At 39.5% G+C, this 72,089-nt stretch overlaps 1 protein-coding gene across 1 annotated transcript; it reads left to right on the forward strand.

Annotated features, from left to right (window-relative positions):
- Positions 1 to 14,298: 14,298 nt before the first annotated feature.
- On the forward strand, positions 14,299 to 58,359 carry RAB11FIP2 (RAB11 family interacting protein 2). The gene is made up of 6 exons (XM_005902784.2): positions 14,299 to 15,479; positions 21,038 to 21,480; positions 22,190 to 22,655; positions 47,700 to 47,745; positions 53,994 to 54,231; positions 57,670 to 58,359. The coding sequence occupies exons 1-5, from the start codon at positions 15,127 to 15,129 to the stop codon at positions 54,219 to 54,221; spliced, it is 1,536 nt and encodes a 511-aa protein (XP_005902846.1). The 5' UTR covers positions 14,299 to 15,126; the 3' UTR covers positions 54,222 to 54,231; positions 57,670 to 58,359.
- Positions 58,360 to 72,089: the final 13,730 nt, after the last annotated feature.

The following is a 72,089-nucleotide window of genomic DNA, read 5'->3' on the forward strand; positions in this document are numbered from 1 at the left end:
CAGCATCAGAGTCTTTACCAATGAGTCAACTCTTCCCATGAGGTGGCCAAAGTACTGGAGTTAGAGCCTTAGCATCATTCCTTCCAAACAAATCCCAGGGCTGATCTCCTTTAGAATGGACTGGTTGGATCTCCTTGGAGTCCTAGGGACTCTCAAGAGTCTTCTCCAACACCACAGTTCAAAAGCATCAATTCTTCAGCACTCAGCCTTCTTCACAGTCCAACACTCACATCCATACATGACCACTGGAAAAACCATAGCCTTGACTAGACGGACCTTTATTGGAAAAGTAACGTCTCTGCTTTTCAATATGCTATCTAGGTTGGTCATAACTTTGCTTCCAAGGAGTAAGCGTCTTTTAATTTCATGGCTGCAATCACCATCTGCAGTAAATTTTGGAGCCCCCCAAAATAAAATCTTCTACTGTTTCCACTGTTTCCCCATCTATTTCCCATGAAATGATGAGACCAGATGCCATGATCTTAGTTTTCTGAATGTTGAGCTTTAAGCCAACTTTTTCACGCTCCTCTTTCACTTTCATCAAGAGGCTTTTTAGTTCCTCTTCACTTTCTGCCATAAGGGTGGTGTCATCTGCATATCTGAGGTTATTGATATTTCTCCCAGCAATCTTGATCCCAGCTTGTGCTTCTTCCAGCCCAGCGTTTCTCATGATGTACTCTGCATAGAAGTTAAATAAGCAGGGTGAATATACAGCCTTGATGCACTCCTTTTCCTATTTGGAACCAGTCTGTTGTTCCATGTCCGGTTCTAACTGTTGCTTCCTGACCTGCATATAGGTTTCTCTAGAGGCAGGCTATTAGAGCTACCAAATAAGAGTTCTCTTACTAATCATGCTTTTCAGAGACACACCTAGTATAAGGCTATTTAACAACTTTTGTGGTCGGAGCTGTGGGTGGATATAAAATATATTTTAAATATAAATGAAAAATATACTAAATGAGTCCTGGAAATTAGACTTGGTTTATATTTTCATTACTAATCATTGTATGGCACAATGACATTAACCTGTAATACACCCAATATTACAACAGAGTAAGCCATTGTTCTGAACCTTGGTCTTCCTTTAAGATGTCTTTGTTTCCTAAATTTGAACATTGAATTTTATCTAATGAAGGAAAGCTATAAGTGATTAACTGTATCAAATGTTACTAATTAGCCTAAGATGAGCACTGAAAACTGACCCTGGCAACATGTACTTGTGGAGTGGGAAAGACAAAAATCTGATTGGAACACAGTTTAAAAGAAGATAGGAGAAAGAGAGAGCAAGCTGTGACAAGGCTTTCAGGAAGTTTTTCTCCAAAAAGAAACAGATAAGTGGGGTAGTAGCTGGAGGGGACACAAGGTCAAATGAGCCATTGTTGTGGTTTCATTTTTTTTGTTGTTGTTTTTTCGAATGTTTTTTATTGTGGTAAAAGTCACATAATATAAAACATACTCTTTTAACCATAGTAACTGTATAGTTCAGTGGCACTAAGTACATTCACATTGTTTTGCCACTGTCATCATCCATCTCCTGAATTTTTCACTTTCCTAAACTGAAACTCTGTCCTGTCCCCAGGCCCCCTCCCACCCCAGCCCCTGGTGTATACCAATATACTTTCTGAGCCGTTGTGGTTTTAATATGAGCGGTATTAGAGAATATGCATATTGCCAAGACTTTGATCCAGGGAGAAGAAAACAGCTGAGGATGCAGGAGGGAGAAAGAATAACGGAAGATGCAAAACCTTGAGAAGACAAGGGGCGAGATGCAACCCCTTCCATCTCTGGGTTGGGACGATCCCTTGGAGGAGGAAATGGCAACCCGCTCCAGTATTCTTGCCTGGAGAATCCCATGGACAGAGGAACCCAACAGGCTACGGTCCATAAGGTCCCAAAGAGTTGGACACAACTGAGCAACCGAGCACACCATCATTGTCGGTTCCTGGTCTCTGGTCCATGTGCTCCAAACCTTTCCAATCATAACTTGGATGATCATTTAGGTCTACCAGTGGTTTCTCAGTCATTTTCTCACCTCTCTAGAGAAGATGAAAATCTCAAGAGATTTTTCTGGTGCCTCTCTGATAACAAGAGGCTAAGGGGATTACCTCGGATCTTCTCTGTCCAGAGTCCCCCTGACCTGATGTTCTCCTGCTGTGCTGCTGCTCCAAGGCAGCATGGTGCAAGGGATTGGGGAGCCTCTAGTACCTGGCTCATTTTCAAGGAACTTCCTGGAAAACAGGATACAAGTAATAACTACTTTTGGTCTGGAAGTTTTATGAACGATATGCCCAATACTCATGCTCAACAAGGGAGAGAAGAGAAATGTCACAGAGACATTAAAAAATATCCAACAAGCTTGACCCTCTGTGAAAGTATTCTTATTTTTTCCCCTTCTCCCTGACCAGTAAAATCTTTGTCCAGTCTAATTCTTTCACCAATTGCGTTCTTCCAACATTTTTTATTTACTGCATAAACCATGGCTTTTGTTACCTCTTCCCTTACTGGTTACTTTGACATGGCTAAGTTGATGCTGGACCTTGGCATTGTACGCCTGGCTCTTCTAGCTACTGCCTCAGACTAGGAGGAAAGTCTCAAGGGGACTCTGTATAACTAAGAATGAGAAGCATGGAAGATGTTATCAATGTATTATCAACCCTACAGCCACAAGGGTCTATTAAGGTGTATTTTTCCAAGAGCGTATGGGGGTTTTCATTCCACAATACATTTATATTTAGTCTGTCCAAACACAGTATATTCTGTCAATATATTTGACCCATCACATACATTTATCTACATAGCTAAGTTATTATTTATTCATTACTTTATAAATTAAATTGAGTTGAACTTAATTTGAATGATGGTAAGGTAGAATTTCTTGCTTTTCAATCTGTCCAAGTCATCTAACTATTGATGCTAAAATGCTAGTAGGTACCCAATATAAAATTTCATATTTATAAAATTCTTTACAGTTTCAGTTCAGTTCAGTCGCTCAGTCGTTTCCGACTCTTTGCAACCCCATGAATCGCAGCACGCCAGGCCTCCCTGTCCATCACCAACTCCTGGAGTTCACTCAAACTCACGTCCATTGAGTCAGTGATGCCATCCAGCCATCTCATCCTCTGTCATCCCCTTTTCCTCCTGCCCCCAATCCCTCCCAGCATCAGTCTTTTCCAATGAGTCAACTCTTCCCATGAGGTGGCCAAAGTACTGGAGTTTCAGCTTTAGCATCATTGCTTCCAAAGAAAACCCAGGACTGATCTCTTTTAGAATGGACTGGTTGGATCTCCTTGGAGTCCTAGGGACTCTCAAGAGTCTTCTCCAACACCACAGTTCAAAAGCATCAATTCTTCGGTGCTCAGCTTTCTTCATAGTCCAACTCTCACATCCATACGTGACCACTGGAAAAACTATAGCCTTGACTAGACGGACCTTTGTTGGCAAGGTAATGTCTCTGCTTTTCAATATGCTGTCTAGGTTGGTCATAACTTTCCTTCCAAGGAGTAAGCCTCTTTTAATTTCATGGCTGCAGTCACCATCTGCAATGATTTACAGCATGCTTTTTCCATACACGATTGCAGTTTACTTTCTGGCAAATGTCTAATAAACAGAATTAGTAGATTAAAGTGGTATGTGAACCTTGGTTTTCTGAATGAAAACCCAACAATTTCCCATCATTGGGTTATGAAAGCATAAATGATGTCAAAAGTGACTTTTTTCCCTGATGGATGGGTTCACTGATACATGTCAATCCCTCTGCAGTTTATGCATAGCATTTTTTTTTTTAATTTGGCTATGCCGAAAGGGCTGTGGAGATCTTAGTCCCTAGATCAGAGATCAAACCCACATCCCCTGCAGTAGAAGGGCAGAGTCTTAACCACTGGACTGCCAGGGCAATCTCATCTCCTGCAGTTTATGGATGCCAAACACCACAGTAAAGGCTGTTGCTTCAGAGAGTATGCCAGGTGTTGCAAAATAGATTGATTCTCTTTTGCTTGCCTCTGAGGTTTCACTAACGCAGTGTTAGGCTCTGGGATTGTGTCAAGGATGCTATGATAATGCTTAAAGCCAACTGAAGTACAAGAGTTGTTCTAAGGATATGAAGAATTTGGTTTCCAAGTGTTCTTTGTCATCCTGATGTGAGCAGTGCCTGAGAGGACAATCTCCCTTCCAACCTTCCTTCTTTTTTATGATGGGATATGAAAAAACAATGGTGATTGATGTTTATGTTGGTTGTAGCTTTATCTCTTTCAAATTAAATGAGTATGTGACGTTAAAGAACTTAGCATAAGGTAAGCAGGGAGGCCTGGCGTGCTACAATTCATGGGGTCGCAAAGAGTCAGACACGACTGAGCAACTGAACGGAACTGAACTGAAGCAATCAGAAATAGTGGCTATTATTATTATTAATATAGAGATGCAAGAGTGCTCAGTCACACAGTCATGTCCAACTCTTTGCAACGCTATGGACTTCAGCCCACCAGGTTTCTCTGCCCATGGGATTCTCTAGGCAAGAATATTAGAAATTGAAAGTGTTAGTCACTTAGTCATGTCTGACTCTTTTGTGACTCCATAGACTGTAGCCCTCCAGGCTCCTCTGTCCGTGGGATTCTCCAGGCAAGAATACTGGAGTGGGTTGCCATTTCTTCTTCCAGGGGATCTTCCTGACCTAGGGGTTGAACCTGCATCTCCTACATTACAGGCAGAATCTTTACTGATGGGCCACTGAGGAGGCCCTAATATAGAGATTACATGCTTAAAATTAGAGTGCTGTGTGGAAGTTTGAAAACACTGATCAGTCACTGAATGTTTATCTTACTAGGTGTACCAAAGGACGTGATGCTTCTGTTTTTAAATTTATCACAACTCTAAGTAAAAATCTAATATTTTAAAATACTATCTGGTATATAATTTATTAAGTTTCTAATTCAGCTGCTTGTAGAGAAAGAAGTTATATAATTTAGAGTCTTGATTATTTTTCTGGAACTCAAAATCTAATTAAGTTGTTAAAATGATACTTTTAAAAGTTAATGTTCAATATTAAATGAAGGTCTGAATATTAAGGAGTTATTTTACTTTTATTTGGAAAAAGTGTCTGATAACATCGGTTTTGGCTCGAAACTAAAGTAACTCAGAGTCTCCACTGGTTGACTCTCATCCACTGAGCTAGTGAGGCACCCGCTGCAGCTGTGTGTGTGTGTGCTAAGTCGCTTCAGTGGTGTCCGACTCTTTGAGACCCTATGGACTATAGCCCGCCAGGCTCCTCTGTCCATGGGATTCTCCAGGCAAGAATACTGGAGTGGGTTGCCATGCTCTCCTCCAGGGGATCTTCCAACCCAGGGATCGAACCCACATCTCCTGAGACTCCTGAATTGCAGGAGGATTTCTGTCCATGGGATTCTCCAGGCAAGAATGCTGGAGTGGGTTGCCATGCCCTCCTCCAGGGGATCTTCCAACCCAGGGATCGAACCCACATCTCCTGAGACTCCTGAATTGCAGGAGGATTCTTTACCGCTGAGCCAGCTGGTGGGCTGCCACCAGCTGCCGCTCCAGATACTTAACTCCTTGGTGAAGAATAGTCCAGAACAACTGTGCTGCTGACTGTTGCCTTCAGATATGAGGAAAATTGTTTCAAAGAGAAGTGGAATTATACCACCAACCCAACAGCAATGAACATCTTTTGAGCACTTCCTGTGTGCCAGTTCCTCCCTGAACTTTACTTGACCCCTTATTTCATCCTCCCAACAATTTCTTTTGCAGATGAGGAAGCCTAAATTTAGAGAGTTTACATAATTTTCCAAAGGTCACACTGGTAGTTAGCTTCCAGGGGACAAAACCTTTCCTGGGATGGGCACTCAATGAAAGCTGAGTGAATGTTTCTATCTGAGTGAGTGCCAGGAACTTTGGAGTAAATCTTGCTTTAGAAAATGTTGCAGCCCTTGATTTCTGAGATGTCTCATGCTCCAGACTTCATGTTTACAAAGCTGGTTTGTCCCATTCCTTTCCTGTGTTCAAATGTATATAAGCAAAGAGAAATAAAAACCCTTGAAATTACACGATGATTTAGTCAAAACTTGAGCTTAGAAATTCAAACAATGTACTTCACAGTTTGGACAGGAGTTGTTTCTTTTTTTAAACTTCCTTAATTTATTTTTAAAATTTATTTTTAATTGGAGGATAACTGCTTTACAATATTGTGTTGGTTTCTGCCATACATCAACATGAATCAGCCATGGGTATATATATACGGCCCCTCCCTCTAGAACCTCCTTCCCATCTCTCACCCCATTCCACTCCTCTGGGTTGTCACAGAGATCTGGATTGAGCTCCTTGCCTCATACAGCAAATTCCTATTGGCTATCTGTTTTACATATGGTAATGCATATGTTTCGATGCTACTCTCTCAATGCTGCTGCTGCTGCTGTCACTTCAGTCGTGTCCGACTCTGTGCGACCCCATAGACGGCAGCCCATGAGGCTCCCCCGTCCCTGGGATTCTCCAGGCAAGAACACTGGAGTGGGTTGCCATTTCCTTCTCCAATGCATGAAAGTGAAAGCGAAGTCGCTCAGTCGTGTCTGACTCTTAGCGACCCCATGGACTGTGGCCCACCAGGCTCCTCCATCCATGGGATTTTTCAGGCAAGAGTACTGGAGTGGGGTGCCATTGCCTTCTCCGATAAATGTCCTTAATTTTTATTAAGACCTCAGGTTACAAGAGCATAGTTATCGGTACAAATTCCACAATCTAAATACCTTATCCTTCTCGATAAGCCTGATCAACAACCACAGCAAAAGGTTGATGTGAGTCTATCAGAAGCAGTTCTAGATAATCTGAGATCCAAGTTTGGAAGTAGAAGAAACTTACAGGCTGCCGTTTTACTAAAGAAGAATTTATGTTGCTTAAGGTCATACGCACCATTGGTTGGCTGAGTCAGGTGGCCCCTCTTCATTCAGTGCCCGTTCCATTATCGTCTCACTTTCTGGAAGCGAATACTGCTTTCAAGTCTACTTTGCCAAACTAACCTTGTCCTGTGTTTAGTCGTGTCTGACTCTTTGCGAACCCGTGGACTCCCTCTGTCTATGGGGATTCCCCAGGCAAGAACACTGGAGTGGATTGCTATGACCCTCCTCCAGGGGATCTTGGGGATCCAACCCAGGGATCAAACCCAATTCTCCTGGCTTGCAGGCAGATTCTTTACTGTCCTGGAGAAGGAAATGGCAACCCACTCCAGTATTCTTGCCTGGAGAATCCCATGGACGGAGGAGCCTGATAGGCTATAATCCAAGGGGGTCGAAAAGAGTCGGACACGGCTGAGCGACTTCACTCACTCACTCGCTCACTCTTTACCGCCTGAGCCACCAGGGAAGCCCTGTCAAACTAAGTCTGATGCTTAATTTTGGCTACATAGATCACCAGTGATCATTTCAATGATGAGAAAATGAAATAATACAGGGTCAAAATCGTGTGTCCCTGAATCATAGACTGTAAGTGCTTGGAAGGTGACCTAATCCAGACCATGTAAAAGATAAGCACCCGGTTCTAAGCCCAAACTACCTTTATTATCAGACATTCAGATGGACTAAAATATTGTTCAGGCTGATTGAAAACTGCTTAGCAGAAATAGTTTGAAATCTGACCTTGGGTCAAGAAGCACTGGGTCTGTGCTTCAAAATGCAATACTTTTCAACTGGTTTTATATCAAACACACAAAATATAACACTACTTTTAAAGTCCTCTATTTTGTTTTGTGTGGATTAAATTAGTAGAAAGGGAGAAAGGGTGCTCGCTGGGTCTTATGCAGGGGGAGAAAATTATCCCACCAAATGCTTTTGCCAGCTGCTCACCTGTTTAATGCTCTCCAAAGGAACATATATGTTAGTTTCAGAAATATTGTCATTCTAATCCTTTATTTCCTTTTTAAAGTCCTCCATCTTCGATTTTAACTGGTCATAAAAAAATATCATCAGCTGTTTACAAAATACAAGGATGATGAGTTTATGTTAGTCTGATAAACATTTCTTTCAGCAATAATCAATATGATCCAGTCCTTGTTAACCTCCACATAAATCCAGAAGAGTAACCATGTTCTGGAAGATTTCAGCAAGGCTCATGACAATGAGATAATCACAACTTGAAGACAAATACCTGTGTATTTGCAAACTCTTCCCAACTCATGCATCCGACCTGGGTCTCCTATGTTGCAGGCTGATTCTTAACCATTTGAGCCGCCAGGGAAACCGGAAGGTGTCACTCAGTTGACTCTGTTGAGGGAACAAAAATTGCATAACATAATAGTATGATACTACGAAGGGGAAATTTTTTAAAAATATCCATATAAAACATTTTTACATACAAATATGTATCCTGGTCCACAAATTCTTACCCTTCCCAACACATTATGAATAGAAGTTCTATTTATTATTATAAATGAAAAGTTTAAGGCTTTTCAAAATCCCTTACACCTTTATGTAATTTCTTTCAAGTTTTGAGTTGTTAGTGTCAATTTCCTCATGCAGGGTCTATAAACACAAGTTATATTTACTTCCTTTCTGTAATGATCATTTTCATTTGGGAGAGAGAGAGATCTTTTTCTGCTGCATTAGAAGATCCTTTATTAATAAATTACATAAAAAAGGGAATCTGCATTAGTATACCAAGCAAATTCAATTAGACAATGATAATGCAATTTGCTTCCTTGTGTTCTGGATGGACTACTTAGAATTATTAAATGATAGAGAATGCTTTAAGTGGTTCCTGTTAAAGACTCTTACTTTACAAATGAATAAACAGAGGTCCAAAGAAGGAAAATGACTTCCCTAAAGATATGAAACTTGTAATAGGCAGCCCTGGGATTAAGACCCAGGCTGTTGACTAGAGCACTTTCAACTACACACCACACTGCTTCTCCTGCATCACAAACTGTGTCCTACACTGCCCAATCTCAGAGACAAATTAATCAGCGATGAAAACAAGACAATCACCAAAAACTCCAATACTAGTTTATAACAATTATAATTTCAAATCAGTTTTGCAAGTTATTTTTCAACTGATTATGTGGAGATTATCTACGTACGAATCTCTAACATAATTCTGAGTTTTGCCATAGTATGTGTGTGTACAAGGGCTTCCCAAGTGGCACTCAGTTCAGTTCAGTTCAGTCGCTCAGCCGTGTCCCACTCTTTGCGACCCCATGAACTGCAGCACGCCAGGGGCCCCTGTCCATCGCCAACTCCCAGAGTTCACCAAAACTCATGTCCATCAAGTCTGTGATGCCATCCAGCCATCTCATCCTCTGTTGTCCCCTTCTCCTCCTGACCCCCAATCCCTCCCAGCATCAAAGTCTTTTCCAATGAGTCAACTCTTCCCATGAGGTGGCCAAAGTATTGGAGTTTCAGCTTCAGCATCTGTCCTTCCAATGAACACCCAGGACTGATCTCCTTTAGAATGGACTGGTTGGATCTCCTTGCAGTCCAAGGGACTCTTAAGAGTCTTCTCCAACACCACAGTTCAAAAGCATCAATTCTTCGGCACTCAGCTTTCTTCATAGTCCAACTCTCACATCCATACATGACCACTGGAAAAACCATAGCCTTGACTAGACGGACCTTTGTAGGCAAAGTAATGTCTGACACTAGTGGTAAAGAACCCACTCGCCAGTACAGGAGACATGAGAGAAGTGGGTTCAAACCCTGGGTCAGGAAGATCCCTTGGAGAAGGGCATGGCAACCCACTCTAGTGTTCTTGCCTGGAGAATCCCATGGACAGAGGAACCTGGCAGGCTACAGTCCATAGGGTCACAAAGAGTGGGATACAACCGAAGTGACTTAGCATGCACTCGTATGTGTATAAATTTTATATATATTTGCAGCATGTGTGTATGTGCATATATCTGAAGACTATAATGATACATCAGGAAAGCTTCTTGTGGCCCTGTGTCTCTGAACCTCCATATGAAAAACAGTATCTGTTACATAATGTATATGTTATGCAATGTATATTTGCTATTTAATATAATGGCTATTTATAGCCATTATTAATACAATGGGCTATTTAAAAACTAAGAGCACTATTATTGTCCTACAATAGATATTTAAGTCTCAATTTTAAAGATATTGATGCCCAAAGAAGGGGTAGGGATCTTTCACGATGAAGTTTAGCGTAAGTCTCCTTGTGGGATTTTATTAAAGCTGCAGCATTAGTAAATATTTTCATCTGTGAAATCCTCCACTACTGGAGAGTATTATTTGTACCTCCTGAACAAATAGTTCTTATTCATTGCAGCAGTATTGTTAAGTTAGAAATTTCAGCGTTTTCCTCTTTTATGATATGTTATTTTCCCAAACCCTTAATTTTGGAATTTCACCAAACATTTCAAGACATATCATCAGTCATAGGATAACTTTAAAAAGTGACTCTCGTCCATTCGTAAGGTATGTTGTCCTTACAACATATGCAATCCTTTTTCCCTGTCTAAACTTTGGTTCATGTATATTTTTCAATTAGTAAAAAGAACCTTTAAACTGTAAGACAATAAACATTTTTGTAGAACCACTTTTATCTCAGATCTTGCATAATTACCATTATATTTCACAATGAGCCGACCATATATTCGACCCGACTGACATGTTTTTACTCTTAGTACAAATAATCAAAAAAGAAAAAAAATCTTTCTTATGGGAAACCACTTTTACAAATGCAATTAAAGACTCTTTCTAGTTCATTTTGATTTGCTTGTTTATTTGCTTCCTCTGGGGCAAAAATAAACTATTTTCTTATTATGGCTCAGAACATTAAGTCATAATTTGTGAACTTGCCAGACAGTAAAACTGAACAATTTTGGCTCTGGCCAAGTTTTGGGAAAACTCAAAAGAAACTTAGGTGCAACAGGAAGAGATGTTAGTAATTCCAGTTGTTCAGCTGTTGCCTTTAGAGTATTCCCTGAATTGTGTTAGAGTGTGTTACTGCATTGCTGTGAACCATAACTGCCAACTTCCACCCTGCTGCTGCTGCTAAGTTGCTTCAGTCGTGTCCGACTCTGTGCGACCCCAGAGACAGCAGCCCACCAGGCTCCTCCGTCCATGGGATTTTCCAGGCAAGAGTACTGGAGTGGGGTGCCATTGCCTTCTCCAACTTCCACCCTAGAGATGGCTATATTTCAGATGAATGAAATATTTGTAAACAAGTTTGTAATCATTCATAAAGCTTACCAAACAATTTAAGCTCTTCAGAAACACACATTCACTATTATAATCAGTTGCCTATTGCTTACCTAATTACAGCTTTTAATAGAGAGGAAGACTTTTAAAAATGCAATTCATAACAATTCTAAATTTAAATTTATTTTTATGATGTTTGTTTTGCTTTTGTAAGTTTCAGGTGTCAATTGATTTCTCCCTGGACAACCTGGTTGAAATTCCACCCTTGATTATTCCAATGCACTCTTTAAAAATTCCTCAGAATATTTTTCTTTAAGGCTAACAACTGCCCACTCCGAATCCAGATGCAATATTTACAGTATGATGATTTTGTTCTGCTTTCCACACATGGCTTTTTCATAGACTGTCTCTCAGAGATGAAAAATTCTGCCTCTTTTTTAGATTTTAACTTTCAGCAGAATGACCTGATACCAGGTCTTTTCATCCTAGATGACTCAAGATGATTCAAGATTTATCTGTAGTTTGGGACCCTGAATATCTTGGTGGTAAATTAATCTAGGGCTGCTCTGGTGGCTCAGTGGTAAAGAATTCGCCTGCCAGTGCAGGAGACAGGGGTTTGATCCTTAGGTCAGGAAGATCCCCTCGAGAAGGAAATGGCAACCCAATCAAGTATTCTTGCCTGGAAAATCACACAGGCAGAGGCTGGCAGCCCACAGGTCATAAGTTTGCAAAGAGTCAGACAAAACTTAGCGAGTAAACACCAACAAATTAATCTCTCTTTTTAGATTGCCTACTTCATGGAGAACTCACACCAGTCACTGCACATAAGCAGTACCAAAAAAAACCATGGTTTCCGATAAATGAAATCTATAGATGTCAGCAAGTGTCAGTGGGTCCCTGAAAGAATGTGCTAGAACATGAATAGGCTTTGAGATTTGTGGTGCTGTTCTTTAGGCTCAGGGCTTCCCTGGTGGCTCAGTTGGTAAAGAATCCACCTGCAATGCCAGAGACCTGGGTTCGATCCCTGGGTTGGGAGGATCCCCTGGAGAAGGGAAAGGTTACCCTCTCTAGTATTCTGACCTGGAGAATTCCATGGACTGTAAAGTCCATGGGGTCACAAAGAGTGGGACATGACTGAGTGACTTTCACTTCACTTTCACTTTCTTTAGGCTCAAGCAAATACCTTCTTTCTGCAAGATTTAAATAATATATAATGTTACCCCCTCTCCCCCGAAGGTTTTTCAACTGTATGGTTGTTCTTCTGACACAAATATACCGGACTCTCCCAAATCTCCACTCAAAAAATATTTAATGAAAAGACCTTGTTTCTTAAAGAGTTTTAAGTTCTGCAGCTATTATCCATGGGGTCACTGAGGGGAAAAAAAAAAAAACATGGAGAACACAATGTTCTCAAGTGGGAATGTTTTAAACCTCACCTGAAAATGATAAACATAATACTTTACACTTTTGTAGTCATTTAGTTGGAAATATGTATGCACCTCTAGCATACTGTTTTACTCTCCAAATTAGTCTTGTAAATGGAGAAAGGCACTGGGTTATTCAACAAAGGTCTATTGCCTGCTAAGCACTCTGAAGGGATGATCCGCAATACACAGGGAAATCCAAAGAAATTCGACTTTCCTTGGGAAGATAAGACATAAATAGAAGTGAATACAATAAATTGTAGCCTGCCAGGCTCCTCTGTCCACAGAATTCTCTAGGCAAGAATACTGGAGTGGGTTAGCCATGCCTTTCTCCAGAGGCTCTTCTTGACTCAGGGACCAAACCCGGGTCTCCTGCATTGCAGGCAGATTCTTTACTGTTTGAGCCACCAGGGAAGAATACAATAAGTGTAGTATATAAATATCTCCTGCAATAGAGAAATAGAGGGACAAAGGCAAGCTGAGAATTATGTTCCATACTATGCCAGGAAATGTCCATGAATTATCTCTTAATACCCTCCTAACTCTGTAGTAGCAATCTTCTGGACAATTTATGGACCAGGAAATCCAGGCTCCCAGAATCTAAGTTCTTTGTCTCAAGAAGCTAAGTGCTCATCGTGAGCTCTGGACAGGAATTTCTGGCAATCAGGACATCAAACAAGGCTCCTGACTCATCAGTCATTACCTGCCCTTCTCCCGAGAAGTCAGAATGGTTTTGGAAAAAATGCAGTATTAGCACATCTCCATTTTTTTTTTTTTTTCTTAACACTGTACTGGTGTCCATCAGGCCTTGCCCTCAGGGCAGGTAAGGAAATTGTCATCCCCCCTTGGTGAAGGAGGTTGTTTGCTTTTCTTAGCTGACTTCGTTGAATGCGACCAGAATCACCTCTGGGTTTGGCTTCGGAAGTTAGACAGACTACCAGATTGAGTGCCCAGGAAGTTCTTGGACGTTGAGTCCTTAGAGTCTCAGGGACGATGGAGACGTGTTTTGCTTGTGCAGAAACCAAGGTTCAGGCAGGGGAAATGACCTGACCAGGGTCATACAGTCTGATGGTGGCAGACATGGGACTAGAACCAGGTCTCCGGACTCCAGCCCAGTGCCTCCCAGGGTATAATTAACCCCCGAATTAATTTGGAATCTTTTATCTGCTTGCCTCTACCGTCATTTGAGTTGGGGATGTCATTCCAATCAACAGCCTTCTCTCTTCAAAAAGAGAAAAGTGGATAAGGGGGGGCGGGTGGGAAAAAGTATGTTTTCGGCCTATGAAGGTGACTGATTCATTTCACCATCATTCATCCGATGCCCACTCGGTGCCAGATACTGGGCATCCAGGGTACAGCAAAGACGGCTTCCAAAGATCGAAAATGGGTCTCTCCCAAGGCAGGCTCCGGGCCTTGGCTGCCTCCTCTCAGATTGGTCTCCCGGAGGCCCGCCACCCCTCCCCCGCCCCACAACTGCCAGCTCCTGCAGGTTCCCACGTCCCCAGCACCCAGCGCAATGCCAAGCCCCAAGCTGGCGTGAACCAGCAGGACGAACGCTCGTATCTGCGCTGAGCTCTCCCGGGCTCCCGCGAGGCACGCCCCCAGTCACCAAGGCAACCGGGGAGTTGCTGACCCTTGACCCCGGGGCCCCGCCCGGCCCCGCCCGGCCCCGCCCCGTCGCATTCTCGAGACCAACATGGAGAAGGCGAACCCGGAAGTGCTGTCGCCGCCCGCTCGGTGCTAGGAGCCGCCAGCCCGGCGAGGTCGAGCCGCGCGCCCGCAGCCCGCCGCCCCGCGGTCCTCTCGCGCCGAGGCAGCCGGGGCCCCCCTCCCCAGGTCTCACTCCACTCCCGCCCCCGCCCCCACGCCCCGCCCCGGGCGATCGGCCCCCGCCCCCACGCCCGCCCGAGAGGAGGAGCCGAGGCGCGGGGGAGGAGGAGGGAGAGGTTTGCTAGAGGGAGCGAGGCCGCGCGGGCCGGCGGCGGTTCGTATTACCGGGGTCGGGAGGAGGAGCCCGGCTGGGCCCGCGCGGATTAGCGCAGGGCGAGCGGGAGGCGCGGAGGAGGCGGGAGGGGGGCGGCCCGGTTGCGAGGAGGCCGGCGGGAGGCCAGGGGCTGAGAATTAGGGCGTGGGGGCGCACTCCTTTCCTCCGCCGCCCTCCGCCGGGGCCTTGGCGGCCGGGCCTGCGGTGCCCGGCAGGCCCGGGAGCCTCTCGCCGGTGCCGAGGGCCCGTCCCGGGGCGAGGCGGGGGGGCGGCGGAGCGTGTAGGTGCGGACGCGAGGCCTGGACGGCGCGGCCAGGTGATGCTGGGCCCCTGTGCTTCTCCAGAGGAAAGGGGACCCCTTCCCACCACCGGCACCACAGAACAGCCGTGCCCCCGGGCTGCCCCAGCCAGGCGTTTGGACCTCAGCCCTAGAGGGAGTCGGGCAGCTGTGAGTTTGCCTGCCTCCGTTAAGTGCCCTTAGGATGCAGTGATCAAGGCATCAGGCTCTCCCTGCGGGAGGGGCTCTTCCTGCGCTGGTGAACTCGGTGCAGAGAAAAAGGACAGAATGATGCTCTCCGAGCAAGCCCAAAAGTGGTTTCCGACCCACGTGCAGGTCACCGTGCTCCAAGCCAAAGATCTTAAGCCAAAAGGCAAAAGTGGCACCAATGACACATACACTATAATTCAGCTGGGAAAGGAAAAGTACTCCACCTCTGTAGCTGAGAAAACCCTTGAGCCAGTCTGGAAGGAAGAGGCCTCTTTTGAGCTACCTGGGCTGCTAATGCAGGGGAATCCAGAGAAATACATCCTTTTCCTCATAGTTATGCACAGGTCCCTGGTGGGTCTGGATAAGTTTTTAGGGCAGGTGGCCATCAATCTCAATGACATCTTTGAGGACAAACAAAGAAGGAAAACAGAGTAAGTTATGTAATTTATTTTGAATTGGGGGGGAGCTTAGCTATTATCTGAATGGATTTCTGTTCTTGGAAATTATTTGTCTACTTGGGGCATTGGTTTTTGGACTGAAATATGACCCAGTTTTAAGCACCATATTTGCATAAATCTGAAGTAAAAATAGCCCTTGTGAAGACACATTTTTTTTTAAAGTGGAGTCTTTAATGATCCATTACTCTCGTTTGAGGTAAACCTCGTAAATAATTGAATATTTTGCTCAGGATTTTAAGTAAATTAACATTGTTTCACTACTTATAAGAGGACTGGGCCGTAGTGTTGATCAATTTAAATTATTACAATCTTTAAACATTACAATTTTCAGAAAATGGAACATTAGAAAAGTAAATCTGCCAATATGCCCTCTTCTATATATATATATATATATATTTTTTTAATTTATTTTGTAGTTGAACTCTGAAGCTGTCAAGTGGTGAATTACCAAATTTAGAACTCAATATTTTATTTCAGCATTGTAAACACAGTTGGCTTTTATTTTAGCTCTGATTTCAGGGTCAGTAGTACATCGTGGTGGAGTCTAAAGCTATTAAAAGAAAAAAGTTTTAAAAGTATGTACAGACATCCTCATTCTTGAACATGGTTACTTCAAAGTTAGTTCTGCAAAGCCAGTGTGTTTAGACCGATTAAATGCTATCAGATTGGAAACAATGATTAAATTCTTGTGATCAAATGACATATACAGTAAAAACATGAGCTTTTTAATAAGACTTCCAAACTTAGGTTAGATATATTCTAATTTAAAAAACCATAATATAAGTTAAAACTAGGATATTATGTCTTAAATTGAAAAATAGTATGTTTTCTGAGATAGTGATACCCCTTTCTTAAACTTATTATTACTCTAGTCTGAAAGAATGTTTAAACTGGATGGAATTAATGGGAGAAAAATATAGGTTGAATTTATAAGGGGGTGTCACATTGCAAAAATAGCTTTGCTGTTATAACTGATATTTATTTATGCTTTTAAAAACTTTCTTGATGATCTTATTTTCTTATATTTTAAAACAACCATGTCATGTTTTTTGTATACCTACCTTCCTGCAGATTTCTCTTGATTGAAATTTTTACTTTCATTGAAAAAGTGTTTTTTAATCAGGTCTTTACCTAAGGACCTAAAGGTTTAATATATGTAAGGTAAAAGGGTAGAGAGATAAGTAATACTAGGAATGCCACAGGAAACTGAAGAGATGAAAATATTTTAGAAGGAGAGAAAATGGTTTAAATAAAGTGTAAAGTTGAATATATATGAGTGATTTTAATAATACTGGTTGATACCTATGAAGTAGCATTCAGTTATCTCTGAGGAGTTCTTCATCAAATTTAAACTGAAAAATAGATAATCACTGACTAATTTATTGCAAATTGCCAATTTTGGATGACCTTACTAAATAATATTAGAAGTGTTTTGAATGTAAACTTTTTAAGTTTATTGCATCTTCAAATTTGATACTGCACTTACAGTACTTTTAATGTTAATGAATGATATACTACAGGCCTTCTCTGAAATATAAATGTTCCAAATGAAAGTAGGCCCGACTGTGAACCCAGGGATTCTGAAGATGGAATACACTTTTAAAGTTTCTTCTTGTTTTACTCCTTATCTTTGGCAGCATCACAGTTACAATAAATTTGGCTGTAAGCAATACTCTAATATCGTCGTCTCCCTACAGAAATTCTCTGTTGGCTACTAAAAAAAACGGATTAGGACTTTTGGGGAGGAAAATGCGTTTAAATGTTATCAACAGTGCTTGTGATGTTATTGCATTCAAAGTGATTTTCAGGTTATTAAATCCCTAAGATTTTCTTTGTGGATAAATGGAGACCACATATTTGATGAGCTCTCTTTATTCGTAATATTTCTAGTTTTTTAATATAGTTAATAGCTTCCTTTTGCAGCGCAACTATACATATGGCCCAGTAAGAGACAGACCTGAGCCACTGGCGTATTGCAAGAAAGATATTTAATATTCTGCACATTGCTGAGCCTTGTCAGCATATTCCCAAGTGCTTTTTAGAAAATGGGTATGGGTGATGAAGGTGACCAGCTGATTTGGAAGTCCCATGCAACTGCTGGGTGTGACACTTTGTACTCTTGACACTCAAGACAAGGATTTACAGCTTGTCTTCCATGATAAGCAAAGAAGTGTGGTAGCTAAAAGTATCATTTGATTTATTTTTATACCTTGAAATTAAAAGCTTTTTTCCTTCTTTCAAGGAGAGGGATAAAGGGCCTGAGCCAGAACACTTTCATGAGTGGGACCTGGAAAGAGAAGTTTTCTGTATCTCCCGTTTTAATGGGTGTCTGGGTTGGTTCGGGCACAAGATTTAAGAAAACAATACAGTACTTAAAAATAGAATGGTAAAATTGTAATTTATGCTATTATGTTATATCGATTGATTTTTCTTTTTTTAACAGCAGAAGTGAGCGATGTTGATTTTTTTGTTTGTTTTTAATGCTCATGAACAGTAATAGCCATCCGAGTGCCTAGGTTAGGTATGACTCAAGCACATGCAGGTTTTAGGACTTGTGTGTGCCGCTCTGCGGTGCACCTGCGTCCTGGCCTCTGGCACCCTTCCTGCCAATCTTGTCCCATTTCTGACCACACAGCACCAATTGCTTGGGAATAGTTCCCACATGTGTGATGGTTTTTGAACATGGACCTGTGCCCACTCAAAAATTGAACAGAGGCCATATACAGTTTAAATCTAGCACTCCAGAGGTGAAAAAATAAAATCAACATTACTCCACTAAGCCTCAAATGCTATGTCTTCCTTTTATCTTTTTAGAAGCCAGGGAAAACAAGTGCTATCTCTGGAATGATTCTTGAAGGTCTCATTAAGACTTCCCTGTTACATCACTTTCTAAACAAAGCAGCTAGAGTTATTTGTCATGCCTATATTTTAAGTTGGTATATTTGTTAAAGTTCTTTGCAGTTGGGTCTTTGGGTTTTTTTGTGTGTGTGTTTTACTTTTTTTGGTCAAGAAGGATGAAAAAGACTGTATTTAGAGTTTATATTCAAACACTGACTTGCTTTTATCCATTAAAGCTTACCTAAGCTTCAGTTCTCTTCACCAGAGAACAAAATGGTGCAACATACACGCAGACATACAGAGAGTTGTAGTGTCGTTGTTTTAAGAATATAGCTCTAGAAATGAAAATTCAGTAAACATTTATTTAGTGCAAGGAAAATTGCCTTCAAGAAGCTTACACTCCAGCAAGACAAAACCTGTGTTGCCCTTGTGATTGAGTTTCCTGATTAAATACAGCGTCCTGTGATATACAAGCTGGTATGCGTTTAACCTAATTAACGTATATGTGGGTCATTAAATACAAAAGAACTACTATTTTCATGCAGCTGTTACTGGTCAGCTTTGTCTGTTTTCCTTGTTGACTCCAGTCTGACATTAAGAAGCTACTTATTCTCTGTTCCTGAGTTTCCTTTACTGTGAAATAAGGATTTTGGACTAAATGATTTATTTGGTCTCATTTCTAAAATTCTGTTTTTGATTTTTTTTCCCCTCAGATTTGCTATGCTGTGTTACATACACAGATCTGACATACTTGGTGTTTTTGTTTGCTTCTATTTTGTTTGGGGATTTGACGGGTGGGGGGGCACATTTTCTTGCAAAGTGTACTCACCTATTTTCTGAATAACCTGCAATATTAACAGAGCATTTCTTATGGGTCATCCATCAGAAGGATTCCATGCCCTGCCCCACCCCCGAAAATGCTCTGTTTTCCAAAACTGTGAGTTAATAATTGGGTATATAACCTTGCTTTGTTTTCAGGCTTTGTGAGTGTTCAACTTTGTGTTGTTGAAGGTTCTCTATTCCACAGAGTTTATTGCTGTCATTTTTTATTTCTAGTCTCTGAGTTTTCACATTTCACCATTTGCCTCAAATAAAGGGTTTTCTCTATTTAGGCTCTCAGGTTAATGCTTTCTGTTTTAAGACTTTCTGTTTTTTTTTAAAAATTGCTTGTTTTGATGCAGCTAGATCTTAACTGATTAAATTGAAAATATTTCACTTGCATGTTACTTTCTAAGATGTAGCTGGTGTGTATATATATATATACACACACACACACACACACACATACATACATATTATGTGCCAGTTTTCTTTTGCCTGGAAAGATCTTTGAAACTAGTGTTCCACTTGATAGTAAATGCTAGCTTCTTCTGGTGTATTCTGTAAAATTAGATCTGAGTTATTTAAGAAAATTTAACACTTGCAGAGCTGTATTTAAATAATGACCTGTCTGCAGAAATGGATATTATTCTTCATTGTTTAAGTAATGTGAAAACATTGTAGGAACTCTCATCTCTGCTGGAGTTTGTAGTTTTTTTGGCTGTTTGCCCTGTAGACTGACCATTTATGACACCAACAACTGGAAAAGTTTTCATGGATAAAAATACTGTAAATAAACCAAAATAAAATTTGCATTTTACACATCATTTGAAAATGGGCAGTGTAATTCACTCAAGTGACTAAAAGCATAAGATTTGGGTCCAGTTAAAATAAATTTTATTTGGCATTGTCACAGTAGCAAGTTATTGAAACAGATTCTAAGAGGGAGCACTTAAGCTTTCTTTTTTTCTTTAAAAATGCTTTACAAGATTTATTACCATTTGTCACTTCTTGCACTTTACTTATTTTGCATATTTTATTCAGGAAGAGGCTTTGACCCATTTCATATAAATCTGAATTACATTGTGGGCTTCCCCATTGGTTCAGCGGTAAAGAATCCACCTGCCATGTAGAAGCTGCAGGAGACACAGGTTCGATCCCTGAGTGGGGAAGATCCTCTGGAGGAGGGCATGGCAAGCCACTCCAGTATTCTTGCCTGGAGAATTCCATGGACAGATGAGCCTGTCGGGCAACAGTCCATAGCGTGGCAAAGAGTCGGACATGACTGAAGTGACTTAGCACACGCACACACACAATTTACATCGTAAGCAATTTTCATGATGAACAAACTGTATGGGGTAGTCTCCCATGTTAACAAAATTATTTTAATAGCTTTTACAGAAGAACTATTTTGGCTCAGAGGCTGAATATTTTATTAAAAGTTTGGTTATTATTTTATGGTGCCCAAAAATAGTATGTATTGATGAATTATTTCAGGGTCTGTACCTCAGTGTCTTTTAATGCTAAAAAATATTCTTCAGCCATGAGCCACACTTGGACTAGATGGAAACATAATAGCTATTATTGGTAAGAAATTTTGATGCGTGATTTTCAAATTATGAAAGAAAAAGTTGTCTAAATAGCTTTTCAAAAAAGACTGATTCCTTCTGCATGTGATACATGGCAGAGACCTCCCTGTTTTTTTAAATGAAGCCATGAATAAAACCAGAAGCACTCGGGCTGACAGTTTCTCCTTCAGTGCTTAGATTGCCTTGATGTAGAGTAACTTTACCTAAAAAGCAATTTGTATACAACAGAGCTCGGTAATCCTCTCTTCATTACATATTACAACCCAGTTTTTCCTTCTCTTTAAGGTGGTTTAGATTAGAATCCAAACAAGGAAAAAGAGCCAAAAACAGGGGTGAGATAAAGGTCAATATTCAATTTATGAGGAACAATATGACAGCAAGTATGTTTGACTTATCAATGAAGGACAAAACAAGATCTCCTTTTGCAAAATTAAAAGATAAGATGAAAGGTAGAAAAACTGATGGGACGTTTTCTGATACATCTTCTGCAATCATTCCAAGTTCTCACATGCCTGATGCCCATACTGAATTTTCAAGTAGTGAAATACAGATGAAATCTAAACCAAAAAAGCCTTTCCTTTTGGGTCCTCAGCGACTCTCTTCAGCGCATTCAATGTCTGATTTAACTGGGGCCCACGTATGCTCGGAGAAGCTGAAGTCTGGCGCCGTTGCTCAAACGCATCTTCTTGGCCGCCAGATAGATTCCTTTGGAGCAGTTCCGGAAAGTGGTAAGTGATGTATGCATTCTTTATAGTTGATCCCGTGTGATCTGAACTACCTTCCTAATTTTTAAACTTTGACTTCTAAAGTTAGAGAATAAAAATTGAGGTTTCTTGCTAGCATTTTCTAAATTAGTCCTCAGATATTTATTGAGTACCTACTATATTCAAAATTGGTAAGTTTAAAGACAGAGCTGGTTTGAATTCAATCCTGTATTTATAGAATTAGATAATAGAAATGAGTCTTGGTCTCTCTTCATGGCCTGGTTTCTTTTTCTTTTTTTTAACTCTTATTTCTCCTGTCTCAGAAGCCTGAAACATAAATGAATATTCCATTTCATCAGAATTTTCCTAGAAAAGAGTCTTACTGTTCAGAAGTAAGAAAGTGAATTTGATACTACTGATGAAAGAACAGTGGGAATTTATACAGCACTGTAGTGCTGAGCAGAACCTTTAGTTTTGACATTATAATTTGTGTGATTGTTTCATTCTGAGCTGAGTAAATTACTAATTGTCTAGCAAGATACTAATTGTTATTAGCCTGCATACTGCTGTACCTTAGCATTTTAAGATTGTTTTCCTTGATTATTTTAAAAGGTTAATATCTTTCAATAGCTAATTGCTCTCATTCTAAAAGCAGCAGTATGCACACAGGATGTGTCAAATAGTGTGATATAATGTGTCACTGATTATGTACTAACTACAAAATTGTTTGCAGGAAGTCTCAAGTCTCCACACAGAAGAACACTGAGCTTTGATACGTCTAAAATGAACCAACCTGACAGCAGTGTGGATGCAGGTGAATCGGCTTTCGGAAGACAAAATGACCCATTTACAAATGTGACTGCTTCATTACCCCAAAAATTTGCAACACTGCCAAGGAAGAAAAATCCATTTGAAGAAAGCAGTGAATCATGGGACAGCAGCGTGAATTTATTTTCAAAATCAATTGAAGTAAGAAAAGAAAACAAGAGAGAAAAAAGGGAGAAAGTCAGCCTCTTTGAAAGAGTGACTGGAAAAAAAGATAGACGATCGGATAAACTTAACAACGGGGGAGCCGATAGCCCTTGTGACTTGAAATCACCTAATGCGTTTAGTGAACATCGGCAGGACTATTTTGATTATGAGTCAACTAATCCGTTTACAACAAAATTCAGGGCTTCAAATATAATGCCATCTTCAAGGTAAGCTTAAACGTGGGGATGTTGTGCTATTTTGGAAAATATTATACTTGAAAGTATCAAATATCCTTTTTAAATTCCTTTCACTTGATTTGAGAAAAATGCTAATCTTGTTTTTATAATTAATTTTGGAGCCAGGCAGTGTGTACATCTTTGGAACTGAACTTTTTATCTTAGAAGGATAAAAGATTCTTAATCCCCACCGCATTATATTTCTTTCTACTTAATGCTGGCCAGAAACTCTCAGAAACTTAGGGAGAAAACTATGTAGCTTTTGATGAGGTGTGGTGAGAGGGAATCACCAGTGGGTGCTAATTCAAGCCAGAAATCTAAGTGATGAGTTGGGTTTCTAGATGTTACTATTTTTCATTGATTGGTTGTGAACCAGTAGCAGCGTATGGACTCTTCTTTAAGAAATACTGGCTTAAGTTAAGTATTAATGTTTTTTGTGAAAGTGTTAGTTGCTCAGTCATGTCTAACTTTTCGTGACTCCATGGACTTGAAGTCTGTCATGTTTCTGTATCCTTGGAAGCCATGGTTTTCTTTACAGGTGTTGACTATCCTTACTAAGGGCTTCCCGGTGGCACTAGTGGTAAGGAATGCACCTGCCAGTGCAGGAGACTGAAGAGATGTGGGTTCAGTCCCTGGGTCTGGAAGATACCCTGGAGGAGGGTGGGGCAGCCCACTCACGCTTTCTTGCCTGGAAAATTCCATGAACAGAGGAGCCTGGCTGGCTACCGCCAATAGGGTCACAAAGAGTTGAACATGACTGAAGCGACTTAGCATGCACATACATACATCCTTATTAAATGGCTGTTTGGAGTAATGTTTATTGGAATCCAGTGAACCTTGGGAGTGCTATAAATACATCACAGAGCATCTGTAATGATCACTTACAGAAATAATCTATCATGATAAGGTTTAGATTGTCAAAATCCTGGAGTTTTCAGTTATGTTAATAGTACTTTTCTAGTTCCTTAGTACAGGTTGGAATTGTATGGCTTAAGTAAGATGATGCATTTTGCAGAAGTGAATGGTGGAATAGCTGATTAAGGAAACCTCAAGCTAAAAATAAGATGAAGCTATTGGAATCTTGTGCAGCTATCATGGAGGAGCATGGTAGACTGTTTGCCGTGAAACATAAACGTTCTTTGCCGGGGCAAGAACGTATGGTGATCAGACCCCAGTGAGAAACCTCCTCAGTGGCTCTGTGACCTCTCTCAACTTCCGCATCTCTGTCTTTGAAATAAGGAAAATGAGACGTTCTCAGTAGGATTGGGGGACGATAAATGATAAAGTGCGTGGCGTAAACCCAGGCCCCAGATAGGGCACCCATAACAGCGGTTGCTGTTAGTTTTATGTAGTGCCGTGTCATATTTTTACGTTTTACATATTTTTACGTTTTATGTAGTGCCGTGTCATATTTTGGTCAAGAACGTTGCTTTGTTTTGTCCCGCTATAAACAGAAAATAGTGCTAATAATCGCCCTTTTAGGCTTGTGATCTCCTGCCTGTCTTCTGATCTCTTAAAACATGAATTTAGAGTTTTCCGGGGAAAGCTAGTATTTCTTTTGTCTTCTTTTATCAAAATAAATGGGTATTCACTGTAGCTTTGGAAAGTATTGTTCAGTTTTATTTATAGACTATACTTCAAAGAAATATGTTTTTATCATATGGTATTAATATTTTATTGAGAAGGCCATGGTTTTGATATGCTATTCCCAAATACTTCACTTTGTTATTTTACATACTGCACTTCACATATTGCCTTAAGAAGCTACACAGGTAAATAGACATGTAGTTGCTTTTTTCCCTTAACTGAGCTTTTTTTGGACCGAGTTATTGCCAAGAACTATCTGAGATAACTTAGAGACTGGGAGAAGGCAGTGGCACCCCACTCCAGTACCCTTGCCTGGAAAATCCCATGGACGGAGGAGCCTGGTGGGCTGCAGTCCATGGGGTCACGAAGAGTCAGACACGACTGAGCGACTTCACTTTCACTTTTCACTTTCATGCATTGGAGAAGGAAATGGCAACCCACTCCAGTGTTCTTGCCTGGAGAATCCCAGGGACGGGGAAGCCTGGTGGGCTGCCATCTATGGGGTCGCATAGAGTTGGACACGACTGAAGTGACTTAGCAGCAGTAGAGTCAAAGAAAAGTGAAAACAGTGGGATATGGTAGGAAAATGATTTTTAAATTATGGCAGTATGTGGAAAAATAGGTGTCCTCGAATTTTTAATTGCCTTACATGTGGCTATTTACATGAACTTAAAAATCAATGTTTTAAAAGTGAGTGTGGCGTTTTGCCAAATTGAGGCTTTGTTTTGGGTTACTTCAGTATTAATGCTGTGTCTATCAAAATTAGAGTTGTAATCCTAAAGGAAATCAACCCTGAATATTCACTGGAAGGACTGATGCGGAACCTCCAATACGTTGGCCACCTGATGTGAAGAGCTGTCTCATTGGAAAAGACTCAGATGCTGGGAAAGATTGAGGGCAGGAGAAGAAGGGGCAATAGAGGATGAGATGGTTCAATGGCATCATGGACTCAATGGACAAACTCTGAGAGATAGTTAAGGACGGGGAAGCCTGTTATGCTGCAGTCCGTGGGATTGCAAGAGTCGGACACAACTGGTAACTGAACGACAGCAAGATGATATATGCATCAAATGATTGCAAGTAGTGAAAAAACAATAGGTTTTTTCATTTTAAAATTTTCTCTTCTTCATACTCAACGAGATGCCAACTATGAAGACAAAAACATCTGTAGATTCCTTCGAAGTTACTCTTCCTTTTTATGTCACAAACCATCTTTGTGGTAAATGGAAAACATTTGCGGTGAAGGGGTTTGTTGTTGTTTCGTCACTAAGTCGTGTCCAGTTCTTTGTGACCCCATGGACTGTAGCCCACCACGCTCCTCTGTCCTCTGCTAACTCCTGGAGTTTACTCAAATTCATGTCCTTTGGGTCGGTGATGCTATCTAATCATCTCACCCTCTGCCGCCCCCTTCTTTTGCTTCAATAAACTTTCCCAGCATCAGGGTCTTTTCCAATGAGTTGGCTCTTTGCATCAGGTGGCCAAAGTGTTGGAGCTTTAGCATCAGTCCTTCCAAAGAATATTCAGGACTGATTTCCTTTAGGGTGGACTGGTTGGATCTCCTTGCAGTTCAAGGGACTCTAAAGAGTCTTCTCCAGCACCACAATTCAAAAGCATCAATTCTTCAGCACTCAGCCATCTTTATGGACGAACTGTCACATTGTACATGACTGTACAAAACTGGAAAAATCAGTTTTGACTGTATGGACCTTTGTCAGCAAAGTGATGTCTCTTTGTAAATACACTGTGTAGGTTTGTCATAGCTTGTCATCCAAGGAGCAAGCATCTTTTAGAGATAAATTAATAGAAGGATTGACTATAAATAGATCTAGGAAGATAGTGCAGTTTGAATTTTTGAAAAGAACTTTGTCTCAAGTGGAGTTAGAAAGGATATAGTTAAGATAGTTTGGTCTGTTCATATTTTTCCTTCCAGTAGCATTCCTCAGTTATATGGGACACTTTCGATTTCTTACCTTAACATCTAAACCAAATGCACTTTTGAAACTATAGACTTGCATCACTAGGACACATGCTGTGAATTATTTTTTTTTCCAGTAACGCTAAATAGATCTCTTTACAGAGTCCTCGGGACTCCTGTGACCGATGTCTGTGAGAAAGATGAACAAAGTGAAGGCTGAAATATGTAGGTGTGGAACTGAATTTTGTTCTTTGAGTAAACTGGTTCCCTGTGATCTCAGATACGTGGGAACCATATTGTTACTCTCTGGCTGAATAATGTGTGTGTGATCACAACTGGAGAATTTTCCTTATGCCAAAAAAAGGAACACTTTCTTGAAAGTTAGAGATTTTATTTGTTTGTAAGTAAAGTCGAGCTGAAGAAATCACCTATAATCACAAAAGTTACTGCATTTTGCTTCTGTTCTTGGAATAGATCCCATAGTCGTACGTAAAACTGAGAGAGGAAATGAGCTAGCTTTTTTGTTGGGTTACTTCAACATAGAGTAGGGCTCTTTGAAATCCCTTTCCCCGAAATTGCTAATTCTCAGTCTCTTTCCTCTTACCTACCCCCACTTCTCTGAACAGAAGTAACTGTTCCTTGTGCTGCAGCCTGGTCTCCCTAGGCCTGCCTTTCTGTGGGCATCCTGCGGTTCAGTAACCTGACTACTTTACCCCTGTCACCTCCATGAACAACGTGAGGACAGAGCCTCCTTTTCATTCATCTTTTAACCCTTAATCTCCAGCGTAATGGTAGGTAGCAGGTATTGGAAAGCAGGTTTTGAATAAATGAATATGGTGTAGCAGATGGATTTCCTAAAATACTAGTATTATCCCCTCATTCCCTTAGCCCCCTGCTTCCAGCTCAGTGTGGGCTGTGAAGGTCTTTCTGATAGACCAGAAACAGATCCATAAAGGCAGATGTGTGTATTTTTATTTACAACTAAACATGATTCCACTCCAGTATTCTTGCTTGGGACATCTCATGGACATAGGAGCCTGGTGGGCTACAGTCCATGGGGTTGCAAAAGAATCAGACACGACTTAGTGACTAAACGACAACAACAAAAGATGGTTAGAAATCTAAATGAGTCTTAAAGGACTACTAAGATGTAATACTCATTCTGACTGGCACATTTCTGAAGTTTGTTAAGAATTCTGTATTATAATAGTTAGGATAGATTACCAGCTGCAGTAAACAACCTTAGATCTTATTGGCTTGTTCCAGTAAAAGTTTATCCCTCCTTATCATGACACGTGAGTGCTTTGTTCCATGCTGTTTCTTGGCTCCACACGGTTGCTCAGGAACCAGGCTCCTTGTAATACTGTTGTTTAATGTGCATCCCCCAAGGCTGCGCAGCAGAGAAAAAGAGTGGAGGATCATGCGGATGTCTTCATGTGCCAGGCCTGGCAGTGGTACCCATTCCTTGTTCTGCCGGTGTTCCGTTGGGCAGTGTTCAGTCGTGTCCTAGCCTGAGTGCAGCCAGTTAGGAAGCATGGTTTAGCTGCAGACCCAGAGAAGAGCACTGGCTTTGAGTGCACAGTGGTGTGTGTCCTGGATGCCAGCTCTAAGAAGTCTGGATAACATTCTAACACTTGGTATGCTGTAGAAGTCCTGCTGCACGTGTATGTGAAAGTGTAGCTGGAATTCTTAGAGTTTTCAGAAGAATGTTTTATCAGTTAACTATTGGTGTTGAGTTGTTTGTGTTTTAAAATTGCTGCTGCTCCTGTTTTTAATTACAAATCACAGGTAATTTAGCAGCATCATTATCAGCTAATGTTACGTGATTAACCCTGCAGTTAAATAATTTTAAAAAAAATAGTGATTTTTTTACATCAGCAATATTTAACTTTCCCAAAACCAATATTCCTGAATGTTTGTTATACCATTTTCAATAATTTGTTCATGATTAATTCTTCAACACTGGGCTATTTTCCCTCTGGAAAGTGGAAATAGGTAGGTATGTTCACCAAAGCAGATTTGCTTTTTTTTTTTTTTAAGAAGAGAGTCACAGCTAGACTGTTCTCTTAGGTGGGGACAGGTGACCAAGTTCTGGCTTACTGAAGGCTTAGTGGAAGAGAAGAATGGTCTGTCCTCCATATCCCTGGGTTCTTTGCATCCATGGAATCGAGCAATCGTGGGTCAAAAATATTTGGGGGAAAAAATTCTAGAAAGTTCCAGAAAGTAAAACTTGAACTTGCTGCTTGCTGGCAGCCATTTACACAGTATTTACCACTATTTATATAGCACTTACATTGTGTTGAGTGTTATAAGTAATCTAGAGATGATTTAAAGTATACAGGAAGGATGTGTGTAGGTTACATGCAAATACTAGGTTTTTTTATACAAGGGGCTTAAACATCTAGAGAGTTGAGTAATCTGGGGTCTTAGAACCAATACCCTACAGATACCAGCGGGTGATGTATACCAGTTTTAGGGCTAGTCCATGAAAACCTCCTATACAGCCCTCCATATTCCTTGCTTCCACCATACCCTGGACAGAAGGTTGGCAAACTAGGCTTGTAGGCCAAACCTGGCTTGCTGCCTGGTTTTTGGAAATAAGGTCTTACTGGAATGCAACTTGCCCATTTGTTTATGGATGCTTTTGTGCTGTAATAGTAGAGTTGAGTAGTTATGAAAGAGACTGTATGACCCACAAAGTCAAAAATATTTATTACTTGACCTTTTACACAGATAATCTGCTGAACCTGTACTAACTAATCTGTTGAACCTGTACTAACTAGATGGAGGTCTTTGGAGAGCCATAGATAGAATCCCTGAATGCATGTGAAAGGCCACCTCATAACAACAACTGCTGAACCTTGTTGTGAATAATAAATTTTCAGAATGTAAAATTACTGTGATGTTTGCATTTATGTATTATAGCACATAGCATCGTCATTTAGAGTTTAGGTCATAATGCCTCTTGTTCTGTTTAAGGAAGCCTAATTCAAAACACTTTCAGCGTTACTGGTTTGCAACACCAGATCCAAACTTCTGTTTCTGATTGTCAAGGATTATTGTGTTTTAGGCTTTTCTTAACTATTGAGTTTTTCTTTTACTGAACTTCACCTTTCTGTTCCAGGTGGGTTCATTTCCTTATTGCACCTCTCTACCCTGAGGTCTCTAAGCCTGGCCAGTTCCGTTCCTTGGCTCAGCTGTGGAATGCACTCTTTACTCGTCTGAGTGTCCTCAGACTGTCCTTGATGTTGAAAACTCTTTAATCCTGTCTTGATTGATAACATAGTGTTCCCTCCTGTGGAATTCTGCTGATATAGAACGTAATTGCCGAACAATGTTTATTCTGTCTCGGTTTTAGTTTTCCCAACTAACCTGTGTAAACTGTTGAACAGTTGTGCTGTATCTTCTTTGGTGGGTGCCTGCAGCACCCAGGGGCTTCCCAGATGGCTCAGTGGTACAGAATCCGCCTGCCAGTGCAGGAGAGGCAGGTTTGATCCCTGGATCGGGAAGATGCCCTGGAGAAGGAAATGGTAACCCACTCCAGTATTCTTGCCTGGAAAACCCCAGGGACGGAGGAGCCCGTGGGCAACAGCCCATGGGGTCACAAAGAGTCAGATACGACTGAGCACGTGCGCGCAGCACCCAGATCACTGCTCATCCTCAGTGCTGACCGTCAGGGGCACCTGGGTTTTTTGTTTCGTTTTGCTTAAATCTTAGTTGAGTCCTACTGCAAGGTTAAATTAGAATCTTCAGTGGGTAAGCCCGGAAATAAAAGTCAGTGTTAAAAAAAAAGACTTCCTGCTGATTCTCAGGCTTAATAGTTACTGATCTGAATTACATCATCTATTTCATAAAAGTTCAGTAAGTACTTATATATGAACAAGAATCAGGAGTTGTGCTGGTAAACTCATAGTTGAAGAGACAGTTTAGTCATATTAGCTTTGTCTGCAGGGCCCTAAGTAAGTAGAGGGATCAGTGAGGAGATCGGCTTGACTAAAACAGGGATGTGGAGAGGAGTATTTATTTGGTCGAATGGCTAAGAAACAACTAAATTATAGTAGGCATTGAAGATCAATCAGAAATGTCTGACTGTTGAGTATTTATGGCATCTGTGGATGGATTGTTTTTTAGGATTCAGGTGACACCTAGGCATCAGTCGTGATGAACAGCATTTAAAAAACATGCTTGTGTTTGTACGCTACCTGTAAGAAATTGAAGAGAACCTCGAATTTGTGATGTGTATTCTTCTGAGGTTCCAGTTTAGGACTGAAGAACTTCTCCTGCTTAAGGGAAGTCATTCATACAAGGAAAAAATTTGTAGTGTGTCTTATTCTGAAATTTAAAAAAATATATATAGTCGAGAACATAAGCCTACTCTGTAGGATGAGCTAATGCTGTTTGAGGTTAGAGGCAGCTCATTGAAGAGCAAGACCTTATGGGGAGGTATTTTTACCAGAGAATTTTGTTTTGGGAACATCCTCTTTAAGACCTGCACAAAGAACCTGCTTTGCTTTCATTATTTTCTGCCTTGTTGTAGTTGTGAAAACCATGTAAACAAACTCTTAGTTGGGCTATGAAAACTTAATGGTATATTGTATAATTCCATTCCTAGTACCCTTGACTTTATTAGAGTGTATATGCCTGTGTTTCCCTTTGCAGTATTTGCTGTGGAAGAATCTGTCCACATCTTAGCTCTGAACTTAAGCCAGTTATTTTTTAGGTCAGTGCATAGTGTCTGAGATCAAAATCTCATATTTATCATATGTACTTTACAATTTTGCATAATAGTATCAGTTCAGTTCAGTCACTCAGTCGTGTCCAACTCTTTGCAACCCCATGGACTGCAGCATGCCAGGCCTCCTTGTCCATCACCGACTCCTGGAGTTTACTCAGATTCATGTCCATTGAGTCGGTGATGCCATCCAACCATCTCATCCTCTGTTGTCCCCTTCTCCTCCTGCCTTCAGTCTTTCCCAGCATCAGGGTCTTTTCCAGTATCTTTGATGATTGTCACATGCCTTTCTTAGACTGCAAAAAAAAAAAAAAAGTTACCTAGAGTATATATTTAAATATGTTTCTAATTTTCACAGCGAAAATCACCACAGGCTTTTGAGCATGTGACGATGACTATGAAGTTGTATAGTACGTCCATTAAAAAATAGACATGTGTTTATTTTTCAGGGTTATAGTAAACAAATCATCCTAAAGAAAAGACCTTATTCATAGTTTTAAAGCCATCATTTTTATAATGTTCCTTACATTTTTTTTTCCTATTTAAATTTAAAACACAGTCTTTGGTTTAATAAACCTCACCCCACATAAGGTTTATTTTAATAGCAGTGTTTACTTTTTGTCCATATTTGTCTAATGTTAAAGATAATCTGCCTGTTATTCATGGCAGCCTATAAATCTTTTTTACACAGCTGACAATTTGTAGCTTCATTTATGAGACAGAAAACAAAAACTTTTGAGATGATTTTTAGAGCCATTAATCCATTAGTGCCCAGGGATTTACAGAATGTATCTAATGAAAGGATGACTGGGAGCCTGAAATATGTGATGTGATTAGTTCCCTTAACACTAACTAGAACTTTTATGCTTAACTCCCCAGATACGACTTGAAACTTTTTTACCCTTTGTCATCCTAATACTCATTATAATAGCTCTCATTAATTGGTACAACTCCCAGTGGGTTAATTTGAAGATACCAGCCATGCTATCCTTTTGCTAACTTACTAATGCAAATTGATATTTATAGACTTCAAAATTGAAAACAAAAAAAGCCCTAACAGAAAAGGACAAACTTTGCTAAGTTATTATTATTTTGAGCTGAGAGATTGAGATACACAGAGAATCTGTTGAGAAAAGAAAACAAGCCAAAAAAAAAAATCCATAAAAACTACTGTAGGCTAATAAACTGATGTGAAAATTTCTCAATTTACAGCACTTGACAGGTGCTAAAAGAAAAGCATCTTTAATTTTAATGTGTTGTTAGGACCTCTTTAGAGAGACTGTACAAGTTATTAACAAGGTCCTCTGAGACAGGAGACGGGTAATTAACAAGACCTATGGAGATATAGTTTAGGTAATTAACGAGCTCTTAGGCACTGGACACAGGATAACACATAGCGAGTCCAATACTTAAAGAGAACAGGTTGTTATGATATGATCAAATACAAGATGTAGAATGTAAGTCTTCTTGAAGTTTCTGATAGGAAAATACAAGATTATATTCTAGTGACCTTAATGCACTAATTTTTATAAATCAATATGTAAATTTTTTGCTTTAAGATAGAATTTGAGATAATTATTTCTTTGTAAAATCAACAAACAAGGAAGCTTGTTACATATAGATTAATAATCTTCATTAATTGCCATTAATGAACTTTGAGAACAATACATTGGAAGGACGTAACTTCTGTGATTCAGACTGCGCTGTGCGTAGTCGCTCATTCGTGTCCGACTTTTTGCGACCCCATGGACTGTAACCCCCCAGGCTCTAAATTTAGACTATTCTGTTTATTTTTCACCTATGGGCTGTTGATTAAAACTGCCTGTTCCAAATGGGCAGTCCACTTTCTTTGAGCTTTAAAATAGTCAGGATCTAGGCCAGAGAGGACTGTCTTCCATCAGTTCAGCTTTTACGTAATACGCAAGATCAGATCAGATCAGATCAGTCACTCAGTCGTGTCCGACTCTTTGCGACCCCATGAATTCCAGCACGCCAGGCCTCCCTGTCCCTCACCAACTCCCGGAGTTCACTCAGACTCACATCCATCGAGTCAGTGATGCCATCCAGCCATCTCATCCTCTGTCGTCCCCTTCTCCTCCTGCCCCCAAACCCTCCCAGCATCAGAGTCTTTTCCAATGAGTCAACTCTTTGCATGAGGTGACCAAAATACTGTAAGGGTCCCTCCCGTATTTTCTTAGGGTACCTTTAAGTCTGAGATTAGATGGTCTCAATTTCAGATACTTGGTCTAATTATTTCCTATGTAAATTTGAAATTGTTGGGGTATGAGTTGAGATCTGGTTCAGAAAACTCCCAGTCTGTAAGCCTTTATTAAAACATGCTATACTCTAAAGGTTAAGAATATGAAGAAAGCCCTTGCAGGTCTTCTAATTCATTCCATTGCTTCCTCTGTGTTGTCTGCTCAAGTCCATCAGAATGACTTTTTCTGAATTTCAGATCTCATAATCAAATGATGTTTTCAGTTTTCATTATTTTTGGATGAATAAGCTAGAACTAGGTCTTGTGCTGGAATATAGGAGGAGCCTGGCGGGCTACAGTCCATGGGGTTGCAAAGAGTCGGACATGACTGAGCAACTACACTTTCACTTTTGTATTTGCTATATATAAGGATAGCAGAGGTTATTAAGATACAAATCCTGCTCTAAGAGCTCATCAAAACAGGCACATAAAAATTAGGTCTAAATTCCATGCTAAGGACTGGCATTGTATCAGCATTGGGGTACTATGAAAGATTTTTACATTGGGTTGTGATACCATCAGAGTAATATCTTCAGTATTCTGTAGCATGGGGATTTCCTGGGGCCAGGAGTGGCAGCAGGGAGGAGGCCTTGGAGCAAGAGAACAAGTTAAGAAGTTACCATGATTGTTGAGGTGAGAGTTTGATTGAGGTCACTTGGCAGTGAGGATGGAAAGAAGGGAACATCTCTGAGATACATTTCTGGACTAACATAGATGGGATTTGACCATTCTGCCTGTGTGTGTGTGTAGGGGAGGGATGTTGGGGGACTGGTAAAGGAGAAAAAATGAGGAGGATCATTTAAGTGATATGTCTTTAATCAATGTCTTAAATTTGATGAATCACAGTACTGTAAGAACTGTATTGTAGCAATGTCAGATCTTTAGTCTTTGAATCAAACTTGGCATTCCAGTCTTGATGAAGAGGTTTGAGTTTTTTGTGTTTTTAATGTGATGCTGTTTATTTTAGAATTTTGTTTTTAGAGAATAGGACTTACATATTTTGAGTTATTGGAGACAAGGAAGTTAGTGTCAACCTAATAACAGTTCATGAGAGTTTGTTTTTGAAACCTGGAAAATACTTCAGGTTCTTTGAACTCAGGAATGCACATTTCTATAACTGCTTGTGGACTTAATGCATTAAAAGTGTATTCACCTTAACACTGTTATTACTCCATGCATTTCTCTCCAGTGGCTTTGGCTTTACCAAGTCTTGCCCCTTGGGATCCCTTTTGTCAGTTTCTCACTAAGAATAACTTTTCTTTCTTTTACGCTTTTCCCTTGTTTGTGCACCGCTTTTGTAGGCCGCCTGCTTCGGTGTTTAGAGCATTTCTTTTTGGACCGCTGTGTCCACATCACCTGTGGTTACCCTTCATAACAATAAAGCTTTAATTTTTTAAATACAGGTGCTATTTCTATATATTTAACATGTGGTGGTAGTGTTACCTGTGGCCAGAGTGTTTTAAATAGCTGCTGGTGATAGAAATTAATTAATTTGATTTGGAATTGATAGGAAGCAATTAATTTGATTTGGAAATCATCTTCCTTATATGCATTTAGCTAGTTTCTAAGAATATTAGGATTCAGACATTTGACATTTGTCTCCTTGAACTTATATTTTAAATATAAATTATCTTTGATTTGATATACTAATACAATTCAGTATTATATAACAGAAGCTTCCCAGGTGACTGAATGGAAAACAATCTGCCTGACAATGCAGGAGATGTAGGAAATGATGATTCGATCCTGGGTGGGGAAGATTCCCCTGGAGGAGGAAATGGCAACTGACTTTAGTATTCTTGCCTGGACAATTACATGGACAGAGGAGCTTGGCGGGCTGCAGTCCATGGGATCGCAAAGATCCCAGCATGACTTAGTGGACTGAGCGTGCGCACATGCACACACATCATATAACAGATAATAATTATAATGTAAATGTATTCAAATCAATATAAATATTAAAGTACAGTATTATGTAACTACTTTAAATATAGTATACAACAAATAAAAATGTTTTATGTATTTTATATATTTATTTTAAGCTTAGATATCTTTCTGACAAAGTGCTAATACTACTTAATAGCAATTACATGGGTCAGTTTACCCAGAATAAAACTTAATTCAAATTGCCAATTTTTAAAGGTCATTTCAACAAACATGTTTGTAAAACTCTACAGGGGCTGGAGGTGGATGAGTGAAGATGAGATTCATAGGTTACAAGTAGCCTCCTAAGCTAGGGAGTGGGACGTGTAAGCAGTGACCAGTAATCCAGGCCGAGTGAACTGTGTTGAATACGGTTTGTTATGAGAAGGGAGGAAGAGCTTGCTAGAGATTGGGAAGTGCTTCTTCAAGGAAGAGGCCTTTGAACTTTTGTTCTTGACCATTGAACGAGATTTTTCAACTTGGGGAATGAGTAGACAGAGTAGTTTTTAGTACATAGCAAGGAAGCTTATTTTAAAAATTGAGAGATGCATTTTGAAAGAATGTTTTATAACAGTGACTATATACTGTTTTGTCTTTAATTGTCTGCTAACTACCTAGTAATTTTACCATTGCTTTTCTAGTTGGAGTCGTAGTCTGTCTGTCGTTCCCTGCCTGGTAGGTTCCTGAGGAAGTGTGTTTGCTCCTTTAGGCTACCAGGAGCCAATTAGTGAGTGCCCTGCAGCAGCTCTGCGTTAAGAATAACAGCCTCTTTGTTATGGAGCCTGGTGTGGGAATGGGGATATTCAGGTTAATCACATGTTTTGTTTACTTGAGGTGTACAATATATTGTTTCATGTAGATTTTTTCACTTTCAAAGAAATTAAGTTTCCCAAATAAATTAAAAATGGAGATCGTACCAGATATAACTTCATGTTTGATTCATAAGATATATTTGATTAACTACTTCTACCAGAGGACTTTTCAGTGTTATGTAAAAGTATAAATACAGTCATAGTAGAATATCCTAAAGCAAGTATAGGATAGGTATCAAGAATTCAGGTTTAGGACTCAGGTCTGGATTTGAGTCTCTTGAATAGCTGTCTGACCTTACTTAGCCTTTCTAAGCCTCATTGTAAAATGGGATAACAGCCTTGGTGTTATGGAAGAAATTACGTGATGTTAGGCACCATAAAGTGCTAAAGGTAGGTTTGCCACGTGGTAAAGCTGGAAATGGTAGCTCTTGCTGTGGTCTTACTACAAAGCATCTGTAGAATCTAGTAACGATTGCTTTAAATAAGTTAAATTATTTACAAGTAACTATATTCTCAGCTTTAAAAATCATAAATCATAAAAGAACTTAGGAGTTCATATTTTTCGCTGACTGATAAAGAACATACATTTGGTAAAAAGAAATAGACATAAAAATTCTTTTCAATGTGTATGTTCAGTAATAATCTTTGATGAAATAAACTGTGTACCACATTGAAATTAAGTAAAAATATTCCCTATTTAAGTAGAAAATTTATGACTTTGAAGGCAGTGTATAATCCCGTGTTCAGAAATTATTACATAACACTAATAAGAACAGTGCAGGGTAAATATCTAAGCTGTGGCTTAACCTTAAAGCTTGATGAGTTTTTCTAAACTCACATGACTGAGTTCAAATTAAATTGTTCAAAGCTATCAGAGTAAGAAGGATAACTGCTGCTTATGGAAAACTCCTCAAAGTTTTGAGTCTGCTTTGGGAAAAGGCTTCCCTGCCTTAGGAAATTCACACAGGTATTAGTATATCCCTTCTAACCAAATAAGTGGGTACTTGTCTTATAAATGTTATTTTCTTTTAAAAGTTCTTGTTGGGAAGAAGAGGCTAGAAAGTATTTTTACATGGAACAATAATTTTTTTTCTGGCAAAATTACACAATGTTAGAGTCCTAGAAAACCAGCTCTTAACTTGCCAAGACTTCTTAAGGCTGGGCTTTTCAGCCTAAGGTGTAGCATAGCCAGAAATCTCCCAGTCACCCTAGCAGCTCTGCTTCCAAGGAGGATACATACACCGAGCCTGGGGTTTGTGTCACCCTGAGGAGAGGCCCCAGGAAGTCCAGTGGCCTCGTGTACCTCGTCTTGAAAGCTCTGCAGAGATGATGGTTTAAGGAAGCAGGTGCTTTCTGGCCACAACCCCTTGCAGGATGTTCTTGAACATTGGAGGCCGTCCTGGTGACCAGAGGGTGCCAAGGCTTCTTTTCCAGAACTTGGGCTTCCTGGTGGCTCAGACGGTCAAGAATCTGCCTGCAATGCAGGAGACCCCAGGTTTGATCCCTGGAGAAGGAAATGGCAACCCACTCTAGTATTCTTGCTTGAGTAATCCCATAGACAGAGGATCCTGGTGGGCTACAGTCCATAGAGTTGAAGAGTCACACTGAGCAGCTAATACTTTGACTTTGTTTTTGGCTTTGTCGTGGGTGCAGAGCCAGCTTGTGGTACTTTTGGCCAGGGGCACTGTGCGCCAACTTGCTTTTGTCCCCTCTTTCATGGAAGAGTTACCTCTGCCTAGATTGTCTTCAGCCTGTCAGGAAAAGGCTGATCAAGGCTGGGTTGGTCTTGATCACAGAGAGAGCCTGTGCTGGGTCTGGCCCTGTGAAGGGCCCTGGTGCCTTGTTCTCATCACTCCTGCCCAGTTTCACTGTTGGGCTTCCAGAGTAAACAGAACTTGCTTCCTACCCGTTCCCCATACCCTCAAAAAGACTCCAGTGAATATATGGCAGACAGTGGGCCACAGTCTACTCAGAGCAACAGGATAATCACAACACAATTTCCCAGACTGACAAGGTTCCTCAAAATTTAAGGAGAAAAGATTTTTTTGTGTTAAAACAAACATGATTATGGTGTGGAATAAAATGTAAAAATCTACCTGAATTTTTAAGTTAAATTTTAGATGTCAAGGCAATCTATGCTTGTTGTCACGTTTATTCTCATGCATCAGGCAGAATACTAACGAGAACAGAGTTTGAGAAGCTTAGTTTTAAAGAAATGGCAAACTCTCGGAATTCATAGGGCTTGTGTTTGGAAATTCGTAAGTTGATCGACTATTTTTTTATTTTGTTGTCTGCTATTCAGTTTAACTACATTTTATTTATAACTAATTCTTTTTTCATCAGGAAAAAACCGTAAGTTAAACTTGATCAAACATAATATTCTTGATGAAACATGCCTTAATTTCATGGATATCCTTCAGTCCTCAATGTTTTAGGACTTTGTTAATAACATAGAGATTTCCATACCATGATAGAGAAGCAGCTAGGTCTGAGTTTGCTGTCCATGATCTGTGGTGTCACTGACCACAATTTCTTAATTATCTTGCCTACGAGATCTCATAAAAGATACCCTGTGAGAATAATAATAAGTAAATTACTGTTAATCCCCACGGACATTTATGTGTTAGGTTCTGTTTTGCCATCCAGGTATCAGTGTGCATGCCCAGTCCCAGGAGAGATAATGGAGTATTTTAATCTCTAGTAACATTAATTTGATTTGGTACTCACTTCCCCCAACTCCCCCTTCAAAAGAAAGGAAAAAAGCAGTGTTGAGTTGCACCTTGACTCTTAAGCCCTATTTGCATGTGTAATAGACAAAATCATGCCGAAGGTTTTGTTTTTTAGTGGAATCTCTCTACCAGCACTTCATTTTTAAAGGCTTTTATAAAAGGAATTGTTAACATTCTTTGAACTCCTTTAACATTGAACCTCTATAAATTGTTTTCAGGATTTACCAGAGAATTTTCAATTTAATCTGTATTGTGATCAAATACCCAAAGTGGTAGACCTGGTTGGTAAACTGGCTAGTGGAATGGATTTTATTAGAAGTCACCAGTTTGAAACTTATTTCAATTCATATTGGCAGTTTTAAGTATCAGAGTAATTATATCTTAAAAAGAATGAACCGCCCCCCGAGTAATACGCTCTCAGGTCTAGATCAAAGTGATCTTCATTATTGAGAAAATTGATTTCCTCTGCTCTTTGGGGACTTGATTATTTCCTGTTGAAGCCTTTATTGATCACCTATTTATTCAGTCAATTATTAGCTCAATTTTTATTAAGCACTGGCTATTAATTTATTCAACATACGTTTGTTAAGCATCTGCCATACCCTAGGTACTGTGTCAGATGTTTGGACTGAAAAGATTGAGATATTGTTCCCTTTCTTCAAGGAGCCTGTGGTAGAAAGGAATAGAGAGTTCAGGGATTAAGATAAATACCCAAAATGCAGACTTAAAAAACAATTGTTTATAGAGCAGTTTGAGATCACAGCAGAATTGAGCAGAAGGTACAGAGATTTCCCATATCATCCTACAATCACAGATACAGCTTCTTCCATTATGAACATTCCCCACTAGAGTGGTAAATGTTTGTTAAAACTGAGGGACCTACATTGACACATCAGAACTATACACAGTCTGTGGTTTACATTAGGGTTCATTCTTGGTGTGCTATATTCTGTGGCTTTTGACAAATGTGTAATGACATGCCTCCATCTTTATAGTATCATATGGAGTATTTCCACTGCTGTACAAATCTTTTGTGCTCTGCCTATTGACTGGTCCCTCCTCCCCGACCCCTGGAAACTACTGATCTTTTTACTGTTTCTATAGTTTTTGCCTTTTCCAGAAGGTCACATAGTCAGAATCGTACAGTCTGTGTAGACTTTTCAGCTTGGCTCCTTTCACCTAGTGACGTGCACTTAAGGTTCCTCCACATTCTTTTCCTGACCTGAGAGCTTATCCATTCATTTCTTAGCACTGGGTAGTATTCCACTGTCTGGACGTACCAGTTTATCCACTTAGCTACTGGAGGACATCTTGAGTGCCTCCAAGTTTTGGCAGTTAGGAATAAAGTTTCTGCAAGCATTTGTGTGCAGGCTTTTGTGTGGACGTGATTTTCAGCTTCTCTGGGTGGACACCGTGGCGCGCAGGGGCTGGCCTGTGTGGTCAGTGCTCCCGTTGCCCCACACCTGCGTCCGCCTTAGGTGGTGTCCGTGCTGTTGGTGTTGCGGATTTTGGCCTTTCCGGTAGGTGTGTGATGGTATCTCATTGTTTGCATTTGTTTTTCCTCAGTAGCATATGTTGGACATCTTTTTATGCCTAATGCCATCTGTATGTCTTCTTTGATGAGATCTGTTGGAATCTTTGGCCTGTTTTTAAATCGGATTATTATTGTTGACTTTTAAGAGTTCTTTGTATATTTTGATAACAGTCCTTTATATCAGATATCTTCTTCATATATCTTCTCTCAGTCTGTGACTTGACTTTTCATTCTAGTAACAGTTTTTTTTTTTTTTTTTGTACAGCAGAAGTTTTTAATTTTAATTAAGTTCAACTTGTAAATTTTTTCTTTCTTCATGGATCATGCCTTTAGTGTAATATCTGAAAAATGATTACCATACCCAAGATCATCTACATTTTCTTTGTGTTATCTTTTAGGAGTTTTGTAATTTTGTCCTTTACATTTGGGTCTGTGATTGATTTTGAGTTAATTTTTATGAAGGATGTAAGGTCTGTATCTAGGATCATACACTTTACATTGGATTTAGCACTTTGTCATGTAAAAAAATGTTCCATTTTAAATCTCTTTTAATCCTAATTTTTTGAAATAGGTAATGAAATTTTTGTTTCCTAATTAAGAATAAATTATATACGAAATGTAGAGCAATTTAATAGGTTGTACCTGGGTGCTGAGTGGTGGGCAGTAAGTTTGAAAAGATATAATTAAGCACAATAGGCTTTGAAAGCCAGGCTAAGAAATTTTGTTATTGTCCTGGAGGACGTGGGAGGCCAGTTCTTTGAAAGAAGGATGACGAGGTTAGACTTGAGCTTTAGAATATCCTACCCACGCCTGTTGCATAGCTAGATGGGATGGAAGGAGGGTGGTAGAGCCTGAGAGGAAGCTGTTACTGTGGTCCAGGCTGTTTTAGTGTAGGTTGTCATGTGGTCTCATGAGCAGAAGGGTAACCAACATTGGAAATGAGTAGCAAGGAAACAATGAGAGATCCACGTCCAGAAGCTGAGTGGGGAGAAGCTGGCTGCCTGCTGATGAGGCATGCAAGCTGAAGGCTGGAGTCAGGGGTGCCTCTGAGGCAAGACTTCACCTTTTTGTACCAGAAGAGGAAAGTCAGACAGAACTGATAGAAGAGTCAAGGTGATGATGGGCTAGGGACAACTTTGAGGCGCAAGTAATATACCCAGTCTGAGACTGAACAGACTTTTGTAAAGGAGGTATTGTTACAAAGGATAAAGCAGTTGTGGTTGAAGATTAAAGATGTAGCCGTCATCAGTCCACATAGTGGTGGCAGCTGAAGTAGAGGGAAGATACGAAATCACCAAGGTAGAGTGGAAAAAGAAGTTTGAAAGCAGAACCTTTAGAAATAGCTAGTGTCTTCCACCTAGGGCAGAATGAGGAAGATGACAGGTAGTCAGAAACATAGGAGAAAATTTAGGCCATCACAGATCACAGATCTCAGAAAGAGAGAATACTCTTCAAAGAGAACTGAGAGGTTAAAGAGAATGAGGCTGTTGCTGTAAATAAAAGTGATTTGTTGTTAACCTTCATAAAAGCGGCGGTGAGGATGTGTTTCAGGTTAGTTACAAAGGTGAGTCAGTGAAGTAACAAAGACGGCAGGAGGGGCTTGGGAGGAGTTAGAGATTGGCAAAATGAAAGTGAGGAAACATCTGAGGGATGATGGGCTAAGTATGCTCTGGTGAGAGGGGTGAGTAAATGCAGATGGATTAGGAAACAACTGGGATGTTGGGGGTCCACAGAGCGGGTCCGATAGGAGCAAGGGAGCGGGAGAATCCGAAGGTGCGATGGATCAGATGGGATTTCGCCTATGAGATCTTACTGTGGGAGACTGTATTCCAGTGTGTTGATTCCTGTTCCTTGGGAAACATGTTTAAAGGAGTTCTGTTCATGAAAATGTGTTATATATTGGAAGGTGCCATAATAAAGTATAGTAGTAGTATTCAAATCCCAGTCACTTCAGTTATACCATTTCAGAACTGCAGTTTGGTTTTCTTTCTTTTTTATTTTAAATTATTGAGTGAACAGTGTATGGCGTTTATTGTGTATTCTTACATCAGTTAAATTCCTAGCAGGAAACAGATGACACACTCAAAGTGAGTAATTGAAGAAAGTTGAATGAAGAGACCGCGTATGGAGGGCTGGCTGGGGTTGGGACACCAAGGAAGGCTATTGTAGCACTAGGGACCTGCCGTGTCTGGAAGGGACTGCCACACACAGTGTGAAGGGACAGCTGTGGCTGTTTGTACAGAAGCTACTGGCAGAGCTGTGGTGCCATGGGGCTGAGACCCCTTCTTTCTGTCCTCCAGTCTCTTGCAAGTATCTCCCAGTGGTCAAGCACAGCTGGAAACCAGTGGGCGAGGGGCCCAGGTGACGAACTTTCCAGCGATCAGCCATCTTGGGTGCAGAGATGGGCAGAATGGAGCGGGGGAGTTCAGAGGGGACAGACAAAGAAGTTCAGTACCTATTAATTTTCAGCCTTTGTTCTGTCTGTAAGAATGTCTGGGTCTTGCACTTTTCTCAGTCATTCTGATTGGAAGAATGCTCAGGAATTGTGCTGGCTGCCTTGAGACCCGCCTCTCTCAGCTTCCAGTGGAACCCTGTGTGGGAGGTGCAGTTTGTGACTAAGAGCTCGGATGGTGACCTTTGGCTGTTTTTCTCTGAATCCTGACTCTGCCCCTTAGTAACCGTGTTACCTTGAGCATTGTTATTACCTTTGCCGTGCCTGTTTCCTCTTCCGTAATGTTCAGGGATTAAGTGGGGTAGCGTGTAACGTGCTCTCCAAGGTACCTGGTATCATGGTTAAAGTCCAGTGATCCCAGTTGTGGCTTGACCAGTGCCATTACTTCCTGCCCTTGCTTCTCTGTAAAGGGCATACTTTACTTTTCCTCTTTTCACACTCATTAAAGGGTTTGTATTATAATTCTCAGTTTACACCCCTCCCCCAGAACTACATCTCTCCCGCAAATGAAGCTCCAGGTCTGCAGAGCCCCCTCTCTCAATTAAACAGGAAGATCAATATTAGGGTACCCTCCCTTGAAGAGAATTCATGTCAGGGGTTCTGCAGTAAAGTGGTACTTACTTCCTGTACAGTGTCAGGAATTAAATGGCGTTTTTAAGAAAGTTACTCCTCTACTCCCCTTCCTCTCTTTGACCCTCCCTCCCAGACAAGCAGGACACCTCCTGAATTTTGCAGATAAGTTGAATTCACTTCTTAAATACAAAATGGGTCAAGTTGTAGGCTAAAATGGACTTAGCTTTGTAACTCCAGAGAAACACATCTTGGAAAGATGTATTGTGGAAGATGTAATAATACTTGTTTTTAAATGCCTTCAGAAGAGCTTCAAGTGTTGTTATATGACTTCTCCTTGAAAGATATAAAATTCTAGAGCCGGGATTTCCACAGTTTGTATTGTCTTACACTGACAAGGCAGCTAGTTAATCAGTTTTAATAGATCTTTGTTCTATGGGTTTTGTTTTGTTTTGTTTTTGTCTTGATAAACTTTTTCACTGTTAACTGTATCTGCCCTTTCTTAGGTATTCTCACTCCAAAAGACAACAAAAGGAGTTTTAAAAAGAGAAAAGGAATGATAAAGAAAAAAACTCAGGTCACTGCCAAATGCCTTAGTGATTTCTGTAGTTTTATCACTTTATAAACGTTGGTTTGCTTTTCTGGCTTATCTGTGGGAAGCTAGTCCATAGCAGAGATTGAAGGACAGTTTTAAGTTTCACTAATTTACTTACTCCGTATTTATCCTAACTTCAAAGTAAATTTTTGTGACGTTATTGAAGAGACAGTAGTGATGCCTTGAAATATATTTGAGTACTGTGAATTAAAAATTCTTTAAAATTTGGGAATACCACAAGATAAAAAAATAAGCTTTTATTAAACTTAAAAACCTCAGAATGTTAGCGTAAAGCATTTTATTAGTTTAAAACATTTTTTAAACTATGAATTTAAACACATTTTTATCGGTCTAAAGGTACTTTAAAATCTCCTGCTGCCACCTTAATAGTCCTGATTTTGAAAAATAATTTTTTTTGAATTGTGAAGTTTAAATTTGTGTAAGACCTTTTCAGTATGAGCATGTCTGTTTATTTTTACACCTGATTTAAAAAACCTTTTCCTTAACCTGTCAACAACTCAGTTGAGCAGCCAGCCTATATTCCTCAGTGTCTTGTCTGACACGAGGATAGCAGTGCAAGGGGAAAGGTATCACAAATCGGCGCCACAAGTCGATAAATAGATACATTTTATTTCTCCCCAGGCTAATTCAATCCAGTTCAGTTAACTCTTTTTCCTCTCTTAAGGACAGATCAAAAAAGGCAGCTGTGAATGACTGGGTTGGTCGTGTGTTTGACACGTCAGTTTGTGAATATAAAGCCGACCACAGGGGACAGGTTCTGCCTTTGGATTTCAGACAATGGCCAGTCCCAGAGCTTTGGCCTCAAGTCCCAGAGCTCTGGCCTCAGATGGCTGCCTGGGCCGCGAGTGTGGGCACGCTCAGGTTACACACAGGTACAATGGCGAAGACCAGGGCTCTCTGCACTCCACACCTCCTTCCCTTCCAGTTGTGACCATTCTTGACAATTCACAGACCATTTGCAGGTTGTCTCTGAGTTTCACTTTCATCCCATAGGCTAATGCCATTGGATTGTACATACTATTAGCTTTGTGATTTTGGTAAAATTTTTGTCCTAAATGTCTTGTTCCTTTAAAACTTTTATTACAATAAGTATAATATGAGCATTTCTATTTCTTAGTCTAATAATGCATTCCTGAGACATGTAATGAGATTTATACAGCTGTAATACTGTTTATTCTTTAAGGATGTGATGGGATCGACGTATTCCGCCAGGCTCCTCTCTCCGTGGAATTCTCCAGGCAAGAATACTGGAGTGGGTTGCCATTCTTTTCTCCAGGGGATCTTCCCAACCCAGGGATCGAATCCTGGTCTCCTGCATTGTAGGCAGACTGTTTAACATCTGAGCCACCAGGGAAACCCCTATGAAACATCTAGTAGCATTTATGAAAGATGAAATTCGTCAGAAGTGACCTGCTGCTCTGTGGATCAGCTCCAGGGGCCTCATCCCCTACATGACTACCCTTCACGGGCTCCCTCCCATCCTGCTGCCTGTGTGCTGGTCTCCTTGGTGTCCTGCAGTAGCAGACAATACAGGGCCTCCCTGTGCTCTTTCTCTGGCTTGCCAAGCCTATCTTTCATGCAGTGTTAAGTCCTACTTTTTCCTGGACTTAGATGCTCCTTGGCTAATTTGCTGCACTAGAATGCCTCCTTCCTCTAGGGGGTCCAAGAATTTAACTCAGGAGTGCTCTCTTCCGCCTGCAGGGGCACATCTCCTGTGTGCTTACTCAAAACATTGTGTGTCTCATGCTTCAAGCCCTGTGTGTTCAGGGCTTCACCGGTGTAGCCGGTGCTCACTAAGTGGATCCATGAGCAGAAAACAGGGCTAGGCCTGTGTCACTTCCACCACTCACCTCCTGTACCACCTCCCAGAAGCTGCCTAACCTCTCTGTGACTCATTTCCTTCTTTTGAAAATGAAGATCATACCTACCTTAAGGGTTATGAAGATGAAATGAGTTAATTTTGGTTAAAGTGCTTATTATTAAACACAGTGTCTGGCACAGTATAAGCGATATGTAAATATTCATTCAATAAATTAATTTACTGAACATGTGCTGTCTGCTAGCCACGGTGCTGAGTGTTTTACCTGGGATCATCTCATTTGATCTTCCCAAGAGTCCTACATGGGACTGTTGCATTCCTCCTGTTAGCATTCCCATTTTACAGATGAGGGAACCCAGACACACTCAAAGGCAAGTGTGTAAAGGGAAAAAGCAGGATTTGAGTTCACACCACCACCTCTCTGCCTGTAACCACTGTGGTGTGCTGTCAGCCCATCAGTTTGTCCTCGAGAGTATCACAGTCGAATGGAGAGAGCCACCGCAGAATGCGTTTCTTGACCTATCAGAGAACAGCACACTGAGATAATGGGCAAGAAGAGAGAGTCCTGAGGTCCCTGATGTTGACCTCCTTGGACCAGAAACCGGGGAGGATGGGAACCACATGTGTTATCAGCTGCTCCCGAGCCACTGTGGGCCTAGGGGTACACATGATGATGTATTTTGGATTTGTTTTTGTTTTTTTCTAAGCCACTTTTTTGTCAGACTTTTGAGGCTTTGCCGGTACAGGGACTCCAGTCTGGGACCGCACAGAACACCATAAAGATAGTGAGGTACTGGGTATGAGAAAATGTGTCAGCCAAACTGGCCTGTAAATGGTGCATCGTTGGTATTTAAAACATGTCTCAATCTTCCCTACCATGTCACCAGGCTCTACTGAGATGCCAAATTTATCCACAGGAGTTCTAGGCAGAAGAGGTCAGCAACCAGTTCTGGTAGCTACTACCACAAACCTTTAGTCATAACAAATGAAACCTTGGATATATGAGAAACTCTCTCAAGGTGGTCATACATGCACACATGCCCTGTGGATTTACAGCTTGGGACATATACTTGTGAAAATAGATATTTTTCCGTGTGAAAATAGATATTTTTCTGTGCCCAGACTTTTCATGCACGCAGTCAAAAGTTTTCAAAGTGAATTTCTTCAAAGGATTCCAGTTACTTGCACAGATAATGAAAAAATAAATAAATATATATATATATATCTTTTACAGTGAAGTCTTTTTGTGGGGCTGTGGGGATTAAAAACGTTCCTAGGACATTAATGCTTTGTAGAGGTTCTGATGGCTAATAGTCATTAAGTGCTGGGTAAAAATTAAACTTGAATAGCAACGATGAAATATTTACTCAGCAGATGGCTTTGAAGTTTAGCTTCTTTTTGGTTGCAGTCCCCTTCCTAATGGACACGTGTTAAAGAGGAAAATGATTATAACATTCAGCTGTGATGTTTTCATCCTCTGCATGGAAGAAATCCATTTTGTTTTGGTCCATTTGGGTATTTAAATTTTGAAGACCAGCTACTTAGAAATCCATTAATGACAGAAATGGTTCACACAGCTCTGAATTCATTCTCTCCTTGATAGGAAAATGTTTAAAGGTTAATTTTTCTAACACCTATAGGAATAATTGTTTTAAAAGATGGCTTCAACTCTTTTCATTCTACATGCTTCCCACCCTAAATTTATTTAAGTCTCCTTAGTTTTATCTCAGAAGGCCTAAGGTATGTGCATGTGTATTAAATGAATAATAATATTACAAACTTTAATTTTATAAAGTAGCTGACTAGGTAAATTTGCTTATATTTAAACATGTTTAGAAACTACGTATTTAAAGATACAGTTCTTCAATTCTAGTATTAACTGAAGGGTTTTCCCTCAAAGTTTAAAAGTATAGTATGTTGCGTAAATCTTGTTTTTCTTTTACATCCTGGATTAAATGTCAGTCACCCAGGTGGTGTAGGAGTTTAGAAATTGTTGTTGCGGTGCTGGTTGAAATGTTCTGCTTTCATGTTTCCTCCCACATGGACTGTGATAAGCTTTTAACATTTATGCTTGTCTTTTATTGCTCAGTTTTCATGTGAATCCGACAAGTCATGAGGACCTCAGGAAGATTCCGGTAAGTTGTGTCGAGGGTTTGAGAATTACCAAAAACCAAGCCACACGCTGGCTGGCTGTCTGCGGCACATTCTTAAAAAGGCCTCCATCTCCGTGAATCCCTCCGTTACCTACAGATTATGATTTAGCGTAATAATCTGCAGAGAAATAAGAAACACAAAATATACCATAGGGTATGACTTAGGTATGATCTATGGAAGTATAAGCAAACAGTTTTAGTTAAAATTGAAGTTCATTTAGAATATACAGATTTTGTTTGCAGGCTCTTTAAATATGAATAAGAAAGCTATATGTCAAAGTCAGCATTATAATAGTTATGAAATAAGAGCATGTGGAGAAAACTAGCATTTTGTTGTTATTGTTGTGACTAAGATTGAAGGAAAAATAAAACTGCTTGTTAATATTTAACAATAGGGAAAGCTTCCTGGCAAGAGATCCATTTAACCAGGAAAGTGTGTTTGAAAGAACCTGTAGGACATTTACCTTCTAAGTCAGAATGAAACCAAATATGTTAACAGACTTGGTATCGACCTGCTAAATTAACTCGCATATTTTGCAAGGATTATTCAGATATTTTAAGTTCATTTCATTGTTATTTCAAGTTCAGTTTTCCATCTCTGTTCAGAGGTTCAGTAACATCTTCAGTCAATTCTAAATACTATATTAAACCTAGAGAATAAGTTACTTTCTAAAATATGGGCACATGTCTTGGTAGGAAACTACATTCTCACTGAGTAACAGAAATAGAGCCTTTATTCCAAGCGGCTGGTGGTTGCTGTTTGAACCATCTGTCCTTAACGTGTGTGATCCAGATGTATAATAAGAATTTTTCAAAGCAGTAACATATCACAATTTTCTGTGATGTGATAGGCCTAGAAGAAACCATAGTGTTGTGTAAACCACTCTAAACATAGTTGTCTTTAAAATGGTAGGAAACATTATAGAAGCAGAGGACTTTGTACTGTGTTTTCACTGTTTTATGTAAATGATTTGTACGTTTTGATGTTTCATAAATACTCAAGTCTTTATATTATGGCACTCTGGCAAGAAACGTCAGAATATATGAAGTCAGCCTTTGATCAGATAGTAAAATGAATTCTATCAGGCAGTTACTTAATCTCAAAATGCAACATCAAAAAATCGATTGAATGTGCAGCTATTGTTTATTAAGTAACCTTAATTACAACTTCTGTGTGCTTGTAAATGTACTTTTCCAAATCTTGTAATTTATTGCTGCAAAAGCATCCTTAGAATTCTTTAAAGAAATAAAATGTGAAAATTGTTTTAGTTAAGGGATTTAAAGGTGATAAAAGAATCCTTGATGTGTGATTATTTTTCTCTGGAATACTAACTATTCTAAATGACAGTTAAAGGATTACTAGGTGTTGTTAATTTACTGCAAGATACAATTAAGAGGAGAAAGCTCATCCTCCTACTGATCGTTGTTGAAAAAAAGTATTTGAACAAGTTTTATGTTGAAGATTATAAGATGTTTGAAGTAATTTACATTAAGTTCTCCAATAATAGCCATGCACTAAGTTATATTTTTTCCCCCTTCTGGACGTAGTATTTTGTAATTAAGTTTGTATGTCTTACATGCTGGTGCCAACACCTGTCTGTGAAAGCGCAGTGTTTAAACAGGAGCAGTAGCCAGTTGAAAGGGCAGTGTGAGCTCTTTAAGGCCTAATTAAGAACTGAAAGGGAGATGAAGGGAGTAGGACAAAAGATGTGAAAGTAGCTGAGATGATATTCCCAGAGCAAAGTTCCTCATTAGAACAATAATGAGATGATCAGAGAATGCCAAGCCTTCATCTTATCTCTCTCTCTCTCCTCTAGTTGCTTCGGATGTCAGTTAGTACCCCACCAATATTTGGTTACCAGGACAACCTTTCTTTAAATCTTCAGTTATTTTGAGTCTTGATAATTTGCTTTTGTTGAAATTTAAATATTGTAAAAAATATACATTTCCTAGTTTAAGAGGCTAGACTATGAGTAAAGTAAAAATAGATCACTAGTAATTCTCAAAGTCGTTTGCACAACAGTTATTTAAAATTCCAGTTAAAAAGCTTCATGTAGTAATTCTTTTCTCTCACCCAATACCTATTTTCTTATATCTGCGTATGGAAATTTTTAACAGAGGTAAGGTAGTAATAAAAAAGATTGGTTATGAAAGAGGAATAGAGGAGAAAAATTTACATTAAATTTCAATATAAGAAGACATCTTAAAAACATATGTGCCATCTATATGGAGTGCTAGAGGAAAAATATTGAGTACTTAGGAGGCCTGTGTTAAGTTATTTGAGTCTTTACCAGTTTGGAGATTTCTCAATTTTAGCTTTTCCAAAAATAGTATTGAAAGTATCTTTTGAAAAAATAATTTATTTTTATATTTGCCTGAGAGTTCTTAAGCAAAATAATTTTTGAAACTAGAAAATATTTTTTATTTCCTATTGTATGCATTTATCTTTATTTTATTTGGAATTATATAAAAAACAGAAAGATAGTTGTATTTATTGAGTATATTTAGTCAATTAAGAATCTTATGCTTAAAATTAGGTTTACATGATTTTCAAATACAAGATAAATCTGGAGCTAGGCATAAAACTTTTTAATTATTTTATATTATTTTCCAGAACATAGTTTATAGTACATGTGTTTCTAAGATTTTTGTTTTTTTGGCATAGAAACTTGATAAAGAAATTTGGGGTAAAATTTTCACATAAAAGGACAAATGCAAAATTTATTGAAAAGCTCAGAAGTGTATTTCCAAGATGATTGTGAAGAGAAAAATAAGCCAGTTAGTGGATTTGTATATTTCAGATTATGGCTATAAAGTATTAAACAATATTGTGGGATAATAATTGATTATTTTGAGAGATTAAATTTTAGATTGACTTGCATCGTGGCATGATTTAAGCTACTTATGTCAAAATAAAAGAATTTGCTGATATTTTTAATCCCCATTTTAGAGAAATGTTAAAAATTTAGCTACATTCTCTGGTAGTGCTGGTATAGTGTTAAATATAACAATATAAATGATTTTCTAAGTGTATATTATCACTTAATTAATTTGGAGAAATCAGTTCATAAATGTATAATTTGATTAAGAGAGGCTCAATCTGACACTATTAGTATGTTAAATTAAGAAAAAAAGTAAAATAATCAATTGATAATGAATCTCATTTAGTTTAATTTCATTAATCCCTGCAGTTCTCAGAACTGCTATTTTTCAGTAAATGTTGTATTAGAAAAATGAAATCACATTAGTTGGACATTATTTTTTTTTTTTAAATGCAAAAATCACTTTGTAGACCAGGAGATGTTAGAGTTGAAAGGGAACTTGGAGAACGTCTCATTTATGAGAGAAGGAAAAGTGAGACCTATGTGGGTTTCTGTCTCAAATTTGTACAGAATTACTTTGGTTAAAGTAAGAGAGTAGCTTATTTTCAATTAATGTTTTAAATATACTTACCTCTACAGTATTTCTTACCTTTTTTTTTTTTCAGAAACATGCGTAGTGTAATAAATGTCAATAAGAATGTGTTTAGAAAATTATAACTTTTATATCTCTAGACTACTTATGACCAATTAGATAAACTTATAAATATGTGTGTGTATTTACTCTAACAAAAGGTTAATTGCTTTGAAAGAGAAGAAACTACAAAGTAAACCAGCATATCTCCAGAATTGTCCTTTAGTTGTAGTAAAACAATATTTTGAAATGTTTGGGGGACAAAAATAGTACAACTCATAAAGTTGTATCTGTACCAGTTTCTAATGGTAAAATACATTGTTTTTAATATGTTTAACAGAATTTAAACTTACTTCCTTTTAGCATCCTTTCTATTCTGTTAATCTAGTAGAGACTCTTACTAACTTGTGTCTGTACTATTAAGTGGGGACTTCTTAGGTGGCACAGTGTTATCCACCTGCCAATGCAGGGGACTCGAGTTTGATCCCTGGCTTGGGAAGATCCCCTGGGCTAGGAAAATGGCAACCCACTCCAGTATTCTTACCTGGAATATTCCATGGACAGAGAGCCTGGTGGGCTACAGTCCATGGGGTCACAAAGAATCAGACACAAGTGAGGATGCCTGTACCACATACTGTTAAATAACTTTGTAACTAATCATGGCCCCTCCAAATGGTCTTACCCACTGCTATACCATTTTGCTAGAATTTAGCTTTACTCATCTTTCCTCTCTTCCACAACCTTTAGTAGGCTCTGTTTCCCATAGCACTAAGTCTGGTAGCATTAGACATCCTTGATGGCCTGTTTGGAACCCACCATTTCAACCTCTGTCTGTCTCTGTGCCCTGCCCTGAACCTTCTTTCCCAGCCGTACTCTGCTGATCACCTTTATTGACCCCTGGGCCTTGAGCTTTGTTTCCTCCTTTGAACAAGCAGAGCCCACTGCTTGAGATTGCCATATGCATTTGTACCTTCCAGAATCTTTGAAGGTCTAGTGCAAGCTGTGTCTTCTCTAAAACACCTTAGGGATTTTGTGGCTTGGAGAAGTTTTCAGCCCAGAATATTTTTTTGCTTTTATCCTAGCTAGAGAAGGGAGTGTGCTTGGCTAACACAAACATACTGGCATCTGTGCTCTTGCTTATGCCTTTGGTGCAGCACACTCACAGGGCTGGGGGAGAAGGGGATGAAAAGTTACACTTTGACTTTACTGATGAAAACTCTTGGATGCATAGCAAATTAAAATAGATCCTAAAAAATGAATACAAATTTAATTTCTATGACCAAAAAAAAAAAAAAGACCTATCTATATTTATCAGTCCTGGTTCTCAGTCCTCTGCTGAATAGATTAGATACTGTTAGTCCTTAAGAGCAAGGTCCATTTCCTCAGGATTTTAGTGTATTTTCTTTAAAGCCAAAAGGAAATGTTTGGAAAGAAAGTGATGAACACCAATTCCAGTCATTGAATGTAGTGATAGAAGTATATATAAAATGCCATAAAGATTGCTACTTTACATTTTGCATAATGAAAAATCTCAGTATTACACACTTTAAATAGATGATGATACAGTGCTTTTTGGATGAAATTCCTGAGAAATACTTTCTATTAATATTAGGATGCTTTATAATAAACATTAATCAGTGCCTTTTTGGCTTATGTTTTACCTTTGTGTTAAAAGAATTTTCACCAACAGAATAAGATTAAACAAAATAAGTGAAGTGGCAGACAGTGCAGATATACTAATCTTGTTAGCATGATAGGGGTGGAACTCTGAGTTTCCTGACAACCAGGGCAAAAAGGGAAATAAATTATACAGGTTTTAGTACTGGGAGGAGAAAAATAAACTAGTTTCTCAGAGGAGGAAAAGGTCTATTTGCCTATAAGTTAAAATAGTAGTTATCCCATGGAGCTTCTTGCAAGGGTTGCCCATGGATTTATTATTATATACTATTATTACATAATAATATCATTATATAATAGTATATAGTACTGAACACCAGCCACATTTCATAACCAATATCTGAAGCAGAGTTGATAATGCTGTTTCTTATAACCATCTTCAATAAAGAGGCAAAGGCATAACATTAAACTCTAGTTGGGTGGAAGCAATTCCATGAGAACTAAATGTCCAAAGGTCTAGTTTTCAATAGCTTCTTATATTTCCTACAGTTGATTCCTACAGATCTTTTGGTTTCGTCTTCTTAAATTATATTTATTATAGAACATTTTATTTGTTAATCTAATCTTAAATTATATGGTCATTTATTAACACTAGGATATTTGTACACAGTGTAAAAAATGGTTTTAGAAGAATTTAGAGTTGTAATCAAGGCGTGGGTACATCTGCTCTAGTCCTTTCCTGAGAACTGGCTGCTAATAAGTCGCTTCGGTCGTGTCCGACTCTGTGCGACCCCATAGACGGCAGCGCACCAGGCTCCCCCGTCCCTGGGATTCTCCAGGCAAGAACACTGGAGTGGGTTGCCATTTCCTTCCCCAGTGTATGAAAGTGAAAAGTGAAAGTGAAGTTGCTCAGTCGTGTCTGACTCTTCGAGACCCCATGGACTGCAACCTACCAGGCTCCTCCGTCCATGGGATTTCCCAGTCAAGAGTCCTGGAGTGGGTACCGTTGCCTTCTCCGGAGAACTGGCTAGACACGCTGTGAACTGTCGCACGGGTTCTTGCCAAGGATAGGGACGAGGGTTTGAAAAAGTTGAAGTTCAAAATAGTTCATCATCTGCCCCTGATACTCTATTGAAGTGACCGTCTTCATCCTGTTCTAGGAGAGCAACCCCTTTGACGCCACTGCAGGCTATCGCAGTCTGACCTACGAGGAGGTACTGCAGGAGCTGGTGAAACACAAGGAGCTCCTGAGGAGGAAGGACTCGCACATCCGGGAGCTGGAGGACTACATCGACAACCTCCTGGTCAGGGTGATGGAGGAGACGCCCAGTATTCTCAGAGTGCCCTACGAGCCGTCCAGGAAAGCTGGCAAATTCTCCAATACTTAACAAGCCAGTGGTACTGCATTTATAATCGGGGGCGGGGGCGGGAGGAGGGAAGGAGAAAGGAAGGAAGAAAGAGGACGAAAAATAGAAAAGCTTGGTACTGAAAAAGAGACCACGCTATCAGGTTTCATTATGTACTCTCCTTCATTGTGAAAAATGATTTCACCTGTAAATATTAGCAGGGACTATCAAGAGTGACCTTTGAAGTGAGCTCAATAATTTAAACCTTTAAAGTGAAAATGGGCCAGATTCTCGTGAATAAGCCGTTCCTTAGGATTCACTTAGGTGCTGGTGCTGGCCCACTAATCTCTCTTAGACCTAGAAGTATCTTCAGAAGTACATGACGTATTCCTCAGGAACAGGTTTCTCGTAAAGCAAAATTGAAACTGTGGTTGGTTTCTCAGAAGTCAATTTATAGACATTTAGCTGCAGGAGTACTGATCATTATAAACACTACTAAAAAAAAAAAGGTTTCATATTTTATATACACATATGTGTACATGAATATCTAGATGTTCATGTATCTTTGTATGTAAAATACGTGCATATACCTCATATATACGTGTGTTTTTAGAACATTTAAAAACAACTGGTTGCCTCTAAAATTATAGGATACCAATTAGGGTTTCTTAATCTGGAAATATATGTGTGCTCTGTCGATGCAAAACAAATCAGCATTGCTATTAATACTCTAAATGGTTTGTTATAGAGAAGCTGCTTCAAATCACTCTTGACTATATGAACCTTGGTTTCAAAATAAGCTGTTACTATATATTATTCTACCATCAGATCCTTTCTGTTTTTCCAAAGTAATGACCCAAAGTCCCTTTTTAAAGAATGATGTATTTTAGGAAACTTCATTAACTTCACAACAGCATGAGTTTTTTTAATTAGTTTTTTGTCTTAATATCTGAGCTTTGTTTAAGCCTTAAGCAGAAGATAAGCAAATGTGATTTGTTTTGTTGAGATTTTGAATGTCTTTAAAATACTATCAAAGGAAATATTAGGAAGTTATATCTGAAGATAATTTGGGGGGGAGTAGGTGATCATTCTGATGCCTGATAACCCAGAGCAATGAGCAAATTCTAGGAATGATGAATTAGGCTTAGTTTCAAGTTACATAAATAATGGAACAGATGGTTGCATTTGGGTTCTGAACCACAGTAAGATTTACTAAAGGAGGGGTGAGTTCTTAGAACAGATCTTTACTAGGATGACAATTTATACTGTTCCACATACTTAAAACCCTTTAAAAATAAATCAGTTTCACAAAACTGTATGTCAACTTTTTTTAAAGTCTGCTCCCCCAAAATGTTGACCACTTTCATGAATTTTCTTTATATATTTGTACAAAATTAGTCTTTAAAGTGAAAAACAGTGATATAAAAATTTTACTAATCATCTGCTGCTCATTTTTTAACTTTAAAAGTCTGAAATACATACTGTGTAATACTGAAATCTGTTTCTTCTAAAGGAAATTTACAATGAAAAGTTCACCTGTATACGGAGACATGTATTCCCCAATCTTTTACCAAATACATTTTTGTCTAATATTTGTCTCTACTAAGACTTCATTGAGAGTTAAATAACAAAGCACATGTAATTGTTGCTCAGTTTTAATATTTTGAATCAGATAATACTTGGCCAGGTTTATATTCATAAGCTAAAATTCCTTATTATTTGTATTTTTCTGAATTGCTTTAGTTTTCCTATGAGAGCACAAATTTTGAAATTCTGAAAAAAAAAATCCCAAATGTTAATACAAAAAATAATTTTTAATAGGAAAAAGAGAAGGAAAAATAGCTCTTTCCAACTTTTTCCTTCACTTCTAAATTTCTGTAGTAAACCTCACGGTCTGGTGTAAAATTTTATTTTCTCATTTGAGGTCTTAGTAGTTCTTATTTTTTAACATGGTGCCATTTTTAGTTAACATTTGTTAAATGTTGCACAATTCTTAGTTTTAGTATAATTGAGGCTCTTCTTACACTTTTAAAAGTATTAGAATCCATGTGTTTTCAGTATTATGACATTATCTGCAGATATTTTAATATGCTTTGGCCAAATTTACTGTCTATAGAACGACCCACGATACCAGTGTTGTACTGGGGATATGTTTTATGTAAACAAAGCTCATGAAAAAGTATGATTCAGGGACTACTATTTTTTTAATGAGGAAATTCATTTTTAAGGAGAGAATCTTGGCCTGTGTGAAAACTGTTAAGGATTAGACTTATCCTTGGTGAATGATTTGGCTATAACTGCAATATTTTTATCTTTTTTTCTGAGACAAGAACTGTATTGAAAACTGAATCTGCATTTATCACTGCCTGAAATATTCTTTTCTGATGTTTATGAACTTTCTTTCATTCATGACCTAGAGTCAGACTTACTCTGTATTTTCATAATCAATTCGTCAATATAATGAACTAAAAACGAAAAGTAAAAATGAGTTCCTGAGTAAACATGCCAGTGTTTCCTGTGTTTGTGAGTGGAAGTGCAAGTGGAGTAGTATTAATTTCTAGCATTGTAGAAAAAAGGCCAAAAGATCACATTGGTTAATTTTTCCAAACTGTAACTTTTAAGTATTAAAATGGTATGTTTTTTTTAGTAACTTAGACATGGAAATAAAACATATATACTCATTAATGCACAGCACAATAGACTTATAGACAGAGATTACTTCTGCTTTTATGCTTAAAAAAGGCATGCTCAAAAATATTCCACAAAAAAGAGGATTCTTTTTTTAATTGCAGTGTTTGTAATAGTCTCAAACCTGTCTTAAGCTAACACAGTTCTGTTAATGTAATTAAAAATGCCTCTGCTAATATTTTTTAAATAGTGTAGTTATACAACCAGCTCCCCTCCAAATTCTAAAGTTCAGCTTCAAAGTATTGAACATACACTCCTACCACTTAGGCTTCAAGTTCATTTATTGAATACCAGGGAGTAAATCTTAGAATTGTATATAAAATAATGTGTCCCCCATTCACAACTCAATTTTAAGTATTGCTTTTTGCTGCTGTATTCTGCATCGAGCCTAGTTCTGCCATCCTCCCATGAATGTCGTGTTATCCATAGATTATACATAACTATGTCTGTTGCTTTTAACAGCAAATGAAGATTTTGTTGTAATTTTCCAGCTGTGAAAATGTTGCCCTGTATTTAAAGGGGTTTCATGAATGGAAACCTAAAGTAAAACTCAGCTCGTTAGTCACAGACTTGCTTTCTTCTCATCCTTCACCAACTCCTCCACCCTCGTAAGAGTGCTTGTTCTTCAGCAAAGAGAGCTCAAAAAAAAAAAAAAGAAAAAAATTGCTGCCTTTAATATATCTATTAATTGTTACCCTAGAGCTTTTATTTTCTTCTGTAGCTTTTTAGAAAAAGCAGCCTACCCTGGATTTGCAAAACAAGGTGAAACTTTGTGATGTCTGTGTGCTCATATGTCTTATAGATACGGTTGGTGTCCCTCGCGTGTGTAAGTGAAATTCGAAGCATGCTCATTTCCTCGATCTCTTTGAAGTGAAAGGAGAAGGATCGCAGTGCTGCTGGCTCATGATTGTAGATGGAAGGGTCTGTCAGCCCACACCGAAAGCCCCCATTTTCACAGATTTATAACTTTAATAATCCAGATGCACTCATTGGAAGTATTTAATATGCAATAGGTAGCACCTTAACTAATTAATCTGCATATGAAGGGTTTTCTGATGTATTTAATAAGAAGTGTAGAAGCTCTTCAAGCATTAAACTAGAGTTGACATTTTATTTCATTTATTTTCCATGTCAAAAAATCCACTCTTATAATGGAACTGAAGTCTGTAACAAATGATACATTGGGCTTATAATCTTAACTCTTCTAGGTGGTTTGTATTTTGAGGTACAAAAAAATGCTGCAGATCTAGAAATGTATATATTTAGCAGGTATTTGAAAGATACTAGCATTATTTATAACAGGAGTATTACAATTACTAAGGAAAATGCTCTAATAACTTGTATACATTTTTGCAGGTACAAACTGAAAAGTATGTAAACATTACATAATGTGACAGTTGTGTAATTTATGTAATCTGATGCATGAATCAGAATTTTTATATAATATATGATTACTGGTTTATTATAGTTGATTAAAAGTGTTTAATCTTGATCTGGTTGTCATAATTTCTTATTGTAGATAGAACAGCATGAATATGCATTTGTCCATGAGACCTCCTTGTCTTCTAAAAATGCAGTACTTGGATGTCTTATCATTTGATGTGTCGCAGCAAGGATTCTATAATACCTGCAGACTCGTTTCACTATGAAAATGGTTTTGGAAAGTCATTGAGAGAGTGGCTTATACCTCAGCGTGGACACTGTTCAGCAGCCCTTCATAGATAAATACATCATCCCCTCACAGGGACAGAACTTAACAATTTGGTTGAAAATTACATCTTGAGTGTTTGTATAGAATCTGAGACCTGTACGGAGTGCCTTCTCTTTATGCATTATCTCATTATTCTTCACAACAGCCTTCTAAGGTAAGGACTGTACAAGCTTTCAGAGGAAATCGAAGATGATTAACAATATCTACTTCTGGAACGCAACAGTAGACTACAGTTGGCTGTCCCGTAGCATTTCTCACCACTGTTTTTTGTCTAGGTCCTGGTAAAGACCACTAACTCCTGTCCACTTCCAGCCTTCTCAGCCTGCAGTGCAGGTATACGACACCTGTCCATCCCAGGCAGCAGGAATGCCATCCAAGGGCAGCGGGAATCGAAGGGCGTGGGATGATGCTGGGTGTGGCAGTATGTTGAGTGGTTGTATTCTAGATGAGACGTGATCCACACGTCGTAGTTGTGAAGGTAAGGAGTAGGGGGTTCTCTGCAGACAGAATACCTTCCTCACCCCCAGCTGTCCTCAGTTTTAGAGGTCCATTTAATATATCTCATCACCTCCTCTAGTATTTCTCCAGGTCATTCCCCTTTCTGCCTGTCCCTAGCACTCACATTTATTTTCCTTAGTCTACTGAGACAGATATTTGGGGTAATTTGGGAGTAGAGAGTTGTTATTCTGTTGAAGTGGTTATTTTCCATGTAGGTTTGCTCTATTGCAGTGCCTCTCAGAAATGTTTTTGTTCAGCTTTTCAACTAATAAGCTTGTAGGATGCCCAGCATTCTACATTTCCCCCTAAATGATTTTACATGATAACACAGAAGTCATATTTTCACATTTTTATGATTGTACAAATGTTTACAAGCCACATTCTTATATACCTATAATTACATGAACTAGAAGTGCTTGATTCTGTTCTTATACCCCTAAAATTTTATTCTTGAAATTTCAAGGGTTTCATCATCTGTTAGACATACTAAAAAGTCAGTAGGAAGCATGAAATCTAATTCTGTCTCAGAGGTATTCAGTGGTGTGTTGTTAAGAGTGAGATATGGTCCACTTTTTTAATATTAGAACCAAAGTTTGGAAATGATTAAAAAAAAACTGGAGGGGAGTAAAGATGGTCACTATTACAATGTCACATTCTCTTGTGCTCTGGTGAATGACAGAAAAGTGCATGAGACAGAGATTATGGTTATTTACAGTTCCCAGCAAACTTTTTCATTTATACCACAACCTTGGTGCAGGGCTGGTAAACTGAAATGTTTATAGAGCCGGATAGATGTGGTGGAGGAGAAGGCAGGCCAGGGGCAGGAGAAGGGGGTGTTACTGGGAATAGTGGCGGTGTGGGAGAACTGAACTGCTCAGCCCCAGCTCATGGTGGCCAGACAGAAATGAACGTGAGGCCAGGGTTGCTAAACCTGATGGTCTCAGTGACTGACAATACACATTCTTATGTGAAATATGATGTCCAAATGTTAGTAACTGGTTCTTAAAAAAAAACTGCAGGCCACTAGTACAGTCTCTTCGTGAGTGAATCTCTATTTTTTTTTTAATTAAAAAGTATTTTTAACTGCACCAGCACAAGTGAAATCTTAGTTCCCCTACCTGGAATTGAACTGGTGCCCCCTGCATTAGAAGCACAGAGTCTAAACCACTGGATCTCTGGGGAAGTCCAATGCATCCCTATTTCTGATGTACCACTATCATAATCATCAGAACAGTGCAGAGTGTACTTGTTTACTTCACGCACAGATGATCTTGTGTTTAATCAAAACCTGACTTGGCCAAGGGGCATGCGGGGCCCGTGTGATGTGCAACCACAGCTCAAGACTTGGGCGGGAGGCGGGAGGCGGGAGGTAGCTTGCAGGGACTGTAAAGTTTCAGTTAACGTAAGATGAGTCAGTTCTAGAGATCCACTGTGGAGCATGGTGCCTACAGTTAACAATACTGTATTGTGCACGTAGAATCTGTTAAGAGGGTAGAGCTCATGTGAGATGTTCTTACAGCAATAAAGAAAAAGCCTTTCTCAGGTACACCTGCCCTTGAGCCTGGCAGTACAGGTAATCTGACTGACAGTCCACGGACTGCTGCTCTGGTGATTAGAGCCTTCCAGAATGTTAACCTAGGAGCTGACACAGGCCCCTTTGTGGTATCTATGACTCTTCAGTGTCATTTATGATGGTCTTGCCTTTTGGTAAAAACTGTAAGTATCCCAGTGGTCAGTTTAGCACATAATACTGCCCTGTGTTAAGGTCATACCACATATGGTATGTGACAGCTTCCAGTCGTCTAAAGTCAGTGTGGTGTGTGTGATGTGATTTGGGGATGTAAAGCACATTTTTCTGTTGAAATACAGTGGTCCTTGATTCCATAGTCTCTTTGATTTTGTACATCAGCCGTTTAAAATTCTACTGTACTTTTAAAGGAGTTGGCCAACCAGATCTGGAAAGCTGGTTGGTGAGATCACTAGTTCTCAAAGTGGTGTCCCCAGAGCAGCAATGGCAGCAGCACCTGGGAACTTGGAAGAATGCAGAGTCTCAGGCCCAATTCCAGACCCACTTCATTAGAAACTCTGGGGACAGGACCCAGAAAGCTCTATTAACAAGAACTGCAGGTGGTTCAATGCATATTCAAATCTGAGTACCACGGAGATAGAGACCCACTCCCTTTTTCCTTAATATATTTTAGAGAATTTTTTTTTTTTTTTGAAACTTTAAGCAACTTTCCTTGCCAGTCCTGAATTTATTTATGAACATGTTTTGGTTGGTTTTCTGTTTTTTTTCCCCTAGTTTTTTGATGATGTGAATATTTTGTGTTTTAAAGAAACTTGTCTGACGAAACAATATAGATAGCCTGCTTATAAGATATGCACAATACATTATGCAGAATACATAGTTCATACTGCTGATGCTTCTAAATGATTGTTGTGCAGTAAGATTTGCTGTTGTGATGGGGAAGGCAAAAATGCACACAGGCCTTAATGTGAAACTGCCAGAGTGCCTGCCTTTGTTCTGATGTGGTGGCCAAGCTGATTCAGGAGGGCATCCTTCTCAGCCCCACAGACGTCTGGAAAAGTGAGGTATAAGATATTAGCGTAGAAAGGAAACAGAACGCAGCCACATATGGAGTGCAGTAGAATAACGTTTTTGAAGGTATGTATGAAATTGGGCAGTGAACCTTGATGCAAGTGAAGCCAACTTGTGACCTGAAGGTGAGAGGTTTTATTTAACAGGCACTTTGTAACTTTGCTAGTTATAATCATTTTGTCAAATCGTTCATAAAAGCTTACATTCTTTTCACAATCAAAACTGAGTCGAGTTCTCATGTCTGGGGAAATCGAGAATGAAATGTAAGAGTCTTGTTAGATCTTGCATCAGATTCTGAAAACGTTGGATGATTAGGAAAAGACCATTACGTACTAGGTTGAAAATAACAATTTAAAATAAGGGTAGTGTGAGAGAGGAGGGCTTCCCAGGTGGCTCAGTGGTAAATCTGCCTGCAATGCTGGAGCTGCTGCTGCTGCTGCTAAGTCGCTTCGGCAATGCTGGAGACCCAGGTTCATCCTTGGGTCAGGAAGATCCCCTGGAGAAGGGAATATCTACCCACTTCAGTATTCCTGCTTGGAGAATTTCATGGACAGAGGAGCCTGGGGGGAGCTACAGTTAACCGGGTCTCAAAAGTAGGACAAGACTGAGCGACTAACACTTTCTTTCACACGAGAGAGAAACATTCAGTAGCAGAATATTTCATTGGTTTTTATCCCTCGATGGAATAATGGCTAGAAAGTTAAGAGTGTAAAATGGATTCAAAGACATCTGTACACTGGCAAAAGTTACCTGGTTTTTTGGTCTTTGTTTCAATCGTCACACAAACCCTCAGTGGAAACTAGTGCCAACCACTAGATTAGTCTCTTGCAGAAAAGGAGCTAGAGAGCATAGGCCATTAAAATCACAGCTGATTATTCTCAATTCTCAACTTAAACCTGCGCTTTCAACTTCTTTCAGCAAAATTTTGCTAAAGTTGGGCAAATGGTTACAAATTGACTTATGAATTTCTTTTCCTTTCCTAGTTTGGAGAAGGCGATGGCACCCCACTCCAGTACTCTTGCCTGGAAAATCCCATGGATGGAGGAGTCTGGTGGGCTGCAGTCCATGGGGTCGCGAAGAGTCGGACACGACTGAGCGACTTCACTTTCACTTTCATGCATTGGAGAAGGAAATGGCAACCCACTCCAGTGTTCTTGCCTGGAGAATCCCAGGGATGGGGGAGCCTGGTGGGCTGCCGTCTATGGGGTCGCACAGAGTCAGACACGACTGAAGCAACTTAGCAGCAGCAGCAGCAGCAGCAGTTAGGAAGGAGGCATTAATGAGGGGGAAATGGCAGAGAAGCTTGGGGAATTGGATGGAGAAAGCAGGAGTAGGCCAGGCTCATAGGAAAACTAGTTGCCAACCTCAGGTTAATTTAGGTTATAATCTGAAACTGTATAGGACTAGCACTTTTAAGAAATAATTCGTCATAAACAGTTGACCCATCTAATAGCGGTATTGAATGTTTTATGTTTACATTTAAAGATTTTTTTATTAATATACTGTTATTGAACATCTTTCATGATTTGTAAGCTGTAAAATATTTTAATCCTTAACTCATTTGTTTACCAAGCTCTTCACTTAATGCTATATAATATGTAGCACTTGAAGCCATCTGTTAGGAGTACTTAAAAATACACACACTGTGAAGATATGCACAGCAAATAAAGCAGAAAACACATGAAATATTCAGGAAGAGTTTGTGAGGACAATCCTTGTATTTTAATTTAAAAAATGTCGGAAATTTAGCAGTAAGTCTTTACAAAAATGAAGCTCTTTTCTTATTCTGGGCAAATTACTTTGCTGACTGGCATTCTCAGTTCTCAGTTCAGTCGCTTGGTTGTGTCTGACTCTTTGCGACCCCATGGACTGCAGGATGCCAGGCTTTCCTGTCCATCAGCAACTCCTGGAGCTTGCTCAAACTCATGTCCATCGAGTCAGTAATGCAATCCAACCGTCTCATTCTCTGTCATCCCCTCCTCCCGCCTTCAGTCTTTCCCAGCATTACAGTCTTTTCCAGTGCTGCTGCGCTAAGTCGCTTCAGTCGTGTCCGACTCTGTGCGACCCCGTAGACGACAGCCCACCAGGCTCTCCCATCCCTGGGATTCTCCAGGCAAGAATACTGGAGTGGGTTGCCATTTCCTTCTCCAGTGCATGAAAGTGAAAAGCGAAAGTGAAGTCGCTCAGTCATGTCCGACTCCTAGCGACCCCATAGACTGCAGCCTACCAGGCTCCTCCATCCATGGGATTTTCCAGGCAAGAGTACTGGAGTGGGGTGCCATTGCCTTCTCTGCTTTTCCAGTGAGTCAGTTCTTTTCATCAGGTGGCCAAAGTATTGGAGCTTCAGCTTCAGCATCAGTCCTTCTAATGAATATTCGGGACTGATTTCCTTCAGGATTGACTGGTTGGATCTCCTTGCAATCCAAGGCACTCTCAAGAGTCTTCTCCAACACCACAGTTCAAAAGCATCAATTCTTCAGTGCTCAGCTTTGTTTATGGTCCAACTCTCACATCCATACATGACCACTGGAAAAACCATAGCTTTAACTAGATGGACCTTTGTTGGCCATGTCTCTGCTTTTTAATATGCTGTCTAGCCTGGTCATAGCTTTTCTTCCAAAGAGCAAGCATGTTTTAATTTCATGACTGCAGTCACCATCTGCAGTGATTTTGAAGCCCAAGAAAATAAAGTCTGTCTCTGTTTCCACTGTTTCCCCATCTATTTGCCATGAAGTGATGGGACCGGATGGCATGATCTTAGTTTTCTGAATGTTGAGTTTTAAGCCAGCTTTTTCACTCTCGTCTTTCACTTTCATCAAGTGAATCAATGCTGAGTGGCATTTTCATCAGTGCTGAATGGCATTAAGATGTCACTTCGACTTTAAGTGAATAGATTTTAAATAAAAATATTGGCATTAGTACTGATTAGAATTGTGCTTCTGTGCTTCCTTCACTAAGTGTGAGAAGTTACTGCAGAGTACCAGCGGCAGCCGTGTGGGAACCAGGACAAGCAGGCTGCTCTGTGAAGTGGACCAGAGAGGGAAACCATGACGAGGACAACCTGGGTGTCTTGGGGTCATCCCTGGAGGACAGGTTTGGGAGGAGCATCAGGTTAAATTTGGTAGTCTTGGAAACAGTGAGCTGGGTGCTGGAGGGAACTTTAATCCGGTTGAAGCTATTTGTTTCTTTCCTCTGAATTGGTGAAGGATGGGGGCAGGTTGGCACCATGGGTGGGTCTCCCCAGAGCAAGGGAGCTTGTGAAAAATTGATAGCTTTTCTCAGCCACTCAGCTGCCTGTAGATACCTGGATTCTTAGTCAACCCACCTGTTAGCCAGGAGTGGTTCTAAGGAGGTTCGCTCACTCCAGGAGGCTTGTTATTTAAGGGTCACACCACCTGATGAACTGTCTAGCCTAGACACCTGTCATGCTTCTGCTTGCCTCAAAAATGTGCTAGAATGATATCTATATGGGACAAAATTTAGTCCCCCACCCCAGGCCACAGGAGTGCCTTGCCAATGGTAAATCTTAATCCTGGTGCTCACCCTTCAGCCCTGCCTTCTCTGCTTTCAACTCTTGTGTTCTAATATCTAAACCAGATGTCCTCAAAATTAAACCTTCTCTTTGTTTAGTGACTGTTATCTTTTGGTGTCACAATAGTAGGAGTGACCTCACTCATGGGTGTCCCCCAGACACAATTGTCAAAGCCTTAAGAAGACCACAGCAATCAACCACATCTTAATTTCTGATTAACTATGGCATAGAACTCACTATTTTTAGATACTAGCTTATTTCCACCTTTTGTCTGATCCTTACTCTTTTCAACATGATTTCAGACACCTAGGTATTTATTATTATCCACCTAAAGTAGGTTGGGACTATCCCTTCTGTTGATTTCCACAGACTGGCTAATCATTTAATTTATTTTTTTTAGTTTGATGCATGCTTTAATTAAAAAGCATGTTGTTGTGTCCTGCAGTAGAAAATACAACTGTTCACACATAAAAGAATGTTTCTTTACAAGAGCATAATTTTCAGTTCTTTCAATAACAATACCTTTTCCATGTGTTCTCGCTGAGCATGACCATTATGTAGTACAGTCAATCATCTTACAAATGCCTTTTATTTGTCTGTGCATTAAATTCTTCCTATTTGCAGAAGAAATCATGTTAAATAGGCTTCACCTACATTTCTCTTCCATTTTGCAATCACTGGTGGTTGGCTTTCCTGAGTAACTAAATGAATTTCAGAAAGTATATCTAAATGGTAAATTTATTCCCACCTTTATTATTTTAATATCCATATTTCTTTGCACTGACTCATTTATTTCATCGTTTTGAATTGTATGTATCTCTGTGCTGTGCTTAGTTGCTCAGTTGTGTCCAACTCTTTTAACCCTGTGGGCTGCAGCCCCCCAGGCTCCTCTGTCCATGGGGATTCTCCAGGCAAGAATACTGAAGTGGGTTGCCGTGCCTTCCTCCAGGGGGTCTTTCTCATCCCAGGGATCAAACCCAGGTCTCCCGCATTGCAGGCGGATTCTTTCCTGCCTGAACCACCAGGGAAGCCCAAGAATACTGGAATGGGTAGTCTACCCCTTCTCCAGGGGATCTTCCCAACTGAGGAATCGAACTGGGGTCTTTTTCATTGCAGGTGGATTCTTTACCAGCTGAGCTAGGAGGGAAGCTCATATATCTTTGTAAATCACCTCAAACCTCTTGTGGGATGAGACATCATATGAATGATTTTTTTTTTTTCTGGCATTTCTTCTACTGCATGCAAAGTGCTCTATCTGAGCTTTGCTGACCTCCAGCAATCCGCAGTCTTGTGCATTTATTTGTCTATGTTTTTAAGTCTACTAGTAATTTAAAAAATATATACAAAGAATATATAGCCTCTCTAGCCGTTGTAGCCCTGACATTGATGTAGCACAGTGCGTGGTGTTTAGTTGGTACTCAATAAATATTTTTTGAGTGAGTGATCAGATGATTTTTTAAGGTCCATATGGTTGTTATGAATATCTGTTATAAACAGTGATGTTATCTCCTGAGGAAGCCAACTCCTTTGAAATGAATAAAAGCAAGGGTTTTTAACAAGCAGTGGAAGTTGAATCTAGAGGAGAAATGATTACTACCAAAACCTTGACAGTGTAAACTGGGAACAGGCAGAAATAAATGTTCATTTTAAATTACAGGCAGTCTACCAAAATGTAAGAAGCAACTTCTTCAGTCCTTCCCTGACTTTAGTAAGAGCTTGTCATGAGCCACTCTCGCTGTTTGTTTGCTTGTGTACACTCCCTGCTTATCTGTATGCAAGCCCAACAGAACCAAATGGCTGCTCACCTTTGGTGCCGGCTCCCTCTTACAGGCCATATGTCACACTCCAGGTCCCGAGTAAGAAGAGCCTGTTAGAGGAGGAAGGGGAGGACGGAGCCAAGTGGCTGGTGCTTTGAAATATGGTGTAAGAAGATTTTACTTTTTTGTTGTATATGATTTGGATGGCAGCATGCTGAGATTTTAATTATCTGTACTTTAAAATACTGCAACCATGGCTATTATAAAAACACTTTCCATTGTCCTTGATGAAAGGAGGAGCTCCCATTCTCATTTGGCTTATATTTGTAATTAATGAGAGAGAAAGAAACCTTGAGTGGTCCCTAATGGAAACAGGGAGTACATGGATCCACTTCTGTTTAGGAGACTTATGGAAACTCGAGATATAAAAACAGTTTTCTTATTATATCATGATGCAAAAATGAGCATGATGCATTTCGATGAGAACACCACGCAAGATAGGCTTTTCTGATTGAAGTGCTTTCTTTAACATACATGTCTTTCATTGAATAGTCAGGAAAAATGAGTCAAGAATAAAACCTCAGTGTAGTACGGAAAATAGATTTCATCTTGAGTGTTTAATTGGTCCATCAACAGTTGCTGCTGTGTCAAGGAAGTTGGTGAGTCCTACATCTGGACTCTCCCATCCACCCATTGATCCATCCTTCCTTCCATCCTTCCACTCAACCAACTGAATATCTGCTATGTGCAAAGGACTGTTCTAAATGGTAACATAGAGGTGAACAAGATGGACAAGTGGAAATAGGATTCTGTTCCATCAATGATGTCTACCTAGGGCTCATGAAGTCCATATGCCCTCCCCGCCCCCATTTTTTAAGGAGCATTTTTGAATCTTTTTAAGGACTAGTCAAGTTGAAGCAGCCTGCAAAGTATTCTCAAGTTTATTTTAGCAGCACCAACTGATTGCACTTGAATATTACCTTCTCGTGAAGGTAGAAATCAAGTCATCTGACAAATACAGATCCTAGAAGTGAGTTAACAATAGACGTATCTGGTAACATAAAGAACTAATGATAAACTCACGTGCAGTTTTTCCATGACTCTCTTTGTTAACCCATGAGATTAACTTTCTTTAATGTAGTTGAGACCTGGAAGGTATCCCAAGCAAGACTGGAACAAACAAAAAAACACAGCATAATCTCCAGTAACGGACCAATTCTTGCGTAATTAAAGGTAATGATGCAAATAGTCTGTTATCCTTTTCTGCACTGCAGAGAATTCATTTTCCTTCTCCACTTGGACTGCAGCCTTATTGCTAAGAAATGAAAGATGAATGGGAGTAAATTTCATTTAAGAACACTTCATCAACATTTATGACACATGAATTTTTGGTTTGGAGAAAAAATAAGTACCATCTGCTGAATGGATTTAGAATTGTATATAAAAGGAATTTTTTTGCCAGTAGCTTCTAAATTGAATAAACTAACTGAAAAATTTTCATACCCAGGATCTAATGAGTCTGATCTAGCCTTTTAATTGAGAATAATTACCTTCAAAAGATGAAAAACAGACATCAAAGTAATGGGAAAGAGGTGGGTCAGTCAGTAAATAGACTTAAGGCAACTGAATTCCATTTGGGAAAAAAATGCAAGCTCAAATCCATACCTCATTCTTTATACCAAAATTAATTCTATATGGATTAAAATTTTAAACATAAAATATGAGATGTATCAAAACAGTGTGAGAATTTTTTTCTATCTTGTTTGGTTTACAGTGGAGATGGCCTCTCTATTCATGTCACAATATCTAAAGCTATAAAGGAAAAGACAGATATATTTGACCACAGATGACTTTTGAAACATTTGAACACCACCAAAAAATCCAACAAACAAAATCAGAAGGCAAAAAAGGCGGGGAATACATGGCAGCACAAATGACAGACAAGTTTTGATTTTTCTATAATATAAAAAGCCTTCATACACCCATAAGAAAAAGACCATTCGGAAAATACTCAGCAGGCAAGCAGAAGGAAAATCCAAATAGCCTTATGAACATCTGCAAATTAGAAAAGACAAGGGAGATGCCATGTTTCACCTGTCAGGTGACTCAGCTGTGTTAAAGCACAGGCTTGCCAAGAGAAGGGGTTATTTGAGGTGTAACTTGAAACAAACTCTTTGAAGGGCAATTTTATCATATCTATGAGTATCTTAAATGCACATCCCTTTTGATGTCCAGCAATTTTATTCCAGGAATTTATCTTACAAATATCCTTGAAAGTGTATACCAACATGAATTTTTCAGGATGTTGACTGCAACACTCTTGATAATGACAAAATACTAGAAATTGGCTGCTAGTCAAACACATGATGGTGTCTAATGGAATACTATGCAGCAAGTAAAAAGCATGAGATCCTTGCATAAGCTGGTGTGCCAAAATACCCGATTACTTTGTGAAGTGGTAAGAAAAAAGCAACAGAAAAGTATAGAGAGCACTAGTAATCTGCATTTTAAAATACGTATGGGTATGTACGCATATGTACGAACATTTCTGGAAGAATATTGAGATGGTGGTTACTTCTGAAGAATACAATTGGGTTTGCATAGGAGACAGATTAGTTTCTCACAAATCCTTTTTGGTTTTAGTTTTCTATGCATGTGCCATTTTCAGAATTAAATAAGATACATCTTTTGATTAATTTAGGAATATTTGACTATTAGCCTGATTGTAGACTTTAGCCACCCTTATATAATTTGGGAGTCTGTATCAGAGCCCCAGATAAACCACTGCCCTGCTGAAGTGAGTGGTTCACCATCTGGTCAAGAAGAGGAGTCAGACTCCTCCAGTTGCCAAGCCACCAGCTTTCTCACTCACATCTGGCATCCAGAACACATGGGGCCCTTCCTGTCAAAGCACAGAATCCCTGTGACCCGGCTCTCCGTGAAGATTGATGCTGCTTCTACTGGAGAACCACAGGAAGATGCTGCTCATCATGCTTCTTACGATACATCTCTGGTAGAATTCAGTCCAGGAATCTCTTTTTCAATTTTCTGTAGGAGTTGGACTGTGAAGTTCTAGAATTGCCTTTCTTTACCGTGTTGCTTTCTTTGCCTGGAATTTTAGCATCAAAATCAGTGTTCCATTCATAGCCGGCTTTTTAACAACTACTTTAAAGATCTGCTTGTGACTAAGATAACCATTGAAAATCGTTTTTTTGGTGAAACCACGACATCAATGTAATTTGTAAAGAAATGGTGAGATGAAACTTTTAAGGTGTGTTTTCCTTCAAGGAAAGACAGTATCTCCTGCATAGAATTCTTGCCAAAGATAATTTAATTTTAATCTGATCATGATAAAGCAATCAGACAAATCCACAACATAGTTTATTCTACTCAGTTATCTTTTAAAACCTCAGTGTTACGAAAACAACTGACAACAACAACAAACTTGCTCCAAATTAAAACTTGCTCCTGAAATAAAACCTAAATGTATTGGACAATATTACTGCCCAAATATTAGATTCTGGATTAGGAAAGAATGGCCAAAAAGAAGATATTTGAGGGACAATTGAGAAAATTAAATATGAACTAGATATTAAATAAAATTAATGTTAATTTTCCCAGGTATATTGATGGTTATGACCTATTATTAGGAGACGCATGTTACAAAATTTGAAAATGAAGCATTTTGGTGTTTGCAACTTATTTTCAAATGACAGGGAAAAGGTTACAGTTAGACAGCTAAAAGTAAATGTAGTAAGATGCTGACAATTGTAAATCCAGGTGAAGGATATATGAGTAAAAAGTGCATTTTTCTTTCAACTCTTCAGAGAGAGTTTAAAATTTTTCAATGAAAAAAAAATGGAGACAAAAAAAATCTAATTTGACTTTCATAAAATTATACTGTATGAGAAACATTCACAGACATAAAGAACAGACTAGTGTTTGTCAAGGCAGAGGGCAGGAGGAGAGGGGATAGAATGCGAGTTTGGGGTTAGCAGATGCAAGCTATTATATATATAGAATGAATAAACAACAAAGTCCTGCTGTATAGTACAGGGAACTGTGTTCAATCTATCCCTTGATAAGTCATAATGGAAAAGAACATAAAAGAATGTATATGTATCAGTTCAGTTCAGTTCAGTCGCTCAGTCGTGTCCGACTCTTTGCGACCCATGAATCGCAGCACGCCAAGCCTCCCTGTCCATCACCAACTCCCGGAGTTCACCCAGACTCACGTCCATCGAGTCAGTGATGCCATCCAGCCATCTCATCCTCTGTTGTCCCCTTCTCCTCCTGCCCCCAATCCCTCCCAGCATCAGAGTCTTTTCCAACAAGTCAACTCTTCACATGAGGTGGCCAAAGTACTGGAGTTTCAGCTTCAGCATCATTCCTTCCAAAGAAATCCCAGGGCTGATCTCCTTCAGAATGGACTGGTTGGATCTCCTTGCAGTCCAAGGGACTCTCAAGAGTCTTCTCCAACACCACAGTTCAAAAGCATCAATTCTTCAGCGCTCAGCCTTCTTCATAGTCCAACTCTCACATCCATACATGACCACAGGAAAAACCATAGCCTTGACTAGACAAACCTTTGTTGGCAAAGTAATGTCTCTGCTTTTGAATATGCTATCTAGGTTGGTCATAACTTTCCTTCCAAAGAGTAAGCGTCTTTTAATTTCATGGCTGCAGTCACCATCTGCAGTGATTTTGGAGCCCCAAAAAATAAAGTCTGACACTCTTCCCACTGTTTCTGCATCTATTTCCCATGAAGTGATGGGACCGGATGCCATGATCTTCGTTTTCTGAATGTTGAGCTTTAAGCCCACTTTTTCACTCTCCACTTTCACTTTCATCAAGAGGCTTTTTAGTTCCTCTTCACTTTCTGCCATAAGGGTGGTGTCATCTGCATATCTGAGGTTATTGATATTTCTCCCGGCAATCTTGATCCCAGCTTGTGCTTCTTCCAGTCCAGAGTTTTTCATATGTATGCTGCTGCTGCTAAGTCACTTCAGTCATATCTGACTCTGTGCGACCCCATAGACAGCAGCCCACTAGGCTCCTCTGTCCCTGGGATTCTCCAGGCAAGAATACTGGAGTGGGTTGCCATTTCCTTCTCCAATGCATGAAA

This window comes from Bos mutus, chromosome 26 (assembly GCF_027580195.1).
Source record: "Bos mutus isolate GX-2022 chromosome 26, NWIPB_WYAK_1.1, whole genome shotgun sequence".
In the NCBI taxonomy this organism is placed as follows: domain Eukaryota; kingdom Metazoa; phylum Chordata; class Mammalia; order Artiodactyla; family Bovidae; genus Bos; species Bos mutus.

Bases quoted from the DNA above. Each gene is read 5' to 3' on its own strand.
- RAB11FIP2 (XM_005902784.2), top strand. From the start codon at position 15,127: ATGATGCTCTCCGAGCAAGCCCAAAAGTGGTTTCCGACCCACGTGCAG. The intron at 21,481-22,189 runs GTAAGTGATGTA...AATTGTTTGCAG, and splicing joins TGGAGCAGTTCCGGAAAGTG to GAAGTCTCAAGTCTCCACAC. The intron at 22,656-47,699 runs GTAAGCTTAAAC...TTTATTGCTCAG, and splicing joins AATATAATGCCATCTTCAAG to TTTTCATGTGAATCCGACAA.